General features: G+C 48.9%; 1 long non-coding RNA gene across 1 annotated transcript; it reads right to left on the bottom strand.

Moving 5' to 3' along the window:
• Positions 1–24,272: 24,272 nt before the first annotated feature.
• Positions 24,273–37,790, bottom strand: LOC135915179 (uncharacterized). The gene is made up of 4 exons (XR_010568533.2): positions 37,634–37,790; positions 36,058–36,099; positions 33,561–33,765; positions 24,273–30,020 (listed from the first exon to the last, which is right to left on the bottom strand). It is a non-coding gene; the product is annotated as an uncharacterized lncRNA (long non-coding RNA).
• Between the last annotated feature and the right edge of the window lie 23,158 nt (positions 37,791–60,948).

Below are 60,948 nucleotides of genomic sequence, written 5' to 3'. Positions count from 1 at the left end.
CTCGAGAAGCTCTGATAACCCGGATTATCTCTTATTTTGGCCCAAAGAAAACAGTTACCTTATCAGTTGACGCTTGCCAGTTCAGGATAGGCGCCGTTTTCATGCAGGGTGCGCCCCTGATCGCGCTTTCGTAAGGGTTACTCAGAGATGCGAAGCAAGGATAAGCACAGATAGAAAAGGAAACTCTAGCGATAGTGCCTTCCTGCACCAAATTTCTTAATTATATGTGTGCACAGCATGCAGTAACAGTTGAGAAAGATCATCGGCCATTGGAGGCCATATTCAATAAACCACTTCGCCAGTGCAAGGTATACGCTTGCAACGCATGCGACTGATCTTACAACGTCACCCCATCATTGTGACGTATAAACCCGGCAAAGAACTGCTCCTCGCAGATGCTTTATCTCGTTTTCCCCGGTAAAACACACGTGGAAGAACTTGAGTAACTTATAGTTAATGTTCTTGATTTTATTTCAGCATGAAAGCGCTGCCTGAAAGACCTGCGTTCAGCAACCAGTGACGGCAGCAACCTGAAAAACCTGCGTGAATGCGCAGAGAGAGCATGGCCCCTTCACAAGCTCGAATTGCCAGAGCAACTTCGGACCTACTGGGCGTACCGAGACGAGATACACGCGTACGATGGCCTCGTATTTCGCAGCAATAAGGTAATCACACCCGAGTCAAAAAGATGCGAAATGACTCGGCTCCTTCACGCGGCGCATGCTGGAGCGGATAAAATGAAGGCGAGGGCTACGAACATGTTCTGGCCGAATGTAACAAGCGACATTGAGCAGTTCTGCAAGGGCTGCTAGGTGTGCCTAAAGAATCAGCTGCGAAAAGCCAAAATGCCCCTTTTAAGTCACGATGTTCCCATCCTACCCAGGTAAGGGTTCGGCATTGACTTGTTCTTTAACGAAGGTCGCGAAGTTGCCATCATCGTCGGTATTTACTCATTCTTTTTTTTTTCGAGATTCGGAAACTTCGCACTGCCACAGAGCCTCACTGAACGCCTGGTCTTTTAAAATCTTTTCTGTTCATGGCTTGCCTGTGAAGTTGTGGAGTGATAAGAACCACCCATTAACAGCCGGAAGCTTAAGGACTTTCTCAACGCCTTAGTTTTGGCCCACGTCACGTCAAGCTCTTACCAGCCACGTTATAACGACATGACACAAAGAGCCGTGAAGGTAGCCAAGAAGCTTCTAAAGAGTGCTCCTTTAAAATGCCCGCATTTCAACTGGCTTTGCTTGAATGACTTGATACTCCGTGCGATGATGTGCTACAGTCCCCTGTGCCGAGGCTGATTGGACGCGAATGGATGGATGGATGGAAAAACTTTATTTTCGTCAGAACGCATGTGCGGACGATTCCGTGCTAGATGGCCATCAGCTCATGACTGACGGCGACCTGGGTGGCCCACTCCACGGCCCTGGTCTGGACGACCGGGTCTGAGCTGGCCAACACGGCCTCCCACTGCTCGAGAGAAGGATCACGCATAATATCCGCCGGTGGCGGCGCTATGCTACAGCTCCATAATATGTGGTCATAGGTGGCCAGTTCCTGGCACCATTTGCATTCCGGCTGAACGTCCGGGTAGATTTTGTTTAACAGGTATGGGTTATAGAAAGATCTCGTCTGCAATCTTCGCCAGACGCTTTCTTGCGCCTTCACCAATTGCTTGTCCGGTGGAGGGTAAATTCTCCGCTCAAGTTTGTAATGGTTAGTAATGTCGTGAAAGGACACCAGCCCATCTCTCGTGGACCTCCCTGGAACGTCCGGCTCACCTGCTCGGCTGACGAAACCTCGAGCATTCATGTGAGCCACCTCGTTCCCAGGGTTCCCAGAGTGGGCCGGTACCCAGACAATTTCCACCTCCGTAGTCCCTCGCCCCGTGGCCCGATTTAGTAATCCTGCCGCTGTGACAGAGATTCTGCCCCTCGCCAAATTTCGGATGGCTGTTTTAGAGTCGCTGAAAATCAGGTCAGCCTCAGTATTACCTATAGCTAGCGCTATCGCCGCCTCCTCTGCAGTTTCTGAGGAGCGGGTTTTGACTGATCCAGAGGTGACTAAGCGTCCCCGCCCATCCACCACCGCAACTGCAAATGCGTCCTTGTTCTTATACTCGGCGACATCTACGTAGACCGCCCCGTTGTACTTCCCGTACTTAGCATGTAAAGCTCTGGCTCTTGCCTTCCTACGGTTCTCGTGATGTATCGGATGCATATTTTTAGGTAAAGGTTTTATGTACAAGCCCTTGTGCATTTCTCGCTTCACCTGAATTTTCATGTCCCCAGCTGGAGGATCAACTCCAATGCCGATCCCTTCCAATATATCCCTCCCTACTATCGTTTTGGAAAGTCTACTGAGTTGCATCGCCAAGTGTGCCTCCCGCAGTTCCTCCAAGGTGTTATGCACCCCTAATCCCAGCAGCCTTTCGGTGGACGTATTGTTAGGCAACCCAAGGGCCGCCTTATACGCCTGTCTAATCATAGCCTCCACCTTGCCTTTCTCCGTCGCATCCATCTTCATATAAGGCGTCGCATACACTATTCCACTGAGCACAAACGCCTGTACCAGCTTACAGTCCTTTTCCTTGACGCCTTGTTTACGATTGGCGATTCTCCTGATAAGTCTCACGGTAGCATTGACAGTATTTTTGAGCCTTTCCAAGGCCTCCCTATTCTTCCTGTTAGTCTGCAGATACAGCCCCAGGATCCTGATCGTTTGGACCTCAGCGACCGGTGCACCCCCCACTTTCACCTTCAGCGGTGGTGGCGGCACATAGTGCCTCGCATGTATCCCTCTTGGTTTATCCCTAAGCACAAAAAGCTCGGACTTGGGCTGAGAGCACGAGAGTCCTGCCTCCCCCGCTAGCTCCTCCACAATATCCACTGCCTGTTGTAAAGTTTCCTCCAATTGTGCGTCGCTTCCCTTTGTTACCCATAGAGTAATGTCATCCGCATAAAATGTATGTTTAAGTCCCGATATCATTGCCAGCCTGGGCGGTATCTTGATCAAGGCGAGATTAAACAAGAACGGCGATAAAACCGACCCTTGTGGTGTCCCCCTGCCCCCCAACGGGAAAGGATCCGATTTAAATTCTCCGACTACAATCTCCGCAGTCCTATCCTCCAGAAATTATCTGACGTATCGGAAGGTTCTACCCCCCGGTCCTATGTCCGATAGGTTCCTTAATATTGTCTCATAGGTGACATTGTCAAAGGCCTTTGTGAGGTCGAGCCCCAAGATAGCCTTCGTGCCCGTGCCGTACCCAGGATCAACCACGTCCTTTTTGAGCTGTATCATGACGTCCTGCGTTGATAAATTAGCCCTGAAGCCAATCATCGTTTTAGGTATCAACTCCTTGTCCTCCACATAACCCTGAAGCCTGTTGAGGACCACATGCTCCATCAATTTGGCCAAGCAGGACGTTAGCGAGATGGGTCGAAGATTCTCAATACAGATCTTCTTCCCTGGTTTAGGAATAAATGTAATCCTAGCATGCTTCCACTCTGCCGGGATCTCCCCGGCCGCCCAATATTTGTTCATCAAGACCGTGAGCGCCCCCACTGACTTGAAATCCAGGTTCCTCAGCATTTTATTAGTAACCCCATCTGGACCCGCTGCCGACGTAGTACGAAGCTGCCCCATTGCAAACTCCACCTCCGCCACCGTAAAGTCCGCATCTAATTCGAGGTTTTCCTCTCCCGAGTAATCCGGCAAGAAACCACCCGCCTCGCCGTTTATGTAACGACTTCGGAGTTCTTGAATGAACTCCCCAGTCGTGCCTTGATACTGATGAACTAACCTAGCCATTTGACCCTTCTGCGCCGATTTGGTTGCCGCCGGATCTAAAAGGTGCCTCAACAACTGCCATGTTTTTTTGCATCCGAATTGCCCATTCATCCTGTCACAAATCTGACCCCATTGTTTGCACTGCAAGTCCAACTTGTAGGTTTCGATTTCTCGTTCTAGCTTGGCCACCTTCCTACGGAGGACCCCATTATGCTTTTGTTTCTTCCATCTCCGAAGGAGACTCGCATGCGCTTCCCACATGTGTAACAGTCTAGAGTCCGCCGTAAAACCTTCCTCCACCGTCGGAACCTCTGCTGTGGTACCCTTCACGTCCTGCTTGAGCGCCTCAACCCAGGCTCCCAAGTCCTCGATTTCCCCGCTCACTGTGTCTTTCCTGACTTTCCGAAATCTGTCCCAATCCGTCACTCTAGTTCCTTTTACCCTGTCTTTGTGCTTAGCAGCACTAAATACCGTGGAAAGGATATAGTGATCACTGCCCAGTGGCTGTCCCGTGTTTACCCACTTTGCATCCCTAATACCTTTAACAAATGTGAGGTCCGGAGAGGTGTCTGTGCTAACGCTGTTGCCTATCCTCGTATGATCTAGCGGGTTGTTCAAGGTTGTCCATTGTAGGTCCTGAGCTACCCGCCAAAGCCTATTTCCCTTTGGAGTGGCTCGGATGTAGCCCCACTCCGGATGAGGCGCGTTGAAATCTCCAACCACGATGAGTTGAGCCCTAGCCGCTAGCCGTTGCGTCTTTATCAAGAGGTCTGGCAAGCCCAGCCCTTTATCTTTAGGAGAAGAATATACATTAAGTACAAAGAGACTCTTATCGTCCTTTCTTTTGGGCAGAACCTCTAGCAGGACGTAGTCCTCTCTGCTGCTATCTATGGTATGCTGAATCGCCGTGGCGTTGCGATGGACTAGTACGGCCGTGAAGACGCTCGATACACCCCCCCGATCAATCTCTGGCGGTGTAAATGCCTTAAATCCCGGTAATTTCACCCAGCCACTAGCCTCTTGCAAAGCTATAATGTCAGGCTTACTGTCCAGATTTTGTATGTGCAATTGCAGGTTCCCCCGCTTGCGACGGAAGCCCCTGCAGTTCCACTGCCAAACCTCAATTTGCTGGCGAGGGGCCATGATTAGGCACTAGGTTTACTAACATCGGCGCTTGGCCGACTACGGGAGGCAATCTAGCCTGTAGCGTAGCATTAAGTTGTTGAAACATGCCCATAACCTGTGTTTGGAAAGCCCGCATGTCATTGGTGAAGGCGTCAAGACGCTCCTCAATCTTGTCTAGTCTGGCTTCGATCCTATCGACCCGAGCTTCCAACCTATCCTGTCTTTCCTCCAGTTTTCCTATTCTGTCCGCAAGGGCAGACATTTCCCCCCTAAGACTAGTGACTTTAACGACTGGCTGCGGCGTGTCCGCCGTTGAAGTTTCTGCCACTCTTTTTGCATTAGCTCCCTCATCCGCCGATGGCGGCCTCTTAAGCTTCCCCCGATTCTCCACCTCCATAGCTGTGCTCTCGCTCTCGCGAGAAGCAGTCGCCTGTGCCGCTTTCAGTGGGGCCTGGACCACCGGCGTCTGTACCCTTTGTCCTTTGTCGCTTTTAAGCGCGCGTTCCATCTCTGCCATCCTGACTTCCATCTTTTTACTCGTCTCAGCCTGCTGCTGCACCTGCATTTGTAGCTCCTTCTCTCGAGCAGTCTCACTCTGGGAGGCCACGTAGGGCCAGCTTGGACCAGAGCCAAGAGCCAGATTGGACGTAGAGCCAGATTGGACGCGAAACCCCGACTCCTCTCCCGGTGCCTACCAGCCACTAGGTGCCACAGGCGATACCCAGCAACGCGGTCCGCAGCCATCCTCGGGAGATACGCCAACGCCAAAGGACCTACTACAACCATGGTAGCAGGTACTTGCCACCTGCTACACCAGGCCAGGAGATCAGCGTGTATGATACAATCAAGCGGACCTCGTGTCCAGCGGTCTTTCTCAGGCCAGCTACAACGAACGTCAAACCTCGGCGATCGTCAAAACTGAAGACGGCAGCGAAATTCGACGCACTCGAGAACACCTGCGACTGACTGGTCCGCGACCTGAGACCAGTCCCTCCCCTCGAGAAGGCCCTTGCAAAGAGCCCGCCCAAGAGCTACGCCGAAGCACGAGGCAGCGACGCCAGCCCTGTCGGTACCCTCTACCCGAGCGAAGCTAAACTGTTTGTTCCATAATAGGGAAGATGTAGCGGTGCTGAGTCAGCATGACGTCAGTCGCCCCTGCCTAATATGCGCATGATCCAATACGTCAGCGCACTGTACGTATATGCCGTCATATCGTGAATACCCGTTGTTCATGGCCCGACGTGGGACCGTGCACACCACTGAGTTACCTCTGTGGTAAATATAACATCGTTAGTAGAATCAGTAACTACCTTGAATAAACACTTCGTACGCATCGTGGAGCGTTGTATTTGGATACAGTCTACACAAATGAATATTTTGTGATAATCAGTAAACTTGACATCAATTACACCCGCTGTATGATGAGTTGGGTTGTAATACTAGAAAAAATTGTATTGAATTAAATTTTTTTCTGCCGGTTGAGTCGCACCTATCGAGAGCAACAATTAATAAAGAATACATAACTGAGCAGATTATGTAGCCAGACCATGAACGTTTAATAAACACAAGAATGTTAGTAATAGTCAGAGCAATGCAATGATTATGCTTTTATTGAGATGAAAGGATTAGATGGCTGATCGGTCGAAAAATTCGATGCCCGGTGTAATGGCGCCAAAATACATGCGGAGCCCAGCCCTCGACTTTTGGTGGTAGTCGATCCCACAACTTTCGGTGTTAATTAGGACGAATTAGGCCATCAACGTCTCCATAGAAAAGCGTTAAGCCTATGCTAAGAAGAGTGAGCATGAAATTTCGCTTTAATTAAGCCAAATTTAATTAAATCACAGGTAACTAAGACACAATTAATAAAGGCAATCGAACCCTCGATCTTTGTTCATAGTTAAACCTTCTCGGAGTATGGGCGAACCGGCCAAGAACCGGCCAAGCCACTACCTTTCGTGTTAAGCCTAAAGTACATTTTATTAAGAAATAGGTAATTCAGGCACGGTGCAAAGTGCAGCGGTGGCGCCGAGGTAGAGCATCCGCCTTGCATGCAACAGGTCCGTTGTTCGAATCAGCGTGCCGCTCAACTTTCTACCGGATTAAACGAAAAAATCCGCGCGTTGATAAAATAGCATAAGCAGGCCTGGAGTGCGGCCTGATCTCGGTGACCAGAACCGGGATTGCACTCCCTCACCAGAGCAGGATTGGCCACCCTGGTGCAGTACTTGGCCACAATATCCTATAGGAATACCATAATCAAACCCCGGCCCTCAGTCCACAGCAGCTGCGAAGCGACTGACCCCGGCGGCAGTCAGACCACTGACGCAGCAGAGGATGCTAAGAAACTCTGGGTCCGGACAGGCCGCCATTGGAATCTGAATCTGGCAACGTTTAACGCAAGAACGTTACCTAGTGAGGTGAGTCTAGAAGTGCTATTGGAGGAATTAGCGGGTAGTAAATAGGATATAATAGGGCTCAGTGAGGTTATGAGGAAAGAAGAAGCATATACAGTGCTAAAACGCTGGCGCGTCCTGCGCTACCGGGGCGTAGCGGAGAGACGAGATCTAGGAGTCGGATTCCTGATTAATAGGGATGTAGCTGGTAACATGGAGGAACTCTATAGAATTAACGAGAGGGTGGCAGGTGTCTTATTGCGAAACTTAATAGGAGCTACAAATTGAAGCTCGTACAGGCCTACGCCCCTACATCCCGTCATGATGATCGGGAAGTCGAAAGCTTCTATGAAGACGTGGAATCGGCGATGGGTAGAGTCAAAATGCACTATACTGATGGGCGCATTCAATGCCAGGTTAGGCAAGAAGCAGGCTGGAGACAAGTGAATGAGGGATTATGGCATAGGCTGTACGAATAGCAGGGGAGACTTATTAGTAGAGTTTGCAGAACAGAATATTGTGCGCATAATGAATACCTTCTACCGCAAGCGGGATAGCCGAAAGTGGACGTGGAGGAGCCCGAATGGCGATACTAGAAATGAAATAGACTTCACACTCTACGCTAATCCTGGCATCGTACAAGATGTGGAAGTGCTCGGCAAGGTGCGCTGCAGTGGACATAGGATGGTAACAATTCGAATCAGCCTAGACTTGAGCAGGGAACGGAAGAAAATGGTACATAAGAAGCCGATCAATGAGTTAGCGGTAAGAGGGAAAACAGAGGAATTCCGGATCAAGCCACACAACAGATATACGGCTTTAACTCGGGAAGAGGATCTTACTCTTGAGGCACTCCAACCCGCGACCTTTGGTGGAAGCTCTAGCCTCGATCTCTGGTGTTCATTAGGGTGGAGTTAATTAACGTAGAGTTAAGATCATCGATCCCACGACCTTTTGTATAGGAGAAAACAAGTATTATCAAGTAACAACGTGTTCGAACAACAATGTGAAGTAATATAATGAAAGTCTCGTGCGCGTGGAGGCTTTCGCCTTCGTCGTCTTTATCGTATACGCTTAAGTCAATGTGAACGTTTTTCGCTAATAATAAATTTGAAAACAATATCTATCTGCGAACAAAAATCTGAATGCGATTGTGACGGAGAACGATAAATAAAAGTTACTATTGTATTACGAATGTTTAGCCGAGAATATGTTGTGATGCAATTCCAACCAACAAATTCGAATTAGCAGATTGCAAAATGAAAGATCCCTGCGGCACTTATAAATGAGTAACGAGCTAGCGAAAATTGCAAATCCACCACAGCGTTCCCTAAATCAACTACGTTATTACGAGGTGCAACCTGATGGCCCATGCAAGTTTTTATCACTGTGCGAAAGCCAAAGTCCTGATGAACAGATAAAACGAATGGATAACCTAGACAAAACAAACAAGGTCATCGCGATGCTTAGAAAGGCTGCATATTGTAATATGAATCAGTAATAGTAATGACGACGTTACACATAGTAAAGCCTATTAAAAAGAAAACATGCTGATGGCTATATGTTAAAAAAATAGAAAAACATGACCACACTAAGTTCTGGCAAGGAAGCGCTACATGAAAACCTTCACGTTATTCATGCCAAACATTCAGAAAACGCTACTGCTGTCAATTTTTCTTGATTGTACTGCTTTCAGTCCTTACAGGAAAGTCCAGCCTATTTTTTTTCTTCAGCGCAAGTGCCTTGAGCAGCAGTCGTTTGCTCTCTGGAGTCAAACTGCTGTTCACACATATTGATTTAGGTGTACTCTCTGTGATCCCGATTGATTGAATGGTGACACGTGCTCTTCTAGCCTTGCGTGAAAATCAGCCCTGGTGAAGCTGACACAACCACGGCGAAAGTGGTTCGATGAGTAATTATGGTCCATGAAAACTGGCTTGAAATCTCTGCTGTCACGGCGTCGCTCACGATACCACGCTCTGAGCACGCTGCCAGTGACTCCGAGAACCGCAGAACTCAGGTTGGGACTGCATCCTCCACCTGACCTCGAAACCCAAGGAAAGTCCTTCCCGAGCGTGCTCCTGAATTTATAAAGGGACAAACTCAGAGAACCATAGGCCGTTCACCTGGCTGAAGGCAGAAAGATATCGTCCTTAAAGTCAGAAATGAATACGTTAAACATGCCCACGTAGGGCTAAAGGGGCTCAAGGACGGACAGGTAGCCAACCAGTCGGCCTCACGATGTCGCGCTCACAACACTGTATGCAACAGCGCTGCACACTGAAAAGTACCCACAAAACGGAAGCTCACATGACTCAGAGAGACTGGCATGCACACCTGGTAGTTCACTAACGGTTTCTACCAAGCCATTTACGTAGATAGTGCACACATATAGACCACATTGAGTCATGAATGCACAGCCAGGGCTGTGGCCTAGCGACTCGAGGCGCTCGATCGCACCCTGGTAGGCAGTGGGCTCGAACCCTGACGGGAGTTGCCGGTACCTGGAGGAGGTGTTCTGAGCACATTCTCTTGGTCCTCACCAGAGTTCGAGTCCACCAGCCGGTGGGGTGACGGCGTACTATATACTATGGCTGGGCTATGACTGGGTTCTAAGTGTGCCGTCTCAGCCAGACCGGTCTCCCCCAGTTGGGAGCCGGATGGCTGCAACCAAAACCAGCGACCGGAAGTTGGGAGTCCGCGTTAGTCAAGTGGCGCGAGTCGGGTGGCATCCCACTGCAGCAAATTTTTTTTTGTTTGCTTTCAAAGAAGGGAACTTAAGGGAATGCATTAACTTGGATAACGGTAGTTCAACTCAGGCACGTACCCAGGATTTTTTCGGTCTATCTTTGCTATTAGAAATATGAATGACACCTAGCATTCGCCATAAAAACGCGTAAACCCGCAAGAAGGAAATGAAGTAAGGTGTATCCCACTGGTACGCCTGTGAGATACACCTCTCTTTTACAAGCATTTTATTTCAGTCCAATAAAGAATTGAGCATTCGCCATTCCACTATAGTAGGCGAGGGAAAACGTATAAATTTACGCGCTAGTAATTTTATTTTTGTGGTTACCGCCTGATTTGGTAAGGGGAAAAGCTTGTAGTATGGATTATTTGCAGCCTCGCGGAGGAACAGTAGCTGGCGGTTATGAGAGCGTGTGCGGGGCTTTACAGTACACTTGTGTTGTATCCGACTATAGCAACGTTTTTTATTTAATTAGCTCTAGAAGGCTTATAGTGGTATATTCATTTGCGGAACGATAACAGTTCTTTTGGATCCCTCGTTTACTGCTCTACCAAGTTAAGCGCTACAACCGACTCGTATATTAATTTGGGAAGTCACGTAACTTTGCGTGGCCGCCAGTCCCGTATAAGCCTGCATAACACAGGATGCTGCAGTTATAGACGTACTGCGCCCAGCGCGGTAGGTTAGAAAAACACCTATACATAAGCACAGCAGAGAAGTGGCTACGCCAGGCGGCTCCACTGATAACTGTAGAAGCGTCATTCAAAACGCACGGAATTCTTCTCCACCTCCTGCTGCGCTTCCTCTATTTCCTTTTTAAATAAAAAGATGTTGATCGATGAATAGTTTCATAAACGACGGTTATATTTGTTAATATTCGCTTTTTCTTCCTGTTTGGCTGTTGTCTTTGGCTTTTGGTTTGTCTCTACCTTAATAGATCACTTAATTTCTCAACTCCCTGGTACTCTTGTTTCCAGTTGCCAATTTTGCACGAAAAGGGCTGTACAATTAGCGAAAAACCAGACGAGGTAAGGGGTGACAGTTTTAGGAAGCTTTAGCTGGGGTGCTCCTATCTAAACACATGTAAAAGGAGAATTCGTTTTTCTCGGCAACCGCGGCACCAAATTAGACGAGGGTTGTTTCATTTAAAAGAGAAACTTAAAATGTAGTGACTGTTGGTTTCCAATTTTTTATTGATATCGTCAATTTTTTTTTAATTGGCAAAAATCTAACATTTTCAGAAAACGAGTTTATCAGGTTTGCAACTCTCTAACTCAGCAAGGAAAAATAATATCACAATTCTCTGAATCGCATCTGATGTTACATCTAAAGGCGACAATATTTATAAGTTACACATGAATCTAAAAAAGATTTTGTAATATGGAGATACAGCTTTTGCTGAACAATTGTATACAACGCAACGAATTCACGTAAGAAACAAATTGACGTATCTAATTTGTCCGCTTTGAATGATCTAATGCACGCCGTTTACAGAACCGCGGTATCTGTTTTTCACGCAGAGCTATTCATTTATAAACTTCGCGAGTCTATTCTTTTTTACGAACTTTCGAAGTTCTGAAAATTTTTTTCATAAGACTCAGGCCGTAAATCGAGATTCCGCTTGCAGCAGTCACTAGAATTTAGCTTTCTCTCTCAATTGCAACAAATTTCATTACAATCGATCTAGGGATTGTCTCAAAGAAGAGTTTCTACGTTTTACATGTATTTGAATAGGCAGCGGCGTAGTTGGGCCCGAGCTAAAACTTCCTCTTAAGGGTTATTGCAGGGTTTGATGATGGACGCTATTTCGCATTATTTCATTTTCCAGGTATCTAATCGCTATTGCGGGTATATGATTCCGATGATCTGCCACCACCGCGACGAGCCGTCACTCGAGGAAATAATGAAGCAAAAGGAGAAAAACGCAACTGGCGTTTTGTCCGGCCGCAACTCGCTTCTCGTGCACACAGACCAGCTGACTACGAACGGAATCCCTTTCCTTGTCCCTCAATCAGTCTAAACAAAGAAGGTTGCACTAACGAAGGAACAGCAATGTGCGAGACCATAGAATAGGTGGTGATAACTGAACGCATATCGAGTTTATCGCGCGGGCACCGAATCTATGAGAAAACTGGCCTTCACAACCCAGGAGATGCCGGTAACTATACAGCCATCCAAAAGGCGTGAAAAAGGGAGCAAAATGTTGACCTCAAGATAGCTGTGAAGTCTCAACATTGATTTGGCGGCGCTTTAGGAATGCGTGAGGAGTGGTGGGGTAGGCGGGGAGGGAGGGGGGCGGCCACCCCCCCCCCCCCTGGGTACGTGCCCGGTTCAACTACGAGCAGAAACTTGAATTCTGCACAATCGTACTTTTTCCAACGCCGCGGGTACTGCGTCTATTTTCTTGTAGTTACACCTTCTCTCTCCATTCTCTCTCTTCCCCTACTCCCTTCCCCCCGCGTAGCGTAGCCAACCATACCCTTGACTATAGTTAACATCCCTGCCTTCTTATATTCCTCACGCTCTGTCTCTCTCTCATCCCAAGATTATAGCCTAGTCTTAAGCCACGAAGGCAAAATAAGTATGTAGGTCGGTCCTCGGCACCTATTCCATGATAGGACAGCGGGTGCTGATCGTATGCGATTCAGCTCCTTGCATGCGCAACTTCAAAGGATCGGAAATCGCTCACACAATGAACATCTTTAAAGAGCATCGGCGGCAGGGGACGTTACTACAAGCGTCGCGCCTTCCGAAATTTCCCTCATTCTAAAGCCAATCAAGAGGAAAATCGAGAACCTTGCGAATCGCGAAACTGATCGAGTCTGGAATCCTCCGCCGCCTACAGTAGCCGTTCCTCGAACGCCAGTCGTTCTTTGCGGACACGCAATTCAATTTTCGCACTGATTTACCCATGCAGTAGGTGGCACTTCAGCTAAAGGAGGATGTTAGTGGCCTTCCATCTTGCAACTAAACGGCAGCAGTGCTCGACTTAGGCCTGAAGGAGGCGTTTGACGACATCTATCATGGCCTCATCTTCAGCAATCTTGCCTTTTGCGTTGCGGGACATGGGTGTGCGACTACGTCAGCGCCTTCCCATGCGGTCGGGCCGCCAGCATTGGGTACGTCCTCACTACAAAGATAGAATGCGCTTAACGGGTTGCGGTATCCTCTAAGGTTAGGTATCCTAGCTCTCACATCGCGCTCTCTGGACTCCCCCACAGCTCGGTAGTATACCGCATGGTCGTCACGCTATCAACGCGGGCAACATGAATTGGACCACTCAGAGGTCGGATCGTGGTATCGAGGTAAGGATTCAGCTGGAAACTTTCAACAATAAAGCAAGGATTACCGCGAAGTTGCGAAAATCACTTTCGCTATACATATATTTATTACTGTTACTATTGCACTAGGAAAAGGAGGCTGAAAATGCTTCAGTGAAAGTTTTGATGTCCTCGCATACTTTGGACACTTCACACACTTTCCGGGGCTGTGTATGTATGTATGTATGTATGTATGTATGTATGTATGTATGTATGTATGTATGTATGTATGTATGTATGTATGTATGTATGTATGTATGTATGTATGTATGTATGTATGTATGTATGTATGTATGTATGTATGTATGTATGCGGCTCTAAGCCTTATCCCGCCTATATGGGCCACTGGGTAGGCCATGATTGAATGTTTAGCGCATTGGGTTGCCGTGCTGAGGTAACAGTGTTTGAAGCCAACCAACTTGGGTCACTGAATATATGGCAATGTGTACATACGTGCCGTCCTTCTACGAACCTCTTTCACTCCGGAATGGGTCACTGTAAGATACGGGACTGCGTAGGTGCCTCTGTTTGAAGAAACTCTTTTATGCCGACTTCGAGCACTGGGTTTGTGCCACTGAATCTGTGCTGGCCTCCGATGAACCTATTTGATGGCAACTTGTTCACTGCGCATGTGCTAGTAGGTGTGTGCCGTTCTTCAATGAAAGTCTTTGATGTCAACTTGGGTAACTAAGTATGCGCCACTGGGAATGCGCCGTGCTGCAATGATGAAAATGTCGCTTCATTTCTCTGATCATGAGATTAATCGATCCCACGTGATAAGGCTTCCTCAAGGACAGCAACCCGACGCATTAGCAGGCTGCGCCACAAATGCACTAGGCATGTGCCTTTTTCTAGGAACGCCTTTCAAGCCAACGCTTTAGCAAGCTGTGCTATGAATGCACTGGGTATGTGCTGCTCTTCAATGAACATCTCGCCAACTTGAGTCACTGACTATGTGCCACTATGTGACTGTGACTATGTGAGTGTGCAGCAAGCGAGAAAACAATTCTCAGCATTCGCATACCCTCGACCACATAATATGGGAACGGACAAAATAGGTAGTAGAGACACCTGGGAGACCCTGCATCACTGCTCGGACTCCGAGCTCCAGCTCCGGCTCGTCCAACTGGCTGAAGAGGCTGCTGGGACCCAAGACCTCCCAGCCTGCATCTGAGGCGGCGGCACTCGCCCCCTGACCTGCGTGTCGGGGGTTGGGCAGATCACCTTATACGTTGGACAATAAAGTTTATTTTATCTATCAGCATTCGCAGGCACCGGCATGCCACGTTTCACGTGTCGGAGGCTACGCGCAGACATCTGGGCAGTGACACTCATCGGCGCAGCGTGTCGATAGAGAAGCGGGAGAGAAGATATCCATTCTTGAGCAGAAAAGCCCCGCTACAGTACATGCCTGATAAACGTTTCAACGTTGGTAATATGGTGTTTAGCTATATTGATTATAGTCGGCGCTCATCGTGAGATTTCTGCGGCATTTTTTTTAATAAACGCATAACGGTTCTCCACGTGTGATTTATAATCCGGCCTATAAAGGCGAAAGCCTAAAGTGGCTGGTTGCGCTTTGGCCTTGAAAAAAATACGGCGTCTAGTCGAATGGTACAAAAATACCCACGTGACTTTGTCCACAGTGAACGGCGGGTGGAGAGGGGATCAAGCGGCGCGCGCAGACTGAACAGTTGTTCTGTCACTGACGTCACGCGGCGGCTTCGGTGGTTGTGGCGCCAGTCGACAGCGAAGCGAGGGAGACGGCGATGGAGGACGCTCGCCCGGGGCCAAGCAGATTGCGCGGTAGGCCTCGGAAGTACGCTACGGCCGAGGATGCTGCTTTCCCCTGCCGAGAGGATGCAACGCAATAGTGTTCGGCTTGTGTTACACATTTTTGACACTTACTGGCGACAAGCATGCTCCACTTTACGTAGCGCAATAAGTGCCCGCATGTGTCGTTGAGGAGGTCGACCTAAAGCGCCACACGTGTACTTCACAGTGCGGCTCGTTATGTCTTGCAAGAAGTCTGACCCCTCCGATCGTATAACTTACCGATGGTATTACCAAGTGGGCAGCAGGCTTTCGCCTTCACGTGTTACAGGATTTAACACGCTGTCGAACTTTTTTTTAGCTTCAACTTATTCTTGAAATACAGAAAATCTCAGTAGGATGCAGGGAGAAAACGCTATGAGTGCCTGGCAGGTGTCCCTTACCCCCGCACAGTAGCACATAAAGAATACGTATTTGCTACAAATAATTTCAATAATTAGGCAAGGAATAATACCTGGCATTTAAATGTAGAGCACGAAGTTAGCTGTATAGTTACAGCAATGATGTTTCGTTGTTATTCACAACCAATTACAATCAACAAAAATATTCCGCAGCACGTTACACTCCGGTAAAACGTGAAGGCGAAAGCCCGCTGCACACTTAGTAATGCATTCAGTTATACGATCAGAGGTGTCAGACTTCTCGCAAGACATAGCGAGCCGCAGTGCGAAGAAAACATGCGGCAATCCGTTAGCTGCGAGCTTCGGCCTTCACTCTACGCTGCCGCCTCACATCGTCGCGTAGCGGTTTTCGAAGTTCGGCTTCTTCGTCTCGTTTTCGACGCTTAGCTGCGGCTTCGCGCGCTCGTATAGTGGGGTCGGACTCGCGCCAACGACTTTTATCTTCAACATTACGCTGCATCCTCTCAGCAGGGAAAAACAGCACCCGCAGTCGAACACCGTGCTCCCACCGCTTCGAATGTCGCACCTGGTTTCTCGATTTGCGAGCATCCATGGCCTTAGCGTACTTCAGAGGGGGGTATGCATTGCGTTATTGATGGTTCGGACACCTGCTTTGAGGTGGTTCTTTATTGAAGCTTATTCTGCTGAGTGGTTTGTATGGGTGATTTCAGTGAATATATGCACTGTTCGCTTCGTTTTGCAGAGCACTTGTGGCCTCTGTCTTGAGGGGTATGAGACACTGCATTTTCTGCTTGCTTACGGGGGTGAAGCCATTGCATCTTTGCTTGCTTACGAGGTTATGAGCCAATGGTGCGGACCAAATTTTCTGTGCCACTCTACTAGACGGCACGTTTTTTTAGGCATGAGCAATTGGAACGAGCCATTTCAGGCTTTCGCCTTAAAACACTTGCAAGACTCAAAGCAAAAAGTCCTGGTTTAAGTCCCATGCAGAAACAGTTTCGAAAGTGACCCTGACCAGAGGTCGAGGATTGGACTCCCACGGAAGGTCGTGGCTTGGATCTCTTGACGATAACGGTGTCAACTTGAATCCAACTTCCAGATATCGCCAGTTCGGCCATGTCTCGATGTAGGTTGGACTCCCACAAGTGTAGAGATTTCGACTCCCAACAAACGTCGTGGGTTCGCGCGCCCTAATTCTGCCTTAACTCATGCACAAAGCGTGGTATACTGAGCGACGCAATGACAGCACTGATTCCAAGCCAATTTTCATACAATATATTGTCACGTTAATAGTGACGATGAAGAAAGCAGGAAAACTGAGAATGACGAAACTAGTGTTTTATTGGGCGAACTTGTGCTCTCAAAAACAGGCTGCACTCAAAGAACGGCGACAGCGGCTAACACGGTCGGCGATCGTCGAAAGTCTGATCTGCCGGTCAAGTGCGTCGGTTTTAATGCGCGAGCCATGGAACGTTAAAGAGTAATCGCAGGTGCCCACCTGTCGTCCAGAAAGTTCTACACCACTCGCGTCGCGCATACATGCAATCAGATTAAACAAGGTTTAGTGACAACAGACGGCGGATAGAGCCGCGGATAACATTCCAGAAACTTCTGATACATGCAGGACCGTCTCGCGCTGACCGATAACATTTGTTAGAGGGTGAAAAGCGCTCACCCGAGATAGGATAAGTCCACATGTCAATATTTTCTGATCGTGGCCCTTGTCGGTCATCGCACTTTACTCATCGCAGCCCAGGTCACTTCAGCTTTGCCGTTGTCGTGTCAGCTTCACCGTGTCTGATTTCCACGCAAGGTTGGGAGAGCACGTGTCACCATTGGATAAATCGGGATCACAAAGAGTAGGCCTAAATTAATATACGTGAATTAACTTTTGACTCCAGAGAGCAAACGACTGCTCTAAGGCACTTGCACTGATCAAAAAAATTGACTGGACGTCTTTTATTTATTTTATTTATTTATTTTGTGATAGCGTCAATCCCATCAGGGATTTTTACAGGAGTGGGTTAGAAGGGTCTGTAGATATTGTAGTACAAGCATTTACATAAGAATACAAAAGGGTACTTGGTAAGCGTAGAGTTTCATGGGCCTATGTTAACAGCAATAAGTATGGCAAAAACATAACGCACAAAGAGCTTACTTCAATTACATATGATGTTTTGCAAAGAGACAAAAAGGAAGGAATAAGCATATGGTTATACAGTTGATAGCATCATATATAATTTCACATCAGACATCTTCAAGAAATTTGGTAAATAATACAATGATAAAGACATTGTTGATAACATCATTTAGTTATGATTGACAGTACTGTTGTGCCAACAATTTCAAGAAATTTGTCAACAGTGGGCTGTGCGACTAACGTCTGGGCTAAAGCATTCCAATCGCGAACTGCTCGCGGGAAGAACGAAAAGCTGAATGTGTTGTTAGTGCAAGAATATTCTTGGAGTGTAATGTGATGCTTGTGACGGGTTTCTCAGTATGTGTTATAGGAAATATAGGTGTTAGAATTCACATGAACCTTATTATGCAGGATGAGATACAAAAACTTGAGTCGGTGCAGCATCGCACGACTGCTTAGCGTGTGAAGGCCGATCTCGGATAGCATCTGAGTAGGCGAGTCGGTGCGCCGAAATCGGTTACAGATAAACCGCGCGGCTTTTCGCTGGGCAGCCTCAAGAGTGGCGATTTGATTTTGGGTAAAGGGAAGCCACGCCACGTTCGCATATTCTAAGACAGGGCGTATGAGTGTAACATAGGCCAAGGGATTGGCCTCCTTCGTAGAGTATCGCAGGGTCCGTTTTAAGAACATAAGCTTTCGCATCGCTTTCCTTGCTACGTGCTCTACATGAGCCGACCATCCTAAGTCTGATGATTGATAACGCCCAAGCACTTGTACTGAGTGACAGTGTTAAGTATAGTAAGCTTGGATTTCTTTTTTGTTACTGACATTGAAACTGTATCAAAGTTGATGGCCATTTGCCGGTTTTCACACCATTGGACTATCAAAGAAAAATCCTTGTTAAGACTAATTTGGTCTTCACGGTTTAGTACTTCTCTATACAGGACGTAATCGTCTGCAAATAACCTAATTTTGGATTCAATCTGATTAGTTATATCATTCATGAACAAAAGAAACAGGATAGGGGCCAAAACGGAACCCTGCGGTACACCAGAAAGTTCTGGTACAATTTCAGAAGCTGGGAGCCGAACTGAACAAACTGGCGGCGGTCAGATAAGTAATTGCTAATCCAACTAAAAATTGGCCCATCTCCTAGTATATGTTTAAGCTTTAGGAGTAGTTTAGTATGTCAGACGCGATCAAAGGCCTTTGAGAAGTCTAGGTAAATTGCATCTATTTGTTTCAGGTCGTTAATTGCTGTCGCGAAATCGTGTAGCACCTCAACGAGTTGGGTAATGGTAGACAGGCCTGTCTTGAAGCCATGTTGGCATGGATGGAGGACATTGTTTGCCTCAATGAACTGTGTAACGGATTTTAAGATAATATGCTCCAACATTTTACAACATGCACATGTGAGAAAAATAGGCCTATAGTTTGACTGACAAGAAATATTGCCCGATTTGTAGACGGGCACTATTTTAGCAATTTTCCATTCTGCTGCGATACATTGTTCGGGGATTTATTTATTGTAAATAAGGCGTAAGTATTTGCTTACAGGCTCGGCATAACGTTTCAGGAAGCAGTTCGGGATTCCGTCAGGACCGTTGCACTTTTTATCGTCTAAATTTAACAATAGTGCGAACACGCCTGCTTCAGTTACGACTGGAGCGCTCAGTGTTTCGTTGTGCTTTATATTTTCTGGCCTGTAAGCATGCGTAATGCCATTGTCGGGGTAAATACGGAATGAAAGAATGTGTTAAACGCTTCCGCTTGTTTCTTTTCTTCTGTCGGCGATAACGCTTTTGTACGGTTATCGTTTTGCCTGACATAACACCAGGATTTCTGGGGTGAGTCTTTGGTAACATTGCTAAGCGTTCTACAGCAGAAGCGCTGTTTTCCTACCTTTGTTGGTTCCTTTGTTAGTAGGTTTAACGAGTTCATTTTTTGGCAGAAGTCTGGAACTGGGCATAATTTGTTAGATTTCCGCAACCTTATTATTCTACGTTTTAAATGAATTACGTCACATGTAATCCATGGGTTGCGCTTATTGGTGTTTTTTTGTATTAGTGGGACAAATTGCCTTAAGCAGTGCATAACATGTGCTTTGAACAGCAACCAAATTTCGTCGATGTTGGCCGAGCCCTTTGAGATTAGCTCGTTAAAGTCGTAATACTCGAGGGCAAGGTAGGTCATAATGGCGTCATCGTCTGCTTTGTTAAATGCGTACACGAGCTTTCTAGTGTTATGTTGGCGGATTCGGTTTGGAATGGTGAACGTGCAAAACCCATGTGATGATCTGATAGTCCTTCAAGAATATCTACTTTGTTATCTTCTTTGCGAAAGAAATCGCTTATGAAAATAAGGTCTAAAATGGAGCTTGAAGTGCCCTGGACACGGGTAGGCTTGGATACTATTTGGGTCTACGGAGACTGACAGTTGTACAGTCAAATCAAGAAAAATTGACAGCAGTCGAGTTTTCCGAATTTTTGACATGAATAATGTGACGGTTTTCGTGTAGCGCTTTCCTGCCAGAACTTAGTGCGGCGTTGTTTTTCTCTTCTTTTTTTACATATAGTCATCAGTATGTTTCTATTTAATAGGCTAAGGATTTACTATGTGTAATGTCATCGTTACTATTATTCATTTATTTAACGTACGCAGCCTTCGCAAACAGATTGTGGCTAGCATTACCTCTAACCAATTTACTTTGCGGGTAGCCACTTAATGCTTAAATCTACTCTCGATTACGGGAGGGCCAGCAATTTTTTTGCTGTTTTCTGATTTCTTTTTAATCTTTTTATTTTTATAGTGAGGAATTTTTAGTAGCTTGCAACGCTAGAAATTTAAAAAATGAATGTTATTAAAAACTACTTCTGACTCTGCTTTCGATATCACTTTACTTATTTTTTACTCATTGCTGACGAGGCCACTTACATCGCCGCCACCGATTGTGTTGGCCTAACATACCCGCCTACGAGTGCACTCAGCAGTAAGCGTGACTAAGCGTTCCTGCGCGAATGACACTAGCGGAGAAGTGCACTGCCTCAAAGTACACTTAAGAATGCCCACGTGACAGGGGCGTGTGTGTGTTAAAGAAAAAGTTTATTTCAGTAAGAGACGACGCGAACACTGATTCACAATGGCGGCACAATTCTACCAGGACAATAACATATGCAATGTGGGTAGCATTGTAAAGACAGCAGGCTTTCAAAGAAGGGTCCGAGTCCCCACTCACTAACATATTACGACATACACCCACAGAAACGCACAGTTACCCATACACTAGTTGTCACATTATAGAAAAGCATGTTGAATATATACAGTGTACACAATGGGTATGTAGAATGACGATGTGACAGAGGCACTATACATAATTTTGCGCAGCCAACTAAAGCGCTATTAGCCTGATGATTCCCGAAACAGATGTTTATGTAAGGGGGCGCCGTGTTTTTCTTTTTCTTTTTCAGCGCTGTTTGCAAACTGCATGAACATGAATTGGAATTAGGGTAGCGAACAAACGTTCCTAGACTATCGGATACGCTTTTGGTGCAAGAGTACCGTCTCCTGCAATCGTCGAAGCTAAACAACGTTGAACTTAGCCAGTACATGAGTCGGTGACCACCTTTACAAACGCCGACTGATGATAGCTCCGCCTGCGTTGGAATTGTGCGATACAGTTACGGTGCAGTACACCTCGTGCGATACAGTTACTGTAAGGGTGGCGAGGGATGTCTCCTTCCCAAACACTAGTAACGATTTCTCATCATCAAAAATGCATCTAAGGCTGAAGGAAGGTGAGCAGACGCCATCCACACGATGGTCGAGGTTAGCGGACGCAACCGGACAGTGCCCCTAATATCTGTCGTTGGCCTCCTTCCCTTTTGTTGTGCGTGGCCCGTTGCCTTCTCTCCCTTTCGAAAGACGTCGAGTTTCCCACTGTCCCACGAGCCGGCCGAATGGTTTTTGGCACTCGTTGCTGTTTCTGAGCATGCGGACAAAAGCCCTTCAATGCTCGTCATCAGTATTTGCAGTGCTCGGGTGCCAGAATACAGATGTCCTAAATAGTCGAGATTTTCGTTCTGTACGGCCCACGGACGAAGCGGTGACGGCAGCATTCCCGGACATTAGGTCACGCGATAAAATAGGGATTGCCTCATGCCTGTTTACCTCAAAGCAGCAATGGTGCGGAATTATTTCCGATTCCTTCGTCCATGTGATTGCATGCTTTTAGCTCACTATTGGTGTGGGTTGGGCTGCGAGAGAAACTTGAGAAGGATACTGCTTATATCATCTAGTACAGATTGACGCCCGTATGATGCACTTAGCACAAATGTGCATCCAGCAATTATGATATAACAGAGAAATCACGCGAGTTTCATGTTCTCCCACTGCCTAAGTTACTTGTTCATGAAGAATTCAACAGGCAAACACGTGAAGGAAGGAATGCAACCCAAAGAACACTGCTTGCGTGCCACTTTATTCTCTGCAGATAAAAACAGGAGTGAAAGAAGCCATTATGATTGAACTGATAAGTGTCACTCAATAAAATGATGAATATGCCTATGTGCGTACATTAAAATGTTTATTGTGGTTTTGCCTAAGCTTTTGTCATCTGTCAATTGCTGAGGTCCACTTATTTGATTGTTTACCAAATATGTTGCAGTCGATTGCTCGGGAAAGAAAGTGGGCAATGTGGGGGTTCGAGCATTATGCGAGTGCGATGATTGCGCTGGTAGATACCATATATCAATGTACGCGAGAAGAGCGCCTACTGGAAATCCCCTGCTTCAAAACTTCGATGGACGTCGGAACACCTGGCATTCGGTTTGGTGTGCGCGGCTTGGATTGCTACAGGCCACGCAGCCATCCGCACTTTTCGGTGTAGTTGGGCAAATAAAGACTCACTCATCGTTTGCTGCTAATCGTATCTTTCAACCGGCGTCGCGTAGAATAGGCCAAACACAGTACTCTGCGAAACACATCGCACGTACCGCGTGGGGAAAGCAAGTTTCCAGATATCGTAGTACGATCCAGGGAATCACGAGGAGGCGAGGGCAAGTTCTGTGTGCACTTTAAAAACGTTTCCACAGTCAGCTGTGAACAAAAGTGAGTACCCAGGAAATTCCTGGAATCTGACTTGATCTGCAATTCTCATGGGGACAATGGCACAGTAGCCTAACCCGCTGGCTAGCTCGCATTCAGTCATGGCGCACCGTGCACGGCGGTTTCTTTTTCTTTCTTTCTTTCTTTCTTTCTTTCTTTCTTTCCCCCTCTCTTTCTTTCTTTCTTTTTCTTCGAGCAGCCACAGTTGAGTAAGCGGCCTCAGGAATAGGATGTACCAGACAATGGTTTTTCTACTACGCTCTACCTAGAGCGACGTTGAAGGCCTGGTTGCAGACACACGCGCTTGGAAGAATGTAGTGTAGGCGCGGCGACCAGACTGAGTCAAACACTCAAATCTGGATAAAGAATCCATCCGCGTATTCCTCATTGTGTAATATTTAGCGGCACCGCGTTTGACAAATACTGAAATGACGTGAAACAGCTCGAAATTTTTTTTGCAAAGATGGTGCCACCAGCACACACACACAAAAAAGCGCATGTGAGATTTATTATTCATTGGAAAGCTTTTGTTTCAAGCACTGCTTAATAAAACTCATGAGTGTCAGTAACCACGAGACATTGTATGACTCTACTAATGGGTAACATTCGTTGTGAATTGTACGTGGAAAAGAATGTCAATTTGCACGGGCCTGACGAGCACAAAAATTTGCTGTATTCACTGCTTTCTTATGCATTACTTAATAAACATAAGACAATTTTCTCTTCACAGAATCGCAGACAAGAGCTTGCTGCTCGATTAAGTCTTCCCTTACAAAAAAAATTGTTGAAAGGTTATTGAAATATCATTGGTCAACGTCAACAAATGACCTTGAAAGATCATTGGGGAATTGTTGAAACATCATTGAGGAAATTGTTGACAAGTGTTGATAATTGGCCCGCGACATTTTGTCGAAACATCATTGTGGCCTCTCAATTTGAAAGATCATTGGCATATCGTTGAAACTATGGTCTATTTCACTCTTGAAAGCCCATTGAAGCAGTGTTGAAGATGTCTTGTTTGTCAATGTTGAAAGCCCATTGGGGTACTGTTGAAATGTGTTCTTTGTCAATGTTGAAAGCCCATTGAAGCATTGTTGAAGCTCAAAACTGAAAGCCCATTGAGGTATTGTTGAAATTTGTTGTTTGTCAATGTTGAAAGCTCATTGAAGCATTGTTGAAGCTCAGTATTGAAAGCCCATTGGGGTATTGTTGAAATGTGTTGTTTGTCAATGTTGAAAGCCCATTGAAGCATTGTTGAAGCTCAAAATTGAAAGCCCATGGAGGTATTGTTGAAATGTGTAGTTCGTCAATATTGAAACCCCATGGAAGAATTGTTGCAGATCTGTTGAACATCAACACAAATTACGTTGAAAGCCCTTTATGCCCCACTGGGTATTTCGCAGTTTAAACCTGCACTTACCTTAAAATACTGCTGAGCTATGTTGCATATAATTACCTTTGATGTCACGGTGGTATGTCTGCTGTGAGAGGATAGGGATAAAATTTAAATACAGGCATTTTGTACCGCAGGCCTCTGTCACCCTGGGCTCAAAAGCATGCTCCTAGATTGCCTGTAATAAACCATATTGTAAAACTGCTAGCAGTACTGTTATGTCACTTTTTTGAATTGTCAGAGTGAATGGTCCTCCGAAAAATCAAGAGTGCTGAACTGATGCAGACAAAAACCATTTTTCTAGGTGAACTGTTTATTTGTAACCACACATCTGTGTAAATGTACAACCATTTGTAGTTTGAGATCAGAAACTTCTTAAAAACTATCGCACAGTACAAACTTCCTGCAGCTTGACACCATAACAAAATTGAATACTGAAGATGTAGTCAGTGTGGCTCTCAAGTAAAACACATTTACCAAAAGAAATAAATTTTAAAAAATAAATGCCTAAATAAATAAATGTACAAGCAGACTGACATGACTGTAAATAAGAACACTAAAAAAAGGTACTTGCTTTCTCTATTAGGTAGCCAGTGGTACTATAACCATGGCACAATTTGCTTGTGCCCACAGCACTCAACTGAGACCTGATATGCAGGGTGGTTATCTTTAAGTTTCATGGAACTTATTGAAGACTGTTGCAGCTAACATAATTCTAGATACAGAGTGCCAAACATTACTTGCATGAGAAACAAGACACCATAGTCAGCTGATTAACAAAAACTCAGTTCCTAATAAAGTTTTTACGAATTGTAGCCGGTAATTTTACAAGGTGTATGCACTTAGAATGAATTTCCAGAATGACACTAGTAACGAGACACATGCCATCAAACTGGCTGTATAAATGCACTGCTGTAGCACTTACTTTTTTTAACAAAACGCACTGTTATGCATCGAAGCACAAAAGTAACCGGAATGCCCATGTATTTCTCTCACATTTATGGGAAAATTTCGAAACTGGTGTCACCTTAGAAATTAATTTCAAGTGAATGTCTTGAAAACTCACTGGCTACAATTTGCAAACTGAAATATGTGCTGTGATGTTATAAGTGAATTAATAAATTTATGACAATCAGTTTAATGTTTTCATTTCTTGTGCTAGTAATGTCCACCTCTGAATAATCCAGCTCAAGAACAAGAAATATGCTACCTGGCAGACAACTTAAATATCTGTAAAACTGAAAAAGGATCACTGTACAATCCTTATATGTTGCTTGAATGGTGTGCGCCAATTTCAGTAAACCTTACATACTTTTGAAACATGGCAATCACAATAAGTGATGCTTATGGGAGCAGTTTATTATGCTGCATTGCTGTTGCATGATCCAGTTGTGTTTTCTGCATGATACCGTTCCTGCACAGGTAATTCCATATCAAGCGACTTATTCATATTAACTGCTTCAGATTTTCATATGAAATAAAGACAGCTATTAGAGATGTGCTGGAATACAGCAAAGTTGCTCCTTGTGCGAGTTCCATTTCAATTTTATTCGCTGCCACAAAAAATAACGAAAGAATTCAGAAGATATGGTTTTATGTAAACATGAAAGGCACATCATCGCCATTACTGGAGACGTTTCGTTGCATATTAAATTTAAGCCGACTTATACCTATTAATTTTACTCATGTATTTTAGATAGCAATAAGCCATTTTTACAAAGTTATGTAAAATGCCGTTTTTACTGAACTCTAAAAATGGCACAGATGCACTTGCAGGCACGCGATTTCATGCCGAATTGACAAGCATTTTTTTTGATACCGCACATATATCTGAAACATTGCCATATGTTTACTAGAGTTCGAAGCTCGTTACCCACTTTTATTTATTTTTGCCAGATATTTTGTAGCATTTTAGGTGACGGTTTAGTTTTCCTGTTCAGCTGAGCTAGAGGACATCAAATGTCCTCTAGCTTTTCATTTTTTTTTCAAATGCTTCAAATACTTTTTTTTCAAATGCACATTGTATTGATCGAGGCCTTCAAATGGTGTGCGTGGAAATACGGTGAAGTGATGAAACTGCCAAAATAGCCAATTTTTCAAATATTTGAATACTTCAATTGCTTTTGGCATTGGCAAAAATGAGTCAAATTGCAATCCGTTAGTTTTTTTTTTTTCGTTAGAAAATATTCACAGGACAGAAATTAAATACAGAATGGTAGCCCAGCTGACATAGTATAGCAGAAAAATATATGAAGCTCTGAAGGTTCAGCTGATCGCCTGTAAAAAAAAATTCTAATCTTTTGCAAGAAGCTTCATGTTAAAGGAAAAAACAGCCTTCGTAGTTGGCGAAAAAATGTTATACATTATTGCATAGCTCTACATGTCTGCTATGCATGTGTGTTTTTAAATGCAAGAAATTCTTTTTTGAAATTTTGTCAGCACCGACTTTTCTCTAAGGTGCGCACAGCTTGCTGGCCGGGAATGCAGACGACAAAGCCGGCTTCGTATGCAACACAGATGACAGAGAAGCAGTGTTGGGGTCTGCATATTATTGCCAAGGGACACATGCTCCAACGCAACGAGGCTTGTGTTTGGTGTGGGCCAGGCAAACCATACAGCCATTGCACATAAAATATCAATACGAGGTCTGTTAGAAGAGTATCCGACCTTTGGCTGAAGAAAAAAAACTGGCATAACTGAAGCGTTGGAAACTTAATCACCCTCAAAGTAGTCTCCTTGGGAATCCCGCCACTTCTCCCAGCGGTGCTGCCATTGTTAGAAGCATTCCGAGAAGGCCTCTTTCCAAATGGACTTTAGCTCAGCTGTTGTTGCAGCCATAATGTCTTCTATTGTCTGAAATCACGCTTGCTTCAATGGCCCCTTGATTTTGGGAAACAGCCAGAAGTTGCAGGCCGCCATATCAGGAGAGCAAGGGGCCTATCGAACTACAGGAGTCTGGTTTTTCGCCAAAAAAGTCTGAATCAAGTGCGAGAAAAGCATTGTCGTGATGGATGTGCCAATTTCCTGTTGACAACCTCGGTATCTTGCTCCATACAGCATCACATAGGCCATGGAGGACATCCCTGTAGTAGTCTTTAGTGATTGTTTGACCCTGTGGTGTGTATTCGTGGTGTACCACACTGCGGGAGTCAAAGAAAGCAGTCAGCAACACTTTGACGTTGCTGCACACTTAGCAGTCTTTGGTTGGCGACGTGGAATGCTTCCACTGTAACGACTGGGATTTGGTTTCTGGGTCGTAAACATACACCCAAGACTTGTCACAAGTGATTATGGTGTGGAATGCTTCCACTGTAACGACTGGGATTTGGTTTCCGGGTCGTAAACATACACCCAAGACTTGTCACAAGTGATTATGGTGTGGAATGCTTGCGCTGTAACAACTGGGATTTGGTTTCCAGGTCGTAAACATACACCCAAGACTTGTCACTAGTGATTATGGTGTTCATGAAGTTGGGGTCACTGTTTGTGGAATCCAGCATGTCTGTGAGACTTCAACACGAAGTTGCTTTTGCTCCACCATGAGCAGCTTGGGAACGAATTTCGGCGCAACTCTCTTGGCCAAATCTTCGGTGATAATGGAATGTGGATAAAATGTGCTGATGCCCACCTCTTCCGCAATTTCTTGGATAGTTACACTACGGTCCCGCATCACCACGGGGTTCACTTCGGCAATGACCTGGTCATTTCGGCATGTTGATGGCCGACTGGAGCGTGGCTCGCTCTCCACCGATGTGTGGCCGTCTTTATACTGGTTGTACCACTCCTTAATCTGTGTGCTGCTCATAGCATAGTCACCGAAAGCAGTCTGAATCTTCCGGATGGTTTCCACTTGGCTGTCGCCCAGTTTCTGGCAAAATTTGATGCAGTAGCACTGCTCCAGTCGCTCTGCCATTTTCCTTGCAATAAAAAACCGACGAGAGCACTGTACTACCTCATTCAAATGCTGCGTCTCAGCAATTCACGATATTGGCAGGTGGGAAAAAATTCGTGCATGCGCACAAAGGTTCAAGGGCGGCTGATGAAAACGTGCTTGTTTCATATTCATCAGGTGTTCGCAAAAAAAAAGGTCGAATACTTTTCTAACAGACCTCGTACGTAATAAATATGTGAGGGAATCCTGCAGTGCTAAAAGATATGTTCCATGCAGTTTAGAAAAAGAAATATCAGCTATTATTTAGACAGTAAATCCAGAAAGAGCACTGATATTGTTCATACAAAGCATCTTAAAGGGCCTGTCGCATTGCAATGCAACAAAGAGGGAGCAGGACACTTTGTACCCTGCTCCCTGAAGCCCAATGATGATGCAAGTAGAAAACACCTTCATAATTCAGACTGAAAACCTACATGAGTATGAACAAATTCTTGTGGTGTTGTTTGCTACCACTGTTTCAGAGCTGGAACATGCTCATCTATAAAAGTCATATGTGCCATGTTCAGTCTGATGTGGTCAGACACCATTGGCGACCACTTTTTGCGTTCATGTTAAAAAAATACGAGTTGAGACTGCAGCTGCAGCGCTTGATGTCACCTGCTTTCGTAATGATAAAAAAGGCAGTCAGTTTGTTGAGTAGTTCTTGTGGCTAATATATTAACAACCTTTCCTTCCTAGATGACATGGCTTCATATATTTATGCTGTATGTGTGATCCACAAATGAACATTATAAAAAATAATTTATCACACTTAAAGAATAATAACTTTTTGTTACTTGTCACATGCATAGCAGACATGTACGGCTGTGTAGTGATGGGTGACACATTTTTGTGCCAACCACCAAAGCTAATTTTTTACCTTCAACACGAAGCTTGCAAAAAATTTCAACTTTAGTTTTTTTAGCTGATCAACTGAACCTCCAAGGCTTGAAATATTTTGCAGCTATACCAAGTCAACCAGTCTGATTTTATATTCATTTTGTGCCTTCTGTATTTCCCTACGTTAGAAGAAAATTCAAACTTTGCAAATTTTGGCAGTCACCACTTCAGTCTCTTGACATGAACACCATCTGAATATCTGGATCATACAATTTCCCTTTCAGAAGAAACGTGTATCAGTGGCTTCTAGCTTAGCTGGGCACGAACAATAAATTTTTGCCAAAATTCAAAAAAATTTTTGTGAAGGAAAATAAATGGGGAGCAAGAGTTCGGAGCTTCAACTATATCTGTGATGGCAAAAAAAAAACGCTGGTTGGTTGCCCTGGAATGACTTAAGAGTATGTATGAAAGCAAATTTTCTCGAACATTTTCTCGCTGTACCTACTCAAAATCAAGCAAACTTGAAATGGTTTGCCATAATGGAACAGTTCTTGAGAAAATTGTTGGGTGGTTTGGCATGAAATGACTTGAGATACTTAAAAAATATATTAATAAGGAAACACTATCCTTACTGGAACCATATCAAAAACTAACATAAAAATGTAGTGAACTATAACAAAGCACAGCACTTGTATTCTGGATTGAGCAATCCAATGTGGGCTTCTCAGGAGACTAGCATAATTAACATAAATACCTAATATTAACATGAAAATGTCAAGCCATAGAAAGGCACAACATTTGTATGCTCATTTGAGAAATCCAAATTGGGTCCTTCAGGAGACTAACATAAAACATAAGAATGTCGAGAGTTACAAGAGCACAACACTTGTGTTTTGGTTTGAGCTGTCCAACTTGGGCTCTTCAGAGGTGAAGGGGCAGGGGCAGTTGCTTCAGGGGCAGGGTCCCATGCGAGAAGCGAGGCCAGAGTTCTTTACATAGGGCATGTTGGTACCAGGAAATTTGCGACACGTGAAACCTGCAAAAACAAGCCAGAACAAGTTTTAAAAAGCAACTTCCACATGCAAAAGAATGGCATGCAATATGCCCTCGTTATAATGAAATTGATTTATGTATTTGTGTTGCTTTATTCCAATTTTCCACGGGTACAGCTTTACAGCATGACTATTTAAATTTATTTAGTGTGGCACAGGACTCCACTAAGTGTCAAATGCAGGAAAGGGCAAAGAGGAACAAAACACTGTAGCAATATAACTTTATGAATATCTTCAATGTCAAAGATGTGAACTTCGCTTGCTGAGAAACAAAATGGTGAAAAAAATTCATGTCGTTCATAAATAAACCTGAACTGACAACTAAAATTATTTCTTGTAACTTCATAATTAAAATGTGCAGCACTTCACTGCTTTTCCATGCTCCAAATACAATAGTGTCATGTCACTAGAATTGAGTGTAGCTTCATTTGATGTTAGGTTTCCTGAGTTCACATGCAATCGGAACGTACTTCTCGCCTTACAATGACTTAGGACTTTCTACATTAAAGAAGACACTGCTTACAGCGAAGTATGTTTTCTGCCTCAACGACTGAATTACTGTTATAATGAGGATTCCGTGTAGTTGTGCACCAAGCTGCTTAGCATGACACATGCAGAATGTGACAGATACGAAGAAATGCTGTCTTTTAAGAGCCATATGCCATAGGACTGACTTCTTTAACCCTTTTAGAGTTCACTGCCATACATCTGTGGCTGTGACGGAACATTCTGAAAAAAATTGCCTTTTCAGAACAAAGTGTTGCCTAGCATCCCACTGGAGGTGCTGCAACCTTCTGAGACTTCTAGAAAATATTCTTATAGTGCTGTCGCTCCTTGGGTTTCTCCCAAACTGATTTTTCACTTAGCTCCTTGGTGTCTGTCATTGCACTAATTTGGGAGTGTTGCCACAAGTTTTTGTAAGTTTCATTACACAAAAAACTACGCTGCTTTATCCTGCATAAAAAATAAAACATGTAAAACTGCAAATACTGAAATGGTATTGCCACTTTATTGTTATTTAAAAACATTATTTACCAGTTTATTTTCTCGGAAAGTCGACCTGAAGAACTTAAATCTGCAATAAAAATATTAAGGATGCGCGAAAAGTTATTTCTGAGACTGAACCGAATAATGCCAGAAGCAAATCAATTATTGGATAGCTTCTGAATAATGAACAGCTGATATCACAATTAATGTAAGATGAGGTTCACATACTAGTATTCTTAAAGCTAGCAAGTTTTTGTCATTGTTATGTTATGAAGAGCTGTTTATTAAAAGCACAAATGGAGCAGCAAAAAGTTTCTTCACATGCACAGGACTCTTCAGTAAGCATAAATGATTGCTGTACAGCCTCTAAAGTACAGCTACTTTAGTAACCTAGCCTGGTCTGCTATTCTTACAAGTTCTTACGTTTTATGTCTATACTATGTTATTGGAGGTGAAAATTTACCGTACTTTGGCTCAAATTTCATGTTTTATTGGTGTTTCAAAATATTAGAATAATACCCCTGTCACACTGGGAGTTTTAATGTCATTCGAATCGAATGGCATTCGATGCAACGAATGTCATTCGCCCCCCGGAGCTGCTACACTCGAAAAATTAATGTCATTCGGTGGCGATATCAATGGCGATGATTCCGAAAAAAACGTCGCAACTAAAGTAGAACGAGGCAGGTTTAAAGTGCTTGCATAAGCATTCCATAACTTTAAATATATTTTTGGAACGTCACTTCACTGAAAAAAAAAATATTTTAGTAATGCGTATAAAAAAAGTTGTTCTATTTCAGACTATGTGGCCACTATAAGCCAAAACAAGGCTTAGCCACCTGAGTAGCCGATAAATTGAAAACAAGCAAAATGGCTGACATGTCGACGCTGGACGACGACGCTAAGTTGCAGGAGGTGAAGCGATAAGTTGCTGCGTACTTTGCATTACGAGCAAGGCGTAATAATCAGAGGAAGCGATTAGACGTTCTATGACCGATGAGCAGAGTGGCGGCGGCATGGACGGCGGCCAGACGCTACTGAGCTGGAGAGTAACAACATTTTGCGACAGCCTGCCGCACAAATTTTGTCTCTTTAGAGTAACAAGTCCATTAAAACACGCAAACGTTATTGTTTCTATACGAGTACGGTTTTCAATTTGCAAATACTGTGTCCTGTTTTGCTTTGTTTCTGGGGTTGAGAGTACACATTCGCTCCGAGTGCGAAGCCGAATGAGTTTCTCGAACTCATTCGATTGCCGAAGTCATTCGGTGCTAATGACATTAAATATCGCTGTGTAGCAACCGGAAAATGTCATTCGATGCTAATGCCATTCGGTTCGAATGACATTAAAACTCCCAGTGTGACAGGGGTATAATACTCACATTTACAAATAGTGACCATTCAAAGACTAAATTGAATAGGACACTATTCAATTCGAAAGTTTTGAGTATGTGCACACCACAAAAGATATATAACTCCTAAATTAGAGGCATATTTCTCCCCAAAATGTGATCCTCAACGGGCTAAACAAGAGCGACAGAAAAGCCCATTCATCTTTTTGATAAATTTAAGCCCATAATCTACTTGGCAATGGTTCATAACCCTGTTATAACCCTGTTAACAGGTAGGTGAAGTAAGGAAGCAGGAAACAATTCTAATAATTTCAGAATGGGAGTAGTGGACATGTCCGATGGTCTGTAAGAAGCTTTATACATTAGGCCCCAAGAGCCTATTCTCCATTTATTGAAGTATATGGGGAAAAGCCACATATTTTTTTCATATCTTAGAATGCAAAGTGATAAAGTGCATGTTAATAAATACGAGTCATAGGTTAGGTGCTTAGAATAAGTAAGCATCCACTAAACATAGTACTGTTGACAGTGAAGCTGGCAACTCTGTCCCTGTTGTTTCTTTGATTGAAACTACCAAAAGAAAATTGCCACACCACTCAGGTTCCCTCTGCTGAAAGGTTTCTGTGTCGGATCACAGGGACCTCCTTCAAGATAGGAGCAACTTTGATTTGATGTGGTCTGTTAAAATTGGTGAAACTACTGTTTCACATCTCAGAACATGGAGAGCTGTTTTGATTTCTATTTGGTGAACGTGCTCCTGCTCGAGCTGAGCAGTAACCACACTTGAGCATAGTTTCTCCACAATTCGTGTATTAGAATAACACTTTCAGGCTACTTAACCATGTCCTCCATGCCAAAAGATTTGGAGCGTGCTTCACAGACAACTATTCCTTGCAATGACAGCCAAGTAGCACTGCTAATGCACAAATGCAGCTCATTTTATTTGGTGGAGATGTTAAAACTTTCAGCAGTGAAGGCAGCTTTTAAATTTTAGAAGCATTTGAGTATGGCGGCATTAGGCACTTAAGATCATATGAACAGTCATTCCAAATGGTAGGCTATTGTAGCACACAACTGCACACACGGGCTACATGAAAGTCGTTTGTTATGCCAATGGCAAGTTCATAATTTTAGAAAAAAAATGTGAATGTAAAAATGCAACCGGAAAGGATATATGGTACTTGCCTATAACAGCACTGACCCTGATGGGGTCAAGAGCCTCTGTTGCCTCTTGGTGTTATTTCCAAAGCCCAAATGGCCCATGAGCTCCTCCTCTGTGAACACATGGTGAAGCAAGGCCCTTGCAAACTTTCCTGGTCCACCATGGCAGGCCATAGTAAGCTGGGCCAGGATAACCTTCTGAATGTGCACTCTTACAGCCTATGTGAACCTGCATGTTTAAGTAAATGTTAGCAAAACAGTTTTAAGCCTTTCAAGTACATTCACACAACAGCCCAACTGCAAATAAATTACAAAAGTACCTGTTGCAAATCTAGAACGCTAAACTTGACTTCTTACAAGCTTCTGATGCTGTCTGGATGCCACGTTTCAAAAAAAACAATCCAGCACAAAGAAGAATAATAAACCAAAGTATCCAAACATCTATTACTTGAAAAAGGGGAGTACCAGCGAAACACAAATGACACGCACACAAGGAAACGGCATTAGACATGGACGGACATTGGGACGGACCAGCGTTCGTCCTTTTCCATGTGTGCGCGTCCTTTGTTTTGCTGATACCCCCCCTTATCAAGTTCATCATGCACCAACTGGCCCAAGAGCTTGCGTTAATGCACATCTAGTACTATTTATTGTGATTACCATTCTTGGTATACTTCATATTTTCAGGTGTTTGTCTCGATTGTCCCATCCATTTGTGCGAATATGTAGCCCATGGTCTAATGGGGAGATTGGGCTGCTATGTTTAGGGAAGAGTTCAATATCAACCGTTGGAACAGCTTAGGTGACTGGGTATGCGACCCTGGGCATATGCCACTTTTCAATGAATTTCTTTCACGCTATCTTGAGCATATGCTGCTGCTTGTGTTGGCAAGCAGCATTAGGAGCTCGAAGTGGGACATGATTGTCGATCATTACTAAGATTACCACTACACATCACGTTCACTTGCTGTGCTCCAGAAGTAATGCGAGATTCCACTCCACTGTATGAAATGTACATAAGCCGCAAGGACAGTAAATTAAATTAAATCTCAATTAAATTAATCTACTCGCAACGCACAGGCTGCACAAGATCACGGAGTGAACTCAGAAGTTTGTGGACAGTCAGTTGATGTCCATGTCAGGGACCTCTAGGGAGAATCGGTCATTTCCTCGATGTGCATCATCGTGCCGTCACACATTGTATTACAATTCTGTCTCGTTGTACCACTAATAGTCATCACGTATCACAGAATTCAAAATATAAATAGACACTTATATCTACTGTTTATTTAATCTTTACGGAAAATACTTTGAGCATGAGTTTTTGCAGAGATCATGAATTCTACCGCTTAAAGGAGCACTAAAGTAAAATTAAATTAATTAAATTTCGGCGTTTTAAGTGCCAAAACGACAATCTGATGTTTAAGCTTGTTTCACATGCAAGCGATTCAGCGAATGGAGCGACCAGCGGCGCGGCACTGCGAAGCTTTTCGCGAAGTTTCGTTTCACATGCATTGCCGCCGCGCATTTTCCGCTGCTGCGAATAGCAATGTTGCTGGCAACCCAAGTTGTAAAATACTTGAAATCCACGATGTGACAATGAGATGTTAGCACAAAGATTTTGCAGCGATACTCAGAAAATTGAACGTTGAGCTTTATTTTCTCTAATAATCAAGCAATTACCAAGAAATTTACAGAAATAGATATTTAAAATGATGCTTTATTTTAAATTAATTTAGGGTGTCATTAGTGTCCCCTTAATACAAAACAAGGAATGCACTTAGCTGCGTAATAGGTTAACATGCATCACTGGTTCTCATTAAGGTAGGATTATCAGTATAGCAATGGGCATGCACTGGCTGCTCCAGAGGGGAGCCCTGCCACTTCCCCTCAACCTCCCAATTTCCAATTTTTTTTATGAGCAGTGATGCAATTTCTGTATCCTAACGAGGCATAATGCCAAGGAGATTCATGCTATGCTGGCTAAAGTATGTGGTGACCGGCACTTCACACCGTCCAGCTCAGCATCAATCGTTTTGGAATTTGGCCCTTGAAATGCAGAAAGCCCTGATCACTGCTCGTTCTTCACCCAACTTTCTCAAAGGGTGCTGCTGTTCTGGTTTGATACCTCTAGCAGTGCACTGCTGCATGACATAGGTCGTACCTTCGTTCTGGTAAAACTAGAAAGATGTGCACTCACGTAGACCACTAATGTCCACACTAAGTTTCTGAACGCCCCTCTCATATCAGGCATATACCCTGAAGAAGGCACATTCTATCTTTAATATGTTCACAAGTGACATTGAAATTCACTCCCAGTCCCGGTGCAGTTGCAGTCTTTCAGCTGAGTGCTTAAAGGCACTGTCTCCTAATGAAGGCACTCTGCACCAATTGATCACTGGAGCAAATGCCTTGCAGTTGCATCAGCAATGTTGTTTTTTCTGCTTCCTGCAATACATTTTCACTGCATCACTGTATTTGATCATGGTGACGCTACAGAATGGATGGCCAAAGAATTCACCTTTAGCATTCCAGCTTGGGTGTCTCTTAGCTCATTTTGAATCTGAAAAAGGTGTCAGTATTAAAATGTGAAGCCATGATGCAGCAAAAGCAACAATCAAAAGAGCTACATGGACCATTAGGCTGACATAAATGGACGGATACAAATGACTAGTCATTGAATACACTAAAGTGTGGCCGCTCTTGCCAATGGAAGTGTGAGCTTGTCAAATAATTTATTTCACATCCCTCTATTATTTTAAAAATTATTTCCGTGCATCTACTGAACTGTTATGGCCACATATTAAAGGCAGCTCCTTCATATAAAACCAGAGTGTTGCATTCTTTTACTCCCCGTCTACCTGATGCTACTGAAGTTTTGCTTACTCTCAAAGAAAGAATTTCACAGAACTGCTCTTTCGACAATGCATTATTCCAAGCTTGCAAAGCGTTGTCATTTAGTTCACAACTATGCGCTCCCCTTTCAATCTGTTCACTCTTTTGTGCTCGGATTCAAAGCAAAAATAGCTTTTCGACATAACTAGCTACTTCTATGGTCACAAGAAACAATGCTAATTATTGATGTTTATGTTGCCGATAACGTATACATGCCGCCTCGAAACACAGTGGGACGACAAGGCAGATATGCCAGGCATCTCGTTCCTTTACTGATTTTAAAATTTTGTTAAATCAATCACTTACTGAAGTGCGAAAAGCTGCAATTTCTCGAAATTACATTATTTTGAATGTTCTAGGACCTGGAGTGCCATGAAATCTGCCTTTCCGTGAATGCTAAGAGCGCCTACGCGAAGCCGTTTGGGCGAAGCACTCGATGGCGTCGAACGAAGATGAAAAAAGAAAGCTGAATGCGCGCGAACTGGTGGAAAACAAAACACACGCGGTTGGCAAGGCGTATAACTCGATGATTTCGCAGCAATCTGTGGCATCCCCCTCTATTGTATCTCACGTATCGCATAGAATCACATGTACACCCTTCAAATTCTTTATTATTATTGCGCGACAGCCTCCTGTGTTTTCCGATAGCGCGAACATCGGCCGCACGGCGTGTCTGATAGTGACGTTGAAGCACCGCGGAGTCACTCGATCCTGAAGGAAACAGCGCAACAGAATACATTTTCGCTGATCCCACCGCCCCCCCCCCCCCCCCTTCCGTTGCTACAGCTCACTCATACGCCTTGTACTAGCGTGGCGCAAACGAAATACCTTCCGATTACAGTACAGATCGGATGGTTTCACGTCGCATTGTTTCGCGCTCATTAATAAGGCTAACTCAATCGGTGCTCGAACACCGTATCAGAAATCATGGCGTACAACATGCCCTGTTTTAGCTGGCACCACATAGCTGCCTTACGTCACCACAAGCGGAGTGCAAAGTTAAACCAGGACAAAGCTCCATGTTATATACCACGAATCTAGTGCTGTACAACCAATTCTGGCAGCGGAAGGATAGTACTAGGAATGAAAACTAGAAAAGAGGCGCGCGGAAGACACGCACAAGCGCTGAAATAATTCCCGCGCTTCCGTTCACCGCGTCGATCGCAATGCACAAACAAGGGAAATTCGAAACACTCACTCACCGTTAATGTCGCCGAGTCGGAGGCGATCATGGCGATCTTCGAGGCAACAAGCCCATAAAAAGCGAGCAACACGCAGGAATATTGCAAAGATGTCACAGCGAAGCACACAAAGAACGCAGAACAGCAGGAAGCTTTCAAGCGAACAGCGTACACGAACTCGCCGGAATGCTCCAAGCATCAACACCGCAAACGCGCAATCATACATGTACACTCATACAAATACACGCTTATATTATCATAAATTGTACTATTTGATAACAAATTCTGTGATGTTATGTTATTACAGAACAATTGTTGCGCTTTGCATGTGTATGAAAGTTTTTTGCTTCACTTCTTTGATGAACTACTTTCTTTAGCGCAGTAACGCGGTGCACCGGCCGGAGCTAATGGAGTGCGCGGGAAAAGGCGCCAAATTCAAACGTCGCAAACGCCGTGCTAATTCTTGCGCGCACAGTTTTCGTCGTTTGGATTTTTTAGAAGAAGTAATGCGTGCCGCAACCATGCGAATTGAACTATTCACCACAAAAGTACAGAAACGTTGCTATTTGTGCTTCTTATTTCGACGTCATGGCAAACTGCAGGCGGTCTGTCGTCCCATTCTTTAAACATTTGTGCGTGTGCCTCTGCGCTGTGCGAGTTGTCACCGAGAACGTATAGCAGCGCAGATTGTGCTTGTTGGCCGAGCACATTCCCAACACATTCGCCAGCACTCCGTCTAGGTCACAGAAAAGAATTTGGCCTCCATGTGAAATATGAGCACCATGTTGTACATATCCGCCAAGCTTTTCGTTTCGTTCTGTAGCGCGCTAACAGGTAACATCTAAGCGAAACGCACTCTGTAAAAACGATGTTCACTGCTTTCTCCGCCGCACCCGCCATGGTGGCATAGTGGCTGAGGTGTTGCGCTACTAACCCGAGTGCTTGGGATCTAATGCCGACCGCGGCGGCTGCATTTCGATGGGGCTGAAATGCAAAAACGCCCGTGTGCTGTGCGTTTGGTGCAGGTTAAAGGACCCCAGATGGTCAAAATAAATATGGAGTTTCTTACTACAGTGCGGCTCATAATCAAAGCGTGGTTTTGGCCCGTCAAACCCCAGACTTGAATTTTCTTAACGTTCCCCGCCACCTTGACCATATTTAACATGGAGGCATGCAATGCCGTTTCTTAACACTCAGCCAGGGCACTGGCCCCTTATAATGACGCTGATAGAAATGCAGGATGCGTCCAATCATCGGTTGTTCATCACTGCTTGTAGCGACGTTTGTCTTCTCAAACTGTGTGTGTGTGTATATATATATATATATATATATATATATATATATATATATATATATATATATATATATATATATATATATATATATATATATATATATATATATATATATATATATATATGCAGGGTGTTTCTGCTAACTTTAGGCCGAGTGTAAACTCTATGCCCTCTATGACGACGCGACTAAATGCATGTTGCTCCCTTTGGTATGTAGCGTGTCGCGCTATTTCTATATATTGCTTAATTAGCTAATTAGTCAAGAATAATTAACCAACTTCTGTAGCAAGAAAGTTAGGAAAGAAATTCCAATTAGAAAGTTGCAGAGCAGTCGGCAACACGTCCGAATAAGCAGTTTCTGTCTTTCTATCTGTTAAGTATTAGTGTTTTTCAGCTTACTGCGGATGCTCGCGAAATACAAAAAGCACCACGTGACATGCCCGCCTGCGAGTCATGATTGCACTGCTCCTAAGCCTTCTGCGCACAAACGAAAACATACCATTTAACCGGTGTGAACACCCGTCTGCCGCCATCATGAACCGCAGCGAGGGAAGCACGTCGCTGGCGATCAATACCACAGCCAAAGCCTTCGTCACTGCCCTGTCGCCTTTTAAGCGGCAACACACCCTGCTCGATGCTATGCTCGTTTGGGAGCGCTGCACGCACGGCGCGCAAGCGGGTATGTCAGGTGATATTTTTTTGTATTTCTCGGGCATCCGCAGTAAGCTGAAAAACACTAACACTTAATAGATAGAAAGTTAGAAATTTCCTAATCGGACGTTTTGCAAAGTGCTCTAGAACTTTCTAATTGGAATTTTTCGCCTTTGTTCATTCAGAATGGCTAATTTTCTTGACTAATTAGCTACTTAGGAAAAATACAAGAATAGCGTGACACGTACAAGAGTGAGCAACATGCATTTGGTCGCATCGTCTTATGGTGCATCGGCATATTTTTAAACTCTGAGTAAAGTTAGCTGAAACACGTGTATATACGTCTATGGTTCAAGTAACGTGAAACAACACCCTGTATATATGCAATGGTGATCAAGTGATCAGTAAAGCAACATATATGTACAAAAGACGCACACATACATATGTGCGTGTGTTTTTAACATGTACTTCGAAACTCAATATTGCTCGTGACTCAGTGTTATTCAACAATAAGTTAACAGCATTTAGTCAACGACTTTATTGTTGGAAACTACTCAACAATGGTTCAATACTCAATACTTTTCAACAATATGTCAAGAGAATTTAGTCAACGACTTTATTGTTGAAAACTACTCAACATTAGCTCAATAATACTCAATACTATTCAACAATATATCAACAGAATGTAGTCAACGACTTTATTGTTGGAAACTACTCAACAATGGCTCAATAATACTCAATACTATTCAACAATATATCAAGAGAATTTAGTCAACGACTTTATTGTTGAAAACTACTCAACAATGGCTCAATAATACTCAATACTATTCAACACTATACCAACAGAATTTAGTCAACGACTTTTTTGTTGTGAACTGCCCAACAACTTTACTGTTGAATTAGTGCTCTGTGGTTTCAATAATAATTGAGGTATTGTTGAAAGGCTATTGAGTCAATAGTTCGTCAACAATATGCCAACAACATTTCAACAGTCATTTTCATAAGGGTTCAGAGTTTCAACTTAAATTGTTTTGCCTCTCTTCAATAATGCATGATCATGTAAAGCCAGAAATTGCCAATTTGAAGTAAGAATAACTCATGCACTATTAGTCAGAACGCACAAATTCGTATAGATGATAAATGCACTGCAGCCTAGAAAACCACTAGATATTGTTCTGTATTGAAAACAAAGAAAGATATTCATTCATATATGCTTATTGTTCTGCCAATTTTTATTAAAGCCTATATAATTTTCTAATTGCATTACACGCAATATCTCTCCATAGAAAGCTGGTATAGCTTTTCGTTTAAAGGCATAGCAAACTTAATTTTATTACGTTGAACAGTTTTGTCGGAAACGCAGCACAACCGAGGCTAGTACAGCAAGAACGCCGTTTTTGGATCTCACATTTTTGATTGCCATCGGGCAACACTTTAGTCTAGGCGATGATACACGGTGTAATGGGAAAGGGCAGACAGTAAGCAGTAAGACAGTAAGTGCAGGGCTAAGAATTGGTTAACTTTATGCTTCCATTTCTTTCCAACTTGCCAATATTTGAGAGTCCCGTTTAAATAATTCGGGCCCTAAATGAAGATTCCGCTGCCACCTGTCACGAGAATTTAACAATGTCTCTCAATTTCAACAAATTTCATCGAAATGGGCCAAGACGCAATCCCAGAAAAGCGCTTCTGTTTTTTTTTCATGTATTTGAAAAGGCGGCTCCCTCGTAACGCCAAACGCTGTATGCCTGGTGAGTTGGTTATAAACAAACATAGATAGATAGATAGATAGATAGATAGATAGATAGATAGATAGATAGATAGATAGATAGATAGATAGATAGATAGATATAGATAGATAGATAGATATATATATAGATAGATAGATAGATAGATAGATGGATAGATAGATAGATAGATAGATAGATAGATAGATAGATAGATAGATAGATAGATAGATAGATAGATAGATAGATAGATAGATAGATAGATAGAAGTTTTTTACTGTCTAAATAATAATCTTGGGCAAACTGAAAGCACACAATTGTTTACAGACGCCGTCTCTTTATCGAATACGTACAGTGAACGCCACTGCGCGCGGTCGCCGCGATGGAGTCTCCCGAACCGGCTTCTTGCGTGAAAGGTAGGTAAACGCTGACAGCAAACTATGTGAAATATGTTCTTATAGCGTTTGTATAACTTAATGGAGCGTAATAGAACGAAGCCTCAATGCAGCCATGGTGCAGATTCGCAGCGACCGACTGCGCGTCTGCATGCTTGTCCGTGCACTGTTTCGCTTTCTCCGCGCGCGCGTTTTCGCAACGTGCCATGAGCTTTAGGCCGCAGAATATGACCATTTGACAGTATACAAGCAACCATTGTTGCGTGGGCGCTATCAGAGCTGTTCAAAAATAATTTCATTGTAGAGACTTCGACGCCTACGGGGACTGTGATGTGCCGTTGCGACGATTCAATCTTTCTTTTCTTCTAAATTTTTTGATCTTTCAATACTATTTCACGAGTTGCGTCGCACTGTATGTTTATCGGCGTCCTCAGCGTGCAACTTCCCGCTGCTCCTTTTTTTGTAATCCAGTGCATTAATTCATAACACAAACATGACCGTATACCATGCTTTTTTTAAATGTGCTTCTTACCGCTGCCTTTCCACTCCACTGAACTTGCTAGTATCTATAGAGTTCATAGACCAAACCATCATGACATTAGTCGGGCAGCGGACTCAGGCGAGCGTTTCAGTGCGCGTTTTCAGAACATCGCAGACCGGGCGCCGTAGAAGAAATCTTCCTCGCGTCTGTGCTTGCTGCATACCCGAATTGTAGCCGATGACTGTTTGCCGGTTTTATGTTTCGCGAGCCAAGCTTCACGCAACTTCTTGTCCTGCGGCTACGTGTGAATAAGGCTGCCACCGGCCTCCGTTACGTGCGTCCGGCCCTGCGGCACCGAGCAGTAGCCTACCATGTTGCGCGCCTTCGAAGGCAGCCACTACCTATTGTAGTGCTTTGAATCGTTGTAAAGGAGACACTCGAAGCGGGAAAATTTCGCCACTAAATGAGGAGCGCTGCGTACGAGGGAATTTAAACTCGTTTTCAGCTCGCTTTGGCGCGCCCGCTGCAGCCGACGCGGCCGCTATGTCCACGTGATCCCTCCTAGCACGTCACGCCGACAGTGGCGCCAGCTTTTCCAGTGGTGGAGCTCGAGGCCAATACCAGCCCAGACCCGAGGCAACTAATTCGGCCCGGCCCGGTCTTTCGGGCCAGCGCGGGCGCGCACCGTGGTCTATTTACGAATGCCAACGCCATTGAAAATGCATTGACGGTTACGTATGCCTTTAACACAAATATGCGCAGTCTCAATTCATCTATCTCAAAGCATCCCCTACAACTTTCACCATGTGAAGATACTGAGCGCAAAATTCTATGTCGTGCCTTGCAGTATTTAAGTTAATGGATGTTACATTAGAAAGGATACGCTGCGAAGGAGTTTGTTGCCTATGATGTAGTTTAATTATACCGTTAATTTGTATACAGGGAGACATCTCAGATAAGCACTGTCAAATGACCTGAGAAGAAATAGAGGTTTAATGAGGTGATTCGGCTGGCATTGCGATGCGAAATTGGCTCAATTGAGAATCCACCGCTGTGGCTGTTCTCACGCTTTTCACACGCAAGTTTGTCGTACGAAAAGAACGCTGCCAGTACACAAGTGGAAAAAAATACAGGTAACTGCGATTTTCAAAGGGTGATGTACAAATATTGTATGACTGGGTCATGTTTTTTAAGAAAAGCACATGGTTGAAATGACTTGACAAAGATAACCAGTTTATAAAGTCTCCGCTACGCGCTTATATGATTGTATAATGATGTATGTAATTGTAATATATCGTATAAGATTAATTAAACGTCGGAGAGAGTATAGAGTATGCAGGTTGTAAAATTGATACAAGGCGCAACAACCCTTTTGAAACGCGTTATCCGATCTATAAAGAAACACAGTCCTCGAGAGTGTTGAATGAGTGGCTGCCCTTGTCGCAGAGTAAGGACCATAAATGTTAGCCCTGGTCTCCGGGTCCAATGCCTGAAGATGAACAGCTTGCCTTCCCACAAGAAAATCTTCATTCTTATACATGGCGCAAATCAACTGAAAACTGCCTGATCCAGAAATAGAACCACATTACACGGCGTTTATCTTCGTATGGCAGCGAAATTGCAGCTAGCGGAGATCCTTGCGTACGAGCACGCGAGCGTTCACGAAACTGGCAAACAGACTTACAAAGCTAAGTTATCAATGTTCATAGCCTGAGCTACCAGTTACGAAGTGCCATAAGACAACTGAAATTGACGTTCTCGAATGTCTTATAAAACATAGTGCTGATACGAGTGTATATCCGCTTTAAGTATATTACGTGTATTTAAGAAGTTGGTTCAGTAATTATTGCAGACAAATTAATCAGGAACGATACAAGATAGTCTGGACGCTTTTTCAGCTTGCTCCTATAACGCAGACGGAAGGAAAGGTGAGGTGTGTACATAGATATCGAAAATTTGGTGAATTTGCCAAACTGCTGATAGCATTAAACAACCTTGCTGCTAATAGCTGAGGCACCCTGCATGCGGAAAATACCAGTCTTTCTTGTATGCGTCGTCATCTGGGAAAATAAGTATACAATATTTATAAGTACTAACCATATTAAAACTAATGCATTGCTGCCAAAGTGACCTGACAGGATACTAAAGCCTAGAACGCCATCTGCTTCCTGTGATCTGGCCGAAGGGATAGTAAATGACTTTCCACTGGTCCAGAACTTGGCAGTTTATCTGCCACCGTGACGGATCACGACGTAGTTCCCGCTTCATTCTGATAGCAGGCTTTTGCATAATTTTGCAAACCTCGCTCTAAGATGAATCATAAGTCTCGTTAATTCCTAAGCGACACGATATTTATTCAGACGCTCAAGGACAGAAACATCACTCTGGGTTTACGGTAGAAATTTATGGCCATAATTATTATGAGACCATGGATCCGCGACCCACATTGCTTTCATCAGGACAAGACTAGGAAAGTGTCCATAAGAACTGCAAGTTGAACAATTGGCTGAGGCATGTTGGGAGCATAACGGCTGCACAGGCCGAACACAAACTACAAATACTACAAGACAGCTACAGCCGTGACGAAAAAGACCTTAAATATCTTACATTTGAGTCCTCCGAACAATACTGCTCTAAGCGTAACTGCTGTTTTACGCCAGACCGCTACCCAAGGGCAACAGCTTTCTCAGTCTATTGCCAACAATATCTTTCCATCTTACTTTATTCGAAGAGCGTGTTCTACCCAGCATGTACATAGTTTAGGTGTCCCAAGAATGCATCACAAGGAATACCAAAAATATCAATCAGAAGTGAAAATAAGTGCGCGCTAGCAATTAACGTAATGATCAGGTTTACTATATAACGAGAAATCAAAGGATGGGAGAAAAAAAAAATAATCGGCCCTTCCACTGTGTGAACAAGGACGACCATGCGAAGCTCTTATGTGTTCTTCTACAATGACGAAATTATATATGTGTATGACTATGTATATGCAAAATAAAGCCCGCGTCTCGCCAATGCTGCTTTGCCGCCACCGGTGCTCACGTTTTCCGGTTTTGTTCGCGTGCCCTCTCGTCACGATCACGCTGCGGATCCTCGCCGGCTAGGAGATTGCCACCAACGTCTGTAGATTCGTTGATGGCTACAACGGGGACATTCCCGGTTCTGCTCACGCTGCCGTTCTCGACGGACACGTTGTCGGTCTTCGACGGTCGGCACACACGACGGGCCAGGCTCATCGACAGACGCACTATCGGCCTTAGCGGCTTCCCGCCGCCGGCGCAACTATTCTCGCTGTCGCTCCCGTCGTCGTTCTAGAAGGACACGTTGCACCTCTTCTGTGCTCACGATATGCGTCCTCCCCATGGAACCGCCCAAGAACAACTGCCGATAAGGTCGCTAGGCGACATCGACGTCACTCAATACACGAACTCAGATTGGACGATACATACGTGTACGTTCATTACGGCCTTTAAACAGACACGGCTGCTAGGGGGCCTACATGCAAGCGCAGAACAGCACTTGCATGTAGGCTTCCTAACGGATGGATGCTATGAGCGCCCTCTTTGTAACGGGACGGTGGGTTACGCCATCAAGCTCTTGGCATTATATTGCCTAATATCCTACCTATGTTAGAAAAGAAATAAGAGGAAAAAAAAACACGATGAATTCCCATCCCGTAGCCAAAGTTTCTGAATCCCTTTGTGAACTTGGCTTTTGCAAGTCTCCGTTGTTTGTCGTTTCCCTACTTTCCTTCCACCAATCTTGCAATCGCCTCTTAGTAATCTTTAGTGCGGAATACTTCCTTTCCCCCTGTTCTCACTGAACCCAAGGACCTCAGGGAGGCCAGTGGTGCCTATATCGATCGCAGGGCAGATATCTTCACATCCTGATAAAACATGCGCCATAATTTCCCTTGCAGCAAGCACATGCTTCTTCTTCTTTCTTCTGGTGTCAGCACATGCTTCTTCTTGTTTCTTCGGTGTCATGCCTGTGGGAAGAGCCTAGCAGACGAAACTTGCGCTTCGAATGAACTTTGTGCGCATGCGCTACTCTTGCTGATCTCGTCGCTTCGCGCCGTTTGAAGGCGCTGACCGGCCGGTCAATCGACGCTCGTGCAGTACTGTTAATTGATTGGTCGACCTTGCTCGTGGAGATGGCTTCTGACTATTTCCGACTTGAAATCGTCGGCATCTCTGCATTCCCGACACAGTACGTACTGGATTTCCTTATTCGAGGCTCTCGGTAATGACGTACAGTTTTCCGGATTCGTTGTGTGACAGGCGTCATGTCCCAGCAACCACCATATCTATAAAACAAACCACCAATAAGCACTGGGCGCAATTTCGACGAATCTTCACCCCTTCTTGCTATCTGTTCCTGCCTGTTCACAGGCACATGGGACCGGTGAAGCTGTCCTTACCGAGCCTTTATCCTGCCATCCCCAGCGCTTATGTACATCGGTGTACTTATATGGCAAATAAACTCCTATTCTATTCCCTTTTTTATATTTTCTTGTGTCAGCGTCCAAAATTCGCACCGAGCACTTCGAACAGTGCGACGTCGCAGGTGCCCTACGGCGAGCGCGCTTGCCATTTTCGTTGTAGGAGATCGATAGCGCACTTACGGTGTGACGTAAGTCGCACCACAATAACAATAATAAACATGAAATGTTTATTAAACCTGCCCCTCTTAGTTCATTTATTTGCCCCTCTAATTTCATCATTTATCATAACTTTTTACACACTATCTGGGTCAGGCCAGCACCTTTCATTTCTTCTCACCGTGATCATATTGAGAAAGTTAGCATATCGGATTTCAATATTATCATGGGCGCGAATTAATTTTTACCAATGACGGGCAAAGACTGGAACAGCTTATCCATTCATTAACAAGTGCAATTAATCTACTTATGTTTAGAAACACACTCGAAAACGAACTTTTGTCATATACTTACTATTTGTCTTGCCTATGTGTATGTACCTTTCTCTATTGCAGCGTTTTCATCAGCATCATGATCAAAAAAGTTAACAATGCATTTTACAAATCTACTGTACATAATATGTTTTTCGAACCTCTTTACCATTGTGCACATCACATTTGTACTTGTATCTTTTGTATCTCTGTTTATTATCATCGCATGTCAACTCAAAATTTGGAATAATCACTTTTGTGATTTATTTCGTTTCGGTTACTTTTACCGATGTCTACTTTGTATTCTCTTAGCCCCTCCCTTCTATAATGTACTGCGTACCTTGAGGGTAAAATAAATGAAACGAAACGTAAAACAACCTTCATGTAATTAACTTCATGTCATGCATGTCATGCATGACATGCATTTCATGTCATTTATGCAATTCATGCCAAGTCATGACATGCATGTATTGTCGCGCCACGTCATCGATGACTCGTGCATATCCTGATTTTTCTATTATAAAGCATTTAGATGTTGTAACCTTTAATTGACGGCAGCCACTCCATTTCACATCGGGATCTCAAAAATACAGAATAGGTCACAACAAACATAGTGAAATGATAACAACGCAAATTCCGGTAACATAAGTGCACTAATGTCCCACTATTAACTTAAAGACAACTCGTAAAGAGCCATATCCAGTTAAAGAAACGACCACGTGGCGTAAGAGCACAGGCAGGCAGGCAGGCAGGCAGGCAGGCAGGCAGGCAGGCAGGCAGGCAGGCAGGCAGGCAGGCAGGCAGGCAGGCAGGCAGGCAGGCAGGCAGGCAGGCAGGCAGGCAGGCAGGCAGGCAGGCAGGCAGGCAGGCAGGCAGGCAGGCAGGCAGGCAGGCAGGCAGGCAGGCAGGCAGGCAGGCAGGCAGGCAGGCAGGCAGGCAGGCAGGCAGGCAGGCAGGCAGGCAGGCAGGCAGGCAGGCAGGCAGGCAGGCAGGCAGGCAGGCAGGCAGGCAGGCAGGCAGGCAGGCAGGCAGGCAGGCAGGCAGGCAGGCAGGCAGGCAGGCAGGCAGGCAGGCAGGCAGGCAGGCAGGCAGGCAGGCAGGCAGGCAGGCAGGCAGGCAGGCAGGCAGGCAGGCAGGCAGGCAGGCAGGCAGGCAGGCAGGCAGGCAGGCAGGCAGGCAGGCAGGCAGGCAGGCAGGCAGGCAGGCAGGCAGGCAGGCAGGCAGGCAGGCAGGCAGGCAGGCAGGCAGGCAGGCAGGCAGGCAGGCAGGCAGGCAGGCAGGCAGGCAGGCAGGCAGGCAGGCAGGCAGGCAGGCAGGCAGGCAGGCAGGCAGGCAGGCAGGCAGGCAGGCAGGCAGGCAGGCAGGCAGGCAGGCAGGCAGGCAGGCAGGCAGGCAGGCAGGCAGGCAGGCAGGCAGGCAGGCAGGCAGGCAGGCAGGCAGGCAGGCAGGCAGGCAGGCAGGCAGGCAGGCAGGCAGGCAGGCAGGCAGGCAGGCAGGCAGGCAGGCAGGCAGGCAGGCAGGCAGGCAGGCAGGCAGGCAGGCAGGCAGGCAGGCAGGCAGGCAGGCAGGCAGGCAGGCAGGCAGGCAGGCAGGCAGGCAGGCAGGCAGGCAGGCAGGCAGGCAGGCAGGCAGGCAGGCAGGCAGGCAGGCAGGCAGGCAGGCAGGCAGGCAGGCAGGCAGGCAGGCAGGCAGGCAGGCAGGCAGGCAGGCAGGCAGGCAGGCAGGCAGGCAGGCAGGCAGGCAGGCAGGCAGGCAGGCAGGCAGGCAGGCAGGCAGGCAGGCAGGCAGGCAGGCAGGCAGGCAGGCAGGCAGGCAGGCAGGCAGGCAGGCAGGCAGGCAGGCAGGCAGGCAGGCAGGCAGGCAGGCAGGCAGGCAGGCAGGCAGGCAGGCAGGCAGGCAGGCAGGCAGGCAGGCAGGCAGGCAGGCAGGCAGGCAGGCAGGCAGGCAGGCAGGCAGGCAGGCAGGCAGGCAGGCAGGCAGGCAGGCAGGCAGGCAGGCAGGCAGGCAGGCAGGCAGGCAGGCAGGCAGGCAGGCAGGCAGGCAGGCAGGCAGGCAGGCAGGCAGGCAGGCAGGCAGGCAGGCAGGCAGGCAGGCAGGCAGGCAGGCAGGCAGGCAGGCAGGCAGGCAGGCAGGCAGGCAGGCAGGCAGGCAGGCAGGCAGGCAGGCAGGCAGGCAGGCAGGCAGGCAGGCAGGCAGGCAGGCAGGCAGGCAGGCAGGCAGGCAGGCAGGCAGGCAGGCAGGCAGGCAGGCAGGCAGGCAGGCAGGCAGGCAGGCAGGCAGGCAGGCAGGCAGGCAGGCAGGCAGGCAGGCAGGCAGGCAGGCAGGCAGGCAGGCAGGCAGGCAGGCAGGCAGGCAGGCAGGCAGGCAGGCAGGCAGGCAGGCAGGCAGGCAGGCAGGCAGGCAGGCAGGCAGGCAGGCAGGCAGGCAGGCAGGCAGGCAGGCAGGCAGGCAGGCAGGCAGGCAGGCAGGCAGGCAGGCAGGCAGGCAGGCAGGCAGGCAGGCAGGCAGGCAGGCAGGCAGGCAGGCAGGCAGGCAGGCAGGCAGGCAGGCAGGCAGGCAGGCAGGCAGGCAGGCAGGCAGGCAGGCAGGCAGGCAGGCAGGCAGGCAGGCAGGCAGGCAGGCAGGCAGGCAGGCAGGCAGGCAGGCAGGCAGGCAGGCAGGCAGGCAGGCAGGCAGGCAGGCAGGCAGGCAGGCAGGCAGGCAGGCAGGCAGGCAGGCAGGCAGGCAGGCAGGCAGGCAGGCAGGCAGGCAGGCAGGCAGGCAGGCAGGCAGGCAGGCAGGCAGGCAGGCAGGCAGGCAGGCAGGCAGGCAGGCAGGCAGGCAGGCAGGCAGGCAGGCAGGCAGGCAGGCAGGCAGGCAGGCAGGCAGGCAGGCAGGCAGGCAGGCAGGCAGGCAGGCAGGCAGGCAGGCAGGCAGGCAGGCAGGCAGGCAGGCAGGCAGGCAGGCAGGCAGGCAGGCAGGCAGGCAGGCAGGCAGGCAGGCAGGCAGGCAGGCAGGCAGGCAGGCAGGCAGGCAGGCAGGCAGGCAGGCAGGCAGGCAGGCAGGCAGGCAGGCAGGCAGGCAGGCAGGCAGGCAGGCAGGCAGGCAGGCAGGCAGGCAGGCAGGCAGGCAGGCAGGCAGGCAGGCAGGCAGGCAGGCAGGCAGGCAGGCAGGCAGGCAGGCAGGCAGGCAGGCAGGCAGGCAGGCAGGCAGGCAGGCAGGCAGGCAGGCAGGCAGGCAGGCAGGCAGGCAGGCAGGCAGGCAGGCAGGCAGGCAGGCAGGCAGGCAGGCAGGCAGGCAGGCAGGCAGGCAGGCAGGCAGGCAGGCAGGCAGGCAGGCAGGCAGGCAGGCAGGCAGGCAGGCAGGCAGGCAGGCAGGCAGGCAGGCAGGCAGGCAGGCAGGCAGGCAGGCAGGCAGGCAGGCAGGCAGGCAGGCAGGCAGGCAGGCAGGCAGGCAGGCAGGCAGGCAGGCAGGCAGGCAGGCAGGCAGGCAGGCAGGCAGGCAGGCAGGCAGGCAGGCAGGCAGGCAGGCAGGCAGGCAGGCAGGCAGGCAGGCAGGCAGGCAGGCAGGCAGGCAGGCAGGCAGGCAGGCAGGCAGGCAGGCAGGCAGGCAGGCAGGCAGGCAGGCAGGCAGGCAGGCAGGCAGGCAGGCAGGCAGGCAGGCAGGCAGGCAGGCAGGCAGGCAGGCAGGCAGGCAGGCAGGCAGGCAGGCAGGCAGGCAGGCAGGCAGGCAGGCAGGCAGGCAGGCAGGCAGGCAGGCAGGCAGGCAGGCAGGCAGGCAGGCAGGCAGGCAGGCAGGCAGGCAGGCAGGCAGGCAGGCAGGCAGGCAGGCAGGCAGGCAGGCAGGCAGGCAGGCAGGCAGGCAGGCAGGCAGGCAGGCAGGCAGGCAGGCAGGCAGGCAGGCAGGCAGGCAGGCAGGCAGGCAGGCAGGCAGGCAGGCAGGCAGGCAGGCAGGCAGGCAGGCAGGCAGGCAGGCAGGCAGGCAGGCAGGCAGGCAGGCAGGCAGGCAGGCAGGCAGGCAGGCAGGCAGGCAGGCAGGCAGGCAGGCAGGCAGGCAGGCAGGCAGGCAGGCAGGCAGGCAGGCAGGCAGGCAGGCAGGCAGGCAGGCAGGCAGGCAGGCAGGCAGGCAGGCAGGCAGGCAGGCAGGCAGGCAGGCAGGCAGGCAGGCAGGCAGGCAGGCAGGCAGGCAGGCAGGCAGGCAGGCAGGCAGGCAGGCAGGCAGGCAGGCAGGCAGGCAGGCAGGCAGGCAGGCAGGCAGGCAGGCAGGCAGGCAGGCAGGCAGGCAGGCAGGCAGGCAGGCAGGCAGGCAGGCAGGCAGGCAGGCAGGCAGGCAGGCAGGCAGGCAGGCAGGCAGGCAGGCAGGCAGGCAGGCAGGCAGGCAGGCAGGCAGGCAGGCAGGCAGGCAGGCAGGCAGGCAGGCAGGCAGGCAGGCAGGCAGGCAGGCAGGCAGGCAGGCAGGCAGGCAGGCAGGCAGGCAGGCAGGCAGGCAGGCAGGCAGGCAGGCAGGCAGGCAGGCAGGCAGGCAGGCAGGCAGGCAGGCAGGCAGGCAGGCAGGCAGGCAGGCAGGCAGGCAGGCAGGCAGGCAGGCAGGCAGGCAGGCAGGCAGGCAGGCAGGCAGGCAGGCAGGCAGGCAGGCAGGCAGGCAGGCAGGCAGGCAGGCAGGCAGGCAGGCAGGCAGGCAGGCAGGCAGGCAGGCAGGCAGGCAGGCAGGCAGGCAGGCAGGCAGGCAGGCAGGCAGGCAGGCAGGCAGGCAGGCAGGCAGGCAGGCAGGCAGGCAGGCAGGCAGGCAGGCAGGCAGGCAGGCAGGCAGGCAGGCAGGCAGGCAGGCAGGCAGGCAGGCAGGCAGGCAGGCAGGCAGGCAGGCAGGCAGGCAGGCAGGCAGGCAGGCAGGCAGGCAGGCAGGCAGGCAGGCAGGCAGGCAGGCAGGCAGGCAGGCAGGCAGGCAGGCAGGCAGGCAGGCAGGCAGGCAGGCAGGCAGGCAGGCAGGCAGGCAGGCAGGCAGGCAGGCAGGCAGGCAGGCAGGCAGGCAGGCAGGCAGGCAGGCAGGCAGGCAGGCAGGCAGGCAGGCAGGCAGGCAGGCAGGCAGGCAGGCAGGCAGGCAGGCAGGCAGGCAGGCAGGCAGGCAGGCAGGCAGGCAGGCAGGCAGGCAGGCAGGCAGGCAGGCAGGCAGGCAGGCAGGCAGGCAGGCAGGCAGGCAGGCAGGCAGGCAGGCAGGCAGGCAGGCAGGCAGGCAGGCAGGCAGGCAGGCAGGCAGGCAGGCAGGCAGGCAGGCAGGCAGGCAGGCAGGCAGGCAGGCAGGCAGGCAGGCAGGCAGGCAGGCAGGCAGGCAGGCAGGCAGGCAGGCAGGCAGGCAGGCAGGCAGGCAGGCAGGCAGGCAGGCAGGCAGGCAGGCAGGCAGGCAGGCAGGCAGGCAGGCAGGCAGGCAGGCAGGCAGGCAGGCAGGCAGGCAGGCAGGCAGGCAGGCAGGCAGGCAGGCAGGCAGGCAGGCAGGCAGGCAGGCAGGCAGGCAGGCAGGCAGGCAGGCAGGCAGGCAGGCAGGCAGGCAGGCAGGCAGGCAGGCAGGCAGGCAGGCAGGCAGGCAGGCAGGCAGGCAGGCAGGCAGGCAGGCAGGCAGGCAGGCAGGCAGGCAGGCAGGCAGGCAGGCAGGCAGGCAGGCAGGCAGGCAGGCAGGCAGGCAGGCAGGCAGGCAGGCAGGCAGGCAGGCAGGCAGGCAGGCAGGCAGGCAGGCAGGCAGGCAGGCAGGCAGGCAGGCAGGCAGGCAGGCAGGCAGGCAGGCAGGCAGGCAGGCAGGCAGGCAGGCAGGCAGGCAGGCAGGCAGGCAGGCAGGCAGGCAGGCAGGCAGGCAGGCAGGCAGGCAGGCAGGCAGGCAGGCAGGCAGGCAGGCAGGCAGGCAGGCAGGCAGGCAGGCAGGCAGGCAGGCAGGCAGGCAGGCAGGCAGGCAGGCAGGCAGGCAGGCAGGCAGGCAGGCAGGCAGGCAGGCAGGCAGGCAGGCAGGCAGGCAGGCAGGCAGGCAGGCAGGCAGGCAGGCAGGCAGGCAGGCAGGCAGGCAGGCAGGCAGGCAGGCAGGCAGGCAGGCAGGCAGGCAGGCAGGCAGGCAGGCAGGCAGGCAGGCAGGCAGGCAGGCAGGCAGGCAGGCAGGCAGGCAGGCAGGCAGGCAGGCAGGCAGGCAGGCAGGCAGGCAGGCAGGCAGGCAGGCAGGCAGGCAGGCAGGCAGGCAGGCAGGCAGGCAGGCAGGCAGGCAGGCAGGCAGGCAGGCAGGCAGGCAGGCAGGCAGGCAGGCAGGCAGGCAGGCAGGCAGGCAGGCAGGCAGGCAGGCAGGCAGGCAGGCAGGCAGGCAGGCAGGCAGGCAGGCAGGCAGGCAGGCAGGCAGGCAGGCAGGCAGGCAGGCAGGCAGGCAGGCAGGCAGGCAGGCAGGCAGGCAGGCAGGCAGGCAGGCAGGCAGGCAGGCAGGCAGGCAGGCAGGCAGGCAGGCAGGCAGGCAGGCAGGCAGGCAGGCAGGCAGGCAGGCAGGCAGGCAGGCAGGCAGGCAGGCAGGCAGGCAGGCAGGCAGGCAGGCAGGCAGGCAGGCAGGCAGGCAGGCAGGCAGGCAGGCAGGCAGGCAGGCAGGCAGGCAGGCAGGCAGGCAGGCAGGCAGGCAGGCAGGCAGGCAGGCAGGCAGGCAGGCAGGCAGGCAGGCAGGCAGGCAGGCAGGCAGGCAGGCAGGCAGGCAGGCAGGCAGGCAGGCAGGCAGGCAGGCAGGCAGGCAGGCAGGCAGGCAGGCAGGCAGGCAGGCAGGCAGGCAGGCAGGCAGGCAGGCAGGCAGGCAGGCAGGCAGGCAGGCAGGCAGGCAGGCAGGCAGGCAGGCAGGCAGGCAGGCAGGCAGGCAGGCAGGCAGGCAGGCAGGCAGGCAGGCAGGCAGGCAGGCAGGCAGGCAGGCAGGCAGGCAGGCAGGCAGGCAGGCAGGCAGGCAGGCAGGCAGGCAGGCAGGCAGGCAGGCAGGCAGGCAGGCAGGCAGGCAGGCAGGCAGGCAGGCAGGCAGGCAGGCAGGCAGGCAGGCAGGCAGGCAGGCAGGCAGGCAGGCAGGCAGGCAGGCAGGCAGGCAGGCAGGCAGGCAGGCAGGCAGGCAGGCAGGCAGGCAGGCAGGCAGGCAGGCAGGCAGGCAGGCAGGCAGGCAGGCAGGCAGGCAGGCAGGCAGGCAGGCAGGCAGGCAGGCAGGCAGGCAGGCAGGCAGGCAGGCAGGCAGGCAGGCAGGCAGGCAGGCAGGCAGGCAGGCAGGCAGGCAGGCAGGCAGGCAGGCAGGCAGGCAGGCAGGCAGGCAGGCAGGCAGGCAGGCAGGCAGGCAGGCAGGCAGGCAGGCAGGCAGGCAGGCAGGCAGGCAGGCAGGCAGGCAGGCAGGCAGGCAGGCAGGCAGGCAGGCAGGCAGGCAGGCAGGCAGGCAGGCAGGCAGGCAGGCAGGCAGGCAGGCAGGCAGGCAGGCAGGCAGGCAGGCAGGCAGGCAGGCAGGCAGGCAGGCAGGCAGGCAGGCAGGCAGGCAGGCAGGCAGGCAGGCAGGCAGGCAGGCAGGCAGGCAGGCAGGCAGGCAGGCAGGCAGGCAGGCAGGCAGGCAGGCAGGCAGGCAGGCAGGCAGGCAGGCAGGCAGGCAGGCAGGCAGGCAGGCAGGCAGGCAGGCAGGCAGGCAGGCAGGCAGGCAGGCAGGCAGGCAGGCAGGCAGGCAGGCAGGCAGGCAGGCAGGCAGGCAGGCAGGCAGGCAGGCAGGCAGGCAGGCAGGCAGGCAGGCAGGCAGGCAGGCAGGCAGGCAGGCAGGCAGGCAGGCAGGCAGGCAGGCAGGCAGGCAGGCAGGCAGGCAGGCAGGCAGGCAGGCAGGCAGGCAGGCAGGCAGGCAGGCAGGCAGGCAGGCAGGCAGGCAGGCAGGCAGGCAGGCAGGCAGGCAGGCAGGCAGGCAGGCAGGCAGGCAGGCAGGCAGGCAGGCAGGCAGGCAGGCAGGCAGGCAGGCAGGCAGGCAGGCAGGCAGGCAGGCAGGCAGGCAGGCAGGCAGGCAGGCAGGCAGGCAGGCAGGCAGGCAGGCAGGCAGGCAGGCAGGCAGGCAGGCAGGCAGGCAGGCAGGCAGGCAGGCAGGCAGGCAGGCAGGCAGGCAGGCAGGCAGGCAGGCAGGCAGGCAGGCAGGCAGGCAGGCAGGCAGGCAGGCAGGCAGGCAGGCAGGCAGGCAGGCAGGCAGGCAGGCAGGCAGGCAGGCAGGCAGGCAGGCAGGCAGGCAGGCAGGCAGGCAGGCAGGCAGGCAGGCAGGCAGGCAGGCAGGCAGGCAGGCAGGCAGGCAGGCAGGCAGGCAGGCAGGCAGGCAGGCAGGCAGGCAGGCAGGCAGGCAGGCAGGCAGGCAGGCAGGCAGGCAGGCAGGCAGGCAGGCAGGCAGGCAGGCAGGCAGGCAGGCAGGCAGGCAGGCAGGCAGGCAGGCAGGCAGGCAGGCAGGCAGGCAGGCAGGCAGGCAGGCAGGCAGGCAGGCAGGCAGGCAGGCAGGCAGGCAGGCAGGCAGGCAGGCAGGCAGGCAGGCAGGCAGGCAGGCAGGCAGGCAGGCAGGCAGGCAGGCAGGCAGGCAGGCAGGCAGGCAGGCAGGCAGGCAGGCAGGCAGGCAGGCAGGCAGGCAGGCAGGCAGGCAGGCAGGCAGGCAGGCAGGCAGGCAGGCAGGCAGGCAGGCAGGCAGGCAGGCAGGCAGGCAGGCAGGCAGGCAGGCAGGCAGGCAGGCAGGCAGGCAGGCAGGCAGGCAGGCAGGCAGGCAGGCAGGCAGGCAGGCAGGCAGGCAGGCAGGCAGGCAGGCAGGCAGGCAGGCAGGCAGGCAGGCAGGCAGGCAGGCAGGCAGGCAGGCAGGCAGGCAGGCAGGCAGGCAGGCAGGCAGGCAGGCAGGCAGGCAGGCAGGCAGGCAGGCAGGCAGGCAGGCAGGCAGGCAGGCAGGCAGGCAGGCAGGCAGGCAGGCAGGCAGGCAGGCAGGCAGGCAGGCAGGCAGGCAGGCAGGCAGGCAGGCAGGCAGGCAGGCAGGCGGGCAGGCGGGCAGGCGGGCGGGCGGGCGGGCGGGCGGGCGGGCGGGCGGGCGGACGGACGGACGGACGGACGGACGGACGGACGGACGGACGGACGGACGGACGGACGGACGGACGGACGGACGGACGGACGGACGGACTCTGCGAAATGTGTAAAGCATGCGTGAGCATTTTGCCACGCGCTCCTTTCCACGGAGCTCGGTGTCATTATCAATGTTACGAAACTTGATCCGACCAATATAAAGGACCGCGCTCCGGCGACAAGAACTGCTGCGGACGGCGACGAAAGGTGAATTAATCACGAAAGCAAACCGCTGTAGGTGGCGGCACCAGGTGCGCTCATGACGTTCCAATCATTTAGTTATCGCTCTTTAGCGCGTTACGAATCCGCGTCGAAGCATTCTCAACCGTGATCAACCATACTCCTGCGGCGGTTGCGTACGGCGCGTCCGCCCAAGACAGGAAAGCGGGGAGGTAGTGCGCCGTCTTCCTCCATCGCGTGCAAGACCCTGGGAGAGGGGAAGAAGGGAGGCGCTCTACTACAGACATGTGAAAAGCGTGGGAAAATGACGCCGCAGTGGATTCTGAATGGAGCCATACCCCCCTCGCAATGCCAGCGGAATGATCTCATAAAACCTATATTTCTTCTAAAGTCATTTGACAGTGTTTCACTGAGCATCTAACGGTTTATTAAATCTACAGAAAACCACAAACTCCTTCGCGGTGCATCCGTCATTAAAAAACCATCCATAAACTTAAATATTGCAAAGCACCACATAGAATTTTGCGCTCAGTATCTTCACATGGTGACAGTTGTGGGGGATGCTTTGAGACAGACGAATTGAGACTGCGGATACTTGAGTTAAAGGCATATGTAACCGTCAATGCATCTTCAATGGCGTTGGCATTCGATATTAGATCACGGTATGGGCCCGCGCTGGCCCAATAGACCGGGCCGTGCCGAATTAGTTGCCGGGAGCATTCGCGGATGAGCCTAGGTAGGCGATTAGAGCTCGCGCGGACGCTCCACATAGATCCAGCGCACTAAAACTCCGGTGCACAGATTGGAAAAACTGAATTGTAATTACCATAGCAAACAAAATAAAAAAAGCTTTCATTCTTTTCTATTTATTACAGTTCCTGTCAAAAGTGTTCCCCATTATTTTGTCGCTACGAAAGTTCGGTAGAACCCGTCGCACGATGACTGCCGACGGTATTACATTTAGCATTGAATCGATACAGCGACGCGAGGTATTGCCGCCATTGCAACGAGTAGCGTATGAGGTGTGTACTGCGACTGGACTCCTCTTTCGCGCTTCCTTACGAACACTCGCCGCCGTTAGGCACCACCGCCGCGAAGCCTGCAATGTGTCCTCTCTCATGCACGGTGCGCGGGTGGGTGAGTGAATGCTTAGAAACGTGGTCATGTCGCAAAATGGCTCTCCTTTTGCACTTCACTGACGATGATGACGGTAATTTATTGCCATCGCCTTTGAAACGGAGCAGTGAAAAAGAGCCACCTCACCTGCTTGATTTAATCAGGTATGCTGCACGTTTTTCATTTTGGAATTCTTTCCGGACAATTGCACCACCTGGTGGCGGGGCTGGGAAGTCCGCGCGTTAAATAAGAAAAGAATTAGAACTAGAAAAGCTAGTCACAAGAGAAACCTACATATTTGTTTTGTCTTCGTGGTTTAAGACAAGGCTGTAATCTCTGGCTGAGGAGAAAGAGGAATATAGGTAGGCAAGGATGGTAACTAGTCAAGAGAAAATGTGTAACTACAAGAAAATAGACGCAATACACGCGGCGTTGGAACAAGTACGATTGTGCAGAATTCAAGGATCTGCTAGTAGTTGAACTACCGATATCCAAATTAATGCATTCCCTCACGTTGCCGTCAGTGAAAGCAGAAAATAATTTTTTTCTGCAGTGGGACGCCACCCCGCCCGCGGCAGGTACTTCCTCCTCACGGACACCCAACTTCCGGTCGCTAGGTTTTGGTAGCCACCATCCGGCACTCCCAATTGGGGGAGACCGGTCTGGCTTGAGACGGCGCACTTAGAGCGCAGCCATAGCCGAGCCATAGTATATAGTGCGCCGCCACCCCACCGGCTGGTGGACTCGAACTCTGGGGAGAACCTAGAGAATGTGCTCAGTACACCTCCTCCAGGTTCCGACAACTCCCGTCAGGGCTCGAGCCCACTGCCTGCCAGGGTGCGATCGACGCCTCGAGTCGCTCGGTCACAGCCCTGGATATGCATTCATGACTCAATGTGGTCTATATGTGTGCACTATCTACGTAAATGGCCCGGGGGAAACGGTTAGTGAACCACCAGGTGTGTATGCCAGTCTTTATCATTCATGTGAGCTTCCGTTTTGTGGGTACCTTTCAGTGTGCAGGTAGGAAGTAGAAGAAGTAGAATAAATGTAGAAGTACCTCACATGAGCTCCGGCTTTTTCCCCTCACAGCGATCGTCAGCCTACAGATTTCATGGAAGTAACCATCGCCACTACTGCGGGAAGTCATCAGGACCACGAAGAGATCAACATCTTGGCAAGTGCTTCCATATCCATCCATAAAACGACACATCTCGTGCCCGGTTCGCTGGCCGCCGCGTTAGCCTTAACGCCGGTTCGGCAGCCCGGCATCTCTACCAACTCATCAGGGGACTATGGAAATAGAAGTGGAGGGGACTGAAATCGCCCCTGAAGAACTAAACGAGGCAGGATGGCTCGCCGGCCATACGAACCTACAGCGAAGCAAACCGAGCCTTAACGAATCCAACGCCATACCGCGTACAAGAACTAATTCGGTAGCGCAGACGCCGTCTTTCCGTCCGCCTCGGCAAGTGCCGAAGCCCCCACCGCTTGACGGATTCAATACAGCCAGCTGGAGCTCCGCGCTCATCACCGAAAACATCATGAGAACGGCAGCTCTGGAAGCGGCGACACAATAGAAGGCACGATCCGAATCAACACCAGCCAAAATATCAGTATTGTCAGCACACCAAGAGAAGACAACGCCGTCAAGTACAGCCAAATCAAGGAGCTCAAATTACAAGAGAAGAGATTCAGCATTACTACCTACATTACGGCGGCCGAAAACTCGGCCAAAGCAATCATCCATAGGTTTCCGCACTACGACCAACAAGAAGACATCATTAGAAGTTTGGCGCGTAATACTCCCCGAGTCCTGCACGCCAGGCGCATGGGCAAGACGTCCTCAGTTATCATCGTTTTTCAGGGTGAAGAAGTACCACACTACGTAAACTACCGAAATACTACGTACCGATGCCTTCATTACAAGAAGATCGAAGTGTTCGGAATCTGCCGGAAAGTCGGCCACCCCACCCCGAACGAAAATTTTGTCTCCGGTGCGGCAAGCAAAACCCGCCAACGGACCATGACTGTGAACTAGTATGCGCTATCTGCAAGGGCAACCATCTCAAAGGAATGCAAGAAACGACTCCAAATCACCTACATCATCCGACAACGGCAGTGGCAGAAAGTCTCGGTGGAAGAACAGAACCACCCTAACGAGGGCAGGCAAAGTAGATCGCGAGAACGCCGATCGACACAGAGACTAAGTTCAACTCCGAGTGCCACCGATTCCGACGGGACGTCGCGGAACCGATCGAGTTCCGGGAGACGAACGACCCCGACTAACAGCGGTCCACAGGTGAGCTGGGCTAACATGGTCTCTTCTCCCAATGCTCAATATCCTAAGATACAGGCTCTCGAGGCAGAGCTCCAAAAAATGAGGCAGGTAATCGAACACAGAACCGAAATCACTAAGAAGCGTGCAGAAATCACCCGACTACAACAAAGACAACAGGAGCGAAGTCAGACGCCGCGCTCATCCCCACCATCTAATCCCTCACACAATACCACAGCACCACCACATAACCGTAAGGCAGAAGATCATACAGACAACTCTTCAGACATATCACCAAGATTCGAGAAACTAGAATATATGATTACTGAACTTGCCAACCAGATGCTTCAGCAACATCAGGAGAATGGTGCCCACTTGCAACAAATAAGCGCACGTCTAGATGCCCTGGAAAGCAGAACCACGAACCTAAGTCTCGCGTAGCCGCGACCGAAGCCAAAGTACTTCGCTGGGAGTCGAGATTTACATCCACGGACTCCGGCTCCCTTAAGGGCGTGGCATCCAAAGCCTATGACCGCCCACCCCTATCCTAACTCTCTAAACCGATCGCTCAACCCCCGCCACCCGAAAATGGCTCACACTCTTAACTACAAGATCTGGCAGTGAAACTGCCGTGGGTTTCGCCGCAAACGGGGAAACCTGCAGCAGTTCCTTTGGGGTCAGGCCGCCCCGGATATAATTGCCCTTCAAGAGACGGGATGCTACGCAAAATTGGCAGGGTACAAATCCTATAATGCTTCTGGGTCGGATTCCATCACCGCTATTCTAGTTCACAGAAATCTAATTGTCATTAAACATGATATTGAAGAAGTCGACATAGACCACGTCTTTATTGAACTCAATCCTAAACGTAAGGAGGATGAAAGCATATTCATTCTTAATGTCTATAGTAGCCCAAAGTGCCGACGTCACAAGTTTGGAACTCTATTCAGGAAGGTTCTCGGAATCTCCCAACAAAAGGCCATACGATTATTAGGTGACTTTACCGCTCCACACACTGCATGGGGATACCGCACAGAGGTAGTCAAAGGTCGCACTCTTTGGCTAGAAACCTAACAACAGGGACTGACTCTCATCACAGACCCCCAGACACCCACCCGTATCGGGAATAGTGTCATTGTTGACACCACTCCCGAGCTAACTTTCATCAAAAACATAGGCAGCTATGATTGGACTAATACCGGGGAATGCCTCGGTAGCGATCATTATATCA

Source organism: Dermacentor albipictus, chromosome 8 (genome assembly GCF_038994185.2).
Source record: "Dermacentor albipictus isolate Rhodes 1998 colony chromosome 8, USDA_Dalb.pri_finalv2, whole genome shotgun sequence".
NCBI classification, from domain to species: Eukaryota; Metazoa; Arthropoda; class Arachnida; order Ixodida; family Ixodidae; genus Dermacentor; species Dermacentor albipictus.
This window is presented reverse-complemented; position numbering and strand designations above follow the sequence as displayed.